General features: G+C 38.8%; 2 protein-coding genes across 5 annotated transcripts; one reads left to right on the plus strand and one right to left on the minus strand.

Annotated features, from left to right (window-relative positions):
• Nucleotides 1-200: 200 nt before the first annotated feature.
• Nucleotides 201-40,263, minus strand: LOC121951567 (ADAMTS-like protein 2). Of its 4 annotated transcripts, none has more exons than XM_042497945.2 (20): nucleotides 40,120-40,263; nucleotides 27,256-27,336; nucleotides 26,722-26,825; nucleotides 17,517-17,592; nucleotides 17,255-17,357; nucleotides 16,896-17,041; nucleotides 16,585-16,708; nucleotides 13,671-13,751; nucleotides 12,515-12,690; nucleotides 11,952-12,315; nucleotides 10,960-11,028; nucleotides 8,222-8,579; nucleotides 7,712-7,812; nucleotides 6,894-7,020; nucleotides 5,947-6,160; nucleotides 3,620-3,775; nucleotides 3,321-3,491; nucleotides 3,016-3,192; nucleotides 1,414-1,567; nucleotides 201-1,243 (listed from the first exon to the last, which is right to left on the minus strand). In XM_042497945.2, the coding sequence occupies exons 1-20, from the start codon at nucleotides 40,210-40,212 to the stop codon at nucleotides 1,110-1,112; spliced, it is 3,009 nt and encodes a 1,002-aa protein (XP_042353879.2). In that variant the 5' UTR covers nucleotides 40,213-40,263; the 3' UTR covers nucleotides 201-1,109. The 4 variants fall into 4 exon arrangements, with proteins under 4 accessions (XP_042353879.2, XP_042353878.2, XP_042353880.2 ...); XM_042497944.2 differs by having other exon boundaries at nucleotides 201-1,246; XM_042497946.2 differs by lacking the exon at nucleotides 27,256-27,336 and having other exon boundaries at nucleotides 201-1,246; nucleotides 40,120-40,259.
• Nucleotides 40,264-42,536: 2,273 nt separating this feature from the next.
• Nucleotides 42,537-56,828, plus strand: rnf2 (ring finger protein 2). The gene is made up of 9 exons (XM_042497888.2): nucleotides 42,537-42,666; nucleotides 47,667-47,763; nucleotides 47,874-48,034; nucleotides 49,836-49,918; nucleotides 50,030-50,162; nucleotides 50,253-50,352; nucleotides 51,251-51,423; nucleotides 52,803-52,992; nucleotides 54,709-56,828. The coding sequence occupies exons 2-9, from the start codon at nucleotides 47,677-47,679 to the stop codon at nucleotides 54,808-54,810; spliced, it is 1,029 nt and encodes a 342-aa protein (XP_042353822.1). The 5' UTR covers nucleotides 42,537-42,666; nucleotides 47,667-47,676; the 3' UTR covers nucleotides 54,811-56,828.
• The last annotated feature ends 3,796 nt before the right edge of the window (nucleotides 56,829-60,624 follow it).

Genomic DNA, 60,624 nt, shown 5'->3' on the forward strand with positions numbered 1-60,624 from the left:
GAGCTGCCTGTTGTTATAATGTCTGTATTTCCACAATTAAAAAGCACATTCACAAAGCAGAGCAAGCTTCTGCATTGTCAACAACGCGTTCCTACAAATTTTTTACAGTAAAATGCTTTGTGTCAACAACTGCAGGGATTCTCTCGACGGAAATATTGTCAGAGGACTTTTATTTTGAAACAGAAACAGAAATCTTTGAGTAACACAGATATATTTTTATTTCCTCATGTCTGTGACAGATAAAGACATTGACGATCTCAGGTGGTATAGAGTCAATATACTTATCAAAACACCATGGTCACAGTCTATTTTTCCTGAAAACTATGTGCGTCACGTGGAAAAAACAACAAAAAAAAAAACAGTGAGCCTCCATTTCTCTAGATATGCTGCAGCTGAGCAGCAGCTGAGATGCAGCTGAGATGCAGCTGAGCAGCGCTGCTCACGCAGGCAGTGTGGCTGCTCTGACCTGTCAACATGGACAAAAAAGAAAAAAACACAGGTTCCCTGCTGCTCACGCAGGCGATGTGGCCCAGGCATTAAACTGTTGAGGGTGACAGAGCAAAGTATTGGTATAAAGATAAAGACGCAAACAGTGGTTTCTCCCTCTGATTTGCAGTGAAGGAAACAGATGAAATAAAACCCCAATGAGTCCTAAAGCTTCACATTGTCCGGGGAGGACGTACTCAGTGAGTAGATGTGGTTGCACGCTGGGTAAACATTCAGGGCCTCTGTCAGATGTCAGATGGGGCAGGCTAAAGCCTTGCACGCCGTGTCATAAACTTCCACATACTGAGCAGGAACTGTTGTTTGTCTGCAGACCTATTTTAATGGGGACTCTTTAAGGGAGCGCTAGCAGTAATTGTGATTGGTAATCTTTAGCAGTGATGATACAGATTTACTTGCAAAGGCAATTGTGGGTGTGAGGAAACCAGGTATAACGTTGACATGTGACCACAGGTTGACCTTTGACATCAGTGACAGGAGGTTAAATGACTGTGGTAAGGCCTTACATTGCTAGCAGCAGGCTTTCGTGTAGCACCAATGTGAATGTAATGTGACCTTTGGTACCAGTGGTTAGTGTTTGGAGGTGAGAGGTTACAGTGAAGACTTCAGGGTCTTGGTGCTTTACAGGACTGGCAGCAGGCCTTCCTGTAGTACCAGTGGGAGCATAGTTTCACCTTTAGGACCAGGGCACAGTTGGCTGTTGCTTTGTCCTGGCAGGAGTCTTCTACCACGACTGATGCTGCTGACACACAGGAGACACAAAGTCTAAAGTATGCTTTGAAAGGAGAAAAGTTCTGCTGAATAAAAACACTCTCACAGTGCTGCATCAGGGAGTTCAGTTCTCCTCCGCTGATGGAGCAAAGAGCTTGCTGACAGGTTGCATCACCTGCAGTGAGTTTGTTTTTGTACCTGGTGCTTGTGTTGGACAGCCTTGGATTTCACAGCTCTGTCTGGCTTCAGGTTTGAGGGCAGAGTCGCAGCTGTGGCCCCTGGTTACCAGCTCCTCCCCCTGGTAACACTTCACCTCTCGAACCTGAACGCCACTCCCGCAGGTCTTACTGCACTGAGGGGGTGGGATAGGACAGGACTTTACATTTTTCTCAACATATAACTAATGATCAGATCTACACATTTTTCAATGCAAAATTCTATAATTCTGTAGAATCAAAAGTACAGACTTTTTCAGACCATATTTGACATCTGAGTACAAACAGCCAGCCCTCAGAAAACATGCTTGTATCCACTTTGGCTGTTCAGTCCACACGCCTTTGAAGACAGTTGAATGACATTGTAGTATCAAGCATCTCCGCCCAGTGCTACCTATGTTTGTATTTTTTTTCATTAAGTAAATGATTTTATATTATTTTTTTTACTGGTTTTAACAGATGGCATCACATCAGCCAATCCTGGCTCCTCTCCACTGGCCCGTTGTTTGTTTCAGAATTGATTTTAAGATTTTACTGATCATTTTAAAATGATCACCCCGAGCTACAGAACACAAATGTTGAGTCCTTATGAACCAGTTTGCAGTCTTAATCCTGGGCTCGGCTCCTTCTGGCCGTTCGAGAGTTGAAGTTTAAAACTAAAGGTGACTGTGTTTTTGCCATCAGGACCCCTTGGCTTAGGAGGGACCTGTCTGAGGAGATAAGGCTGCAGAATCAGAGACTTCTTATAAATCACTTCACTTCTAAATACCCATGTTTATTGACTTGCTTTTATGTGATGTCAACTTTTTCTTTTATTTCTTTTCATTTATTTTACCTTTTTTAATCTATTTTTATTTGTTTAATTTTCTTTTATTTGTGGTTTTATAGCTTTTATTGCTTCTGTTGCTGTTTTTGGTCTTCTTTTGTATGATTTTATATCGACATTATGTGTCATTCATCTTGCATTATTTGTCCTCTGGTTTTATTTTTTACCTTACCCTAGTATCATCTCGCTGTTCAATTGGACTGTTTGGTTTTCTGTTGTATCAGTGTCCGTATCCCATTTCTACTTTGCTTTGTTTGTCAAAACACAGTAAACTGTTTTTAAAAGTTCTTCTTCTTATTATTATCATTATTATTATCCCGCTATTTTTTTTTGTCTTGTTTATAAATAAGTACCGAAAATAAGACCAAAAACTTCAGTTTACATTCATGTCAGTGAAAACTTGTCAATTTACTACAAAGTAGATTTTTTGTTTTAATTATCACAGCCTGTGATATGTCAATGATTTGGAATAACATTGATAGAGACAGAGCACCTAGTGGAAATAGCATGTATTTTTTCCCATATGCCAAATATGATAAAATGTATGTCATCAGGTAGAAAATAGTTCAAATGACAAATACTGAGGCAAAAACCCAGAATAAATGTGAACTGTTTGCACTTAGCAGTATGAATGTGAGAATTCTGTCTCCACAGTGTATTTTAGACTTATTGAAGGAGCTGAGAAAATTCCAAGATTAAACAAAAAGGTAGACATGTGGATGGAGGGGCAGACAGATAGGCAGACAGACAGAGAGTTACCTGAGACCAGGATGTGGTGAACCATTTGGAGCAGGGTCTCTGGAAGCAGGAGGAGCTGGTCTCTGGTTTGTTGCTTCGGTCACAGCTGCTATCTGGAAACTCTTTGAACACACCACCTTCCAGCCCTGCACAGACCACCTGACGCTGCCGCACGCCGCGCCCACAAGTAGCGTTACACTGACACATACAAACACAACAAACACACACACAGGACATCTTAAATCCACACATCCCCAAAATACCTCTCTACCACAGAGCTCTAATAGTGTCCCATACCTATATGCACTGGTTCTGTAAATGGTTACCTGCTGCCATTCCTGTTCCACCCAGTGGGGGGCGCAATCTCTGTCTCCACAGGGATAGATGGCCAGTGGGCGCAGGGATTGGTCGCACTGCTCCTCTGACATCACTAACCCCCCTGATGATCGACATGTTACTGCGCGTGCCATCCTTCCCTCTCCACACAAACCGGAGCACTGGAACACACACACAGAAACACACAGAATTTTTATTCTGTCAGCTGAATACTGAATGACAAGTGTTACAATGCCTGTACTGATGTGTGTGTGTTTGCGTGTGTGTGTGTGTGTGTTGTCACACTTACAGGTCCCCAGTCAGAAACTGTCCATCTTCTGTCACAGGGCGGGCCCTCACATTCCTGGCTCTCTATTGGCTGAGAAGACTTGTTACATAGTCTCATTTCCATGGAGCAACGCACCTCCCGAGAGCGGACACCCCGAGAGCCACAGCGTGCCGAGCACTAACACACACAAAAACACATAGTGACACACACATACATTATGTACACGAACATGTTCAAAGATCAGTACTGAAAAATTGTACATTTTTAGAACTGAATCATTTTAATTAAAGATTTATTTTTTTGTTTCCATTTCAAAGTCAAAGTCAAAGTCAGCTTTATTGTCAAATCTGCAGTATGTACAAGACAAACAGAGGATTGAAATTACGTTACTCTCAACTCTCTGTGACAGAGAGTAGACATAAATATATATATATATATTTAAAAAGAGATAAATAAAACTGTACAATTCAAACAATGACACATTAAAAATAGACAAGGCAAAGTTATAGTAGTGCAAATGTATATGGTAGTGCAAGAAGAAAGAAAGAAATTAGCTTATCGGCTGGTGGTGATTAAAGTGTCTCTGTGTTGTTTGAATTAGTGTTACAACAATCTGAGGAAATATTCAGCAGCTGCTTCTTATTAACCCTTAAGGCCCACTATCATACACACACACTCATATCGCTCTGCACACAAAAATGTTTAAAATCTAGCTTTAAAAAATATCATACATAAATATTTATCCTCTACTTTCGCTGAGTTAATTCTTTAATCAACATCAGTCCCAATCATAAATGCCTGGTATTTTCATGATGCCACTATCTTTTTAGATGAAACGTGTACACACACACACACACACACACACACACACACACACACAAAGAATTATTTCCAATATACTTCATGCTAAGTAGATTTTTTTGATGATGACTGCCTGCAATATATCAGTGATTAGCAGCAACATTGATTGAGACAGTGCACCTAGTGGAAATAGCATGTATTTTCTCCATATGCCAAGTATGCTATACTGTGCTATGCTGTATACTATACTATTCTAATACAATGCATGTTTTTATGCTTTCATGGCTGTGTGATTAAAAATGTCAGTTTAAATGGGTTTCAATGGAGCATTTTGAATTTTCTGAATGTAACAATTTAGTTTCCACAGTGTATTTTAGACTTATATTTAGGAGCTGAGCTGGAAATTCACAGATGAAACCAAAGTACACAATTTTGCCAAAGTTTACAACATATGCATGAACACAGCCAAAATGATCAAATGAATGAATGAATGAAAAGTGCATAAAATGCACCAAACGGTCCCTAAGGGTTAAATGCACCAACTCAGCAAAAGCATTATTTACAGGCATGTTTATGATGCTAATATATGAAGAATACGTGAGTCAGAGATAACTAACCAACAAGCAGAACACAGTTTCTTTAGTGTTTCTTATATTACGATTTTACTTATTTTTTCTTTTCAGTGTCTGTTTTTTTTCATGTCGCTCTGTTTCAAAGTCACACTGGTTGAAGTTTGTGTTCCAGCCTCACATACAGCCACCGTGAGGTGGTGTGTAGCAGCTGTGGAGGGCCAGCAGTGCTGCTCCTGAACACCAACAGACAGTGGCTGAGGTGAGGATGCCTCCTAGCTTTGATTTCAGTTCAGTGTAGTTTCAAATCTACTGAAATGATTTCAGCAATAAATAAGTTTGTTTGTTACTTTTTTTGCTGCTTTGACCACAATAATTTTAGATATCAAACCATCAAACAAAATACTAAAATAAATACTAAAAATAATAATATATATTATCATAGTGGCGCACATAATAGTCTGTCTATTTTTTGCCTTTATTTATCAGCTTTGTTCTTAAATCAATCTATTTGTTTGTCACATTAAAATATATCATACACAATTCCAGTGATCTTAAATGTAATGGCTATTTCTGTGTAAGTACAGTAACAGCATTACAAATAAATCAAAAAAGTCATAAAGTCAAATTCCTTGTATTTGTACACACAGGGGAGATATAACAGATATAGACACAGATATAACCAGTGTTATACACATCTGAGGGTGCTAAAAAACAGTTGCGACAATTCATCCCACATCATGTGACATGTTGCCCTGTGATAAGGTGACTTGTCAGAAATGCACATTAAGTATGCCACTATGTCAAAGTGAAAAGTAAAAATCTTAAGATCATACATTTGTGCACAAGAATTTATTTTTAAATTTCATATGGAGGACGTGCATGTGGCTAATAAAGATGATTGTGAAACCAGAATTTCACCAGTGTTAGCCAGACCACTGCACAGCAGAGACACTGCAAAGTGGCATGCTGTTTTACCTCTGACCACTCAGACACCTCCCACTGGGGCCCGCAGCTCTGGCCAAGGCACACCTTCCTATTGGCTGGTTTGTGAAAGTCATGTGACAGACACAGTGAATCGTAGACAGAGGAGTCCAGACCGGGTGACAGCATCTTCCAGCAGCGCACTGTACGGTACTGAATGCCCTCACCACAGGTCCGAGAGCACTCACTCCATCCACTGGTCTCCCATCTGAGGACAGAGGGGCAGAATGATTCAGCTGGTGAGGTTTCACATTTAATACAATATCAGGGACATTTTCTTTTTCTTTTGCTTTTGCTATGTTTTGGATTTCTACCCTAGAATGAATTCTTTGAGGACATTACAGTGCCATAATGTGGAGAAAGCCTGTGACATTTGGTTTACAGTATGTTGTTTAATGTTGCATTTTAAATCCTAAATCTTACTATCCTGGGGTCAGATCAGTGGTGGGCATGGAGTTGAAAATATTCAGTGTGCATTCTTGCACTCCACAGTGTCTGCCACTTGCAATCTCCAGTGACAAAAATGTTGACATTCTACGCAAAAATACTAATAAATACTAATTTTGCAAGAAAAAGAGATGATGACACAAAAAAGATATATTTTACAACAAACAAACAAACCCAAACTTTGATTTGCACTTTGATTCATGCTGTTTTTTCAAGACTACAGTATTTAACAGTTTAACAAAAACAGGTCTGTTAAAGATCTTATGACTGTAGTAGATTTAAAGATACACACAAACTGTATCTTTAATTTAGAAGTTAACTGAAATGTATTTGCTTTTCTGATCTCTCACACAAAACAAGGGTCAGCCAGCTGGTAAGCCAGTCATTCAGTCAGACAGTTATTCATTCAGCCAGTCATTCAGCCAGCCAGTTATTCATTCAGACAGTCATTGAGCCAGAAAACCAGCCAGCCAGTCTGTCAGTCAGGGCGGTACCTTGGAGGACATTCCTTCCCAGTGCAGAACTCATGTGTGGGCTCAGGTCTGGCCAGAGAGTCACAGTAAGTGTCATCCACCTCGCTCCCATCATAGCGGACACACAGGGCGTAGCTTGTGGTGATACCTGTCAATACTCACAAATTTAACAGAAAGAACACAGAGTGCAGACGAAGGCTGGGTATCGTTTAAAATACCAGTGCCCTTAAAGTAATACCAATACCAATAGAGTACTTCATTTGAAATAATCCTTCCACATTTTCTTCATGTACTTTTTATCAGATGCTACAAGTATGTAATATAGCCATACTCTAAAATATTCTGATGGCATCTCAGCAAGCTGAAGTGCAAACTCTGACAAATACACCATGCCAAACTTCACCCCTCCACAGACTGTACAGGTTGTAGCTGCTGCAGTGCTAGGCTGACCACAAGTCATGTTAAATCAAAGAACTCTTTCAATGATTGGCTGCAAGAAAAAAACATATAATATATAACATAAAAACATTTCCTCAATCTGGGTACAAAAAGGATAAAATGCAGGTATAGTTTAACTGGAGAACTTTCAGTGTGAGGTGTTTGTGTGATTGCCTGCAGTTTAGTATACCTTGCACACTGAGTTAGAACATTGTTTCAACTGTGGATTTCTGCCGCAGGTGTCCTGATATGCAATATGACACCTATAGTACCGGCCAATCACACATTAACAATTTCTAAAGCCATGACAGAACAATTATCATAGGATGTATTATCTGAAAGAAATGAATAAATGTGGGTGTTATCAAACTGGTGTACATGCATGTTGTGAATGTGTTTACCTGTTGTACAGGTTGAACTGCAAGGAGCATAAGCAGAAACCTTCCAGCGATACATGTCTGCCAGACTAATGTCTGGCTCCAGACCCACATCAAAGTCATTACTACACAGAGACAGACAGAGACAGGCAGGCACATTTATGAAACCCGATATGTTGCTGTTCATTTCACAAAACCCCAGTAATGTAACAATTATTATGCTGCCTGGGGAAAACTTAACTTAATGAAGTTATATTAAAAATGTGGGAAACAACTAGGCCTGCACGCACGCTTTGAGAAAAGATCACAGGACTGATGATTTATAACATGAAATATATCTTCACAAGTCATGTGAAGTAATTCCAACCATATGGTCTTAGCAAAGAGTAAATTAATTATGGTCAGGATTATGAGAGTGTAATATGATACATTTTGTAACAATGTATGGCATACATATGTAGTTTATCACATCGTTCAGCATGACAGCGCTCTTCAAGTGAAGACTGGATGTCTTCCACAGTTGTTGCCTCATACCTCTCTGTGTTGGCAGCCTGCACTGCAGGCACCTGTTGCAGCTGTACCAAGATGCCAGTGTGTGTGTGTGAGTGTGTGCCAGTTTCTGTATGTGTAACAGAGTGTGTGTCAGTAGCTGTGAGCATGTCTGAGTGTATTTCCAGCTGTGTGTGTGTGTGTATTTCTGTGTCTGTGGCAGACGGCGTTTTCACATGTGTTCCTGCAGCTGAATGTCGATCAGTGAGTGTGTTTATACCAGAGTGAGTGTTTGATTGTGTGAGAGAGTGTGTGTTTGAGTGTGTCTGGTTGTAGTGTAGGTCCTCTAGTAGCAGGTAGGGGGCGTCTTCTGGCAGGGCTGCAGAGTGAACACTCTGACTACCTGTGAATGGATGCAAACATCCTGAGATTAACTTATACATACATACAAGTCAAAAACATGATGATGAAATAATGATGGCTATTATTCATGAGATGAAGCTAAATTGACTTATTAAAAATGGAAAACTATGAATTGTCTGTTTAATGGTTGTTAAAATAAACTAATCTTATTTTTTCTCTTTTGAAATTTAGTTCTATGGCCTCTTCTCTGAGAAGAAGTCAAGGGGCAGCTGCACAACAGAACACTGGAGGTAAGAGGGCCTGTTCAGTCTGCCCTTTTTACCTTTCCTGTCTACCCTTACCCTGCGGAAATATCATGCCGGCATGCTGCCGTGCTTGACCCACCATGCGAGACATTAAAAGCAAAGAACAGCAGTCATAAATGTCTGCAAATTGTAAAAACAATCAGTACATTTACATGAATTATTACTAATTATTATTATTAATTACTTGAATTATTGTGTTAGTGCTACTAAAACTGGACTTTTAAAATACATGTAAACATATTAGTCTGACTAAAATCGGACTAAAATTTTTGAAGTCATACTAAGTCATACTAACACACCCAGAAAATATGATTAAAGTCCAGCTATTTTGTCATGTAAACAGGTCAGTCAGACTTTAACTGTACTAGGTGTTCTGTGCGTGCTCCTTGTAACCATTCTGGCCTCCCTTGGTGTTTACAGAAAGGCACTGTTTGTTACTAAGTGGTTCTGCAAAACGGGCCAAGCATTAAAAAATAAGCAATGAGGAGGGACTTGTTTTCTTAATTTTGGCTTAGGTGAGGGAAATTAAACTGTAAAAGGTAGTATTTTATCTTAAATAAAAAAGTAATATTCCAGCCACCCCCCTCCCCTGATAAATAAAGTACAGTCATACAAAACCGGCACAGAAGCTAATTGATGTCATGCCATGGACGGGGCTGCAGCAAGACAGATTTTAGCCACCTAAAAGAAATTATTATCAGTGTAAGTGTATATGACTATTGAAGTGCATTTGAATATTGTCTCCTCTTTACCTCTCATAGCAGCTGATGGAGGCAGCTGTAGAGCAGCAGCTCCGCTGTTCAGTGGAGTAAATTGAATGGAGTCTGCTGTTTTTGATATAACAGCTTCAAATCCCTGTCAGTGACTGCTGTCTGACAGCAAGGTAAAGCGCTAAAAATATCCTTAATATAGCGTAGCATACACTCAAATTGGTATTCTTTTTTTTAGGTGGCTTTAAACTAATCAATGAAGGCAAAGCTTGCTCACCACTGTTTGATTATATGTACCGGATGCAGCGGTTTTCTACCCTGATGTTACTGAAAATGAACAGTTGTGATTGTGATTGGGTATGTATCTTAGAGTGTATAAATAATATAGGTCTATAGCTGCTAGCGGAGAGGAGGCATATCTCTACCAGTCATAGCATGGTGGACATACTTCCATCAATAAATGGATTCACCCCTGGTGCTTGTATACTGGGACAAGGACAGTAGTCCTATTTAATGACCTTACCGAGCTGCCGTAGCTCCACTAAACTTTGCATGTGAACATACAGAGTGAGATTCAGAGCTCTCTACCCTCCAAGCAGAGGACAAGATCAGCCCCCACAATATGACAGAGACAGTAATGATTGTTATTGCTATGTTATTCCATTGTTATTGTTTAGAAAGTAATGCCATTGCATATGTTAAATGTCACACTACAGGCCAACGCTGTTGTGTTTAATGTCAGGCCTATCATGCCTCTTTCGGTTTGGTGATACCAGCATGCTGTCTAATATCACACAGTGAAGTGGCATTATGCTGTCATTCTTTGGTTCGGTGTAAAAATGCAAAATACACATAAAGGAGGAATTTTGTGGAGGCCCTTTAACACGATCTCTGTGTAAAGAGGGCTGTATTTGAATAAGGTGTAGCGACTTTGTAGTCTTTCCATTCCAATCCTTGCCAATCTCTCGAGCAGGATTGTGAGCAGGATTTTACATATTGGAAAGTATTCAACACCACTTCATGGTGGTGCTTACAATACTGCACTACTCTAAAACAGAAGCAACAGTGTATGTATTAAATATGTATAAAATAAATATTATGAAAAAAGAAATTTGCTAATATAATTGGTGAAAAAAACTCCACTGTCATCAATTTTCTCTTTGTATAAGAGCATAATATTTCATATTATTCTAATGATACATTTGAACTGATCTCCAGTTCAGTATTTCTCTTGAACTTGCTGGTCTGATTCCCCTGACAGCTGTCAAGCAGACACATTAAAAGCACAGGTAAAAAGACAATACTTACACTACTCCTATATCCATAATCTAAGTCCGATATCACAATATCAACAAATTGCCATGGCCTAGGTCTATGTTTTATTCTGGCATTCAAATATTCTTACCAGGGAGAGGGAGCACTAGAGTGTTGTCATCATCAGTGGATGGCTCGTCAATCGAGTTGGATGAACTTCCTTAATGAACAGAGAAACAGATAGATACAGTACATTAACGATAGACAGATAAGACCACAAGACTGAGAGCTTTCAGGTCTGAGAGATGGACAAAGACACCAGCTTTCCACTGTCACTAGCCAGATGTGCATTTGAGCTAGACTAATAAATTGTTCCGTGCAGTATACTAACCATACGACAAGAAATTATAATTAAGAAAAATAGTTTGAGGTCAGTTCAAAACAGTGACCCCATAATATAACAATTTTTACACTATGATTTATTGAATTATTGAATTATTTGTCAGCTTGTCAATAAACAACTTTAAAAGTGTTGCATCTCTCAAAGAGAGGTTCACTGGATCCATGCCATTAAAGTACCAGAAACCCTGACCTTAATGAAGACTTTAAACTTTAGTGTTTTTTAAGGTCTTTACACATTATTAGTTATTTTCCCTATTGTTGAATTATTTTGGTATGATGTGATTTATTTAAACTGACTGCTCATCTTTTCCATACTTAATATATAGTTATTGTTTTTGTTTTTTTTCTTATTGTTTAAATACATTGCTAATGTGAATATTGTGTGATTGCCTTGAATGCAACATTTTAAAGTTGGTGTCAGCAGTGCACATTTGTGGTGAGTGCAGCTGTAATCACTCTCTTTGTATGAGCGAGTGACATCCTGAAGAGGGCCGATTCGCGTCTGTGTATTTTCAACATTTCTAGCCCCATGAATTAAAGGCCTTTAACGCTTTTCAAACCAGCCTGAGTGCCTGGACCTGGATATTTTATACCACTGTTTTTGGTTATAAATTCCTCCGTTTTTTAAACTATGACTGAACTATGGCCTATTGACAGCCTCTATGTGCAAATGTGCTATCGAGTTTTTAAAAAGTAAGCACCTTAATTCTAAGTAGACAGATTGATCAAGTTCAGACTCACTGTAACCAGATGGGACAGGAGGTCCCTGCTCCTCCACATCATTGTGGCTGAATACGTGACTTGTGACATCAGCAGGTCTGTAGACCAACATGGCAGCTGGCGGTGGAGGGCTGGGTGTCCTGATCTCCCACACTACTTCCTCCTGTTCCCTTTCCTCCTCTTCCTCCTGCAGCTGGACATCTGATTGGTCATCAGCTCTAAGTTCATCCCCTCTCACGTGCTCGTTTACCTCGTTATAGGTGAGGTTAAGATGGGAGTGGGCAGGGCCTGTGGTGATGCCCTCTGCAGCAGTGATGTCATGAGATGTGTTGGGGATGGTGTACTCGTAGGCGATGTGGGGAAGCTTCCCGTTCAGGTTGTAGTACTTTATGTCCGAAGAGAATATCACAGGTTAATCACTTCATACTGGAAATTACCTCATTCTTTAAATAAGACACATCTACTTGTGTGTCCTCTGTGTGTGTGTGTGTGTGTGTGTGTGTGTGTGTGTGTGTGTGTGTGTGTGTGTGTGTGTGTGTGTGTGTGTGTGTGTGTGTGTGTGTGTTTGTGTGTGTGTGTACTACCATAACATTGAGACCCTGAAGTGTTGGTCCCTGGGCAATGATGTACTCCAGCCCATCAGAGAATATATTGCTCGGGCGTCGGTATTTAAACACTGTTCCTGCCACACGGAAGTTTTGAGGATTGTCAAACACAGTGTTTCCGTTGAAGAAGAAATGCCCAGCTTCATCTGACAGGGCTAGATAGGAGGGGAGACATCAGGGGGAGGGACTAAGACAGTGATATTCAAAACTGGGTCAGGACTCAAAAACCCACAGAAAGATTAGTCATTTTTGACAAAGTGATACTCACAATACAATTACTGGTTCTTTTGTCCAAATAAAAATTATCCTTTGAGAGTTCAGATCACGTTCAGCCTCGCTTATCACACATGGATATATTCAAATTAGGGCTGTCAAACTATTTATTTTATCATGAATAAGTGCATAATTTCTATAGTTGATCATGATTAATCACATCTTTTAATAACATGTTATCCATTATTTTGAATTACAAAACAGTTATAGAGTCTATATTGACAAAGTAAAGCAATTCTTACCAGATTGTCTTGATTATCAATCAAATGACAGAAAAATCTGCATGGGACTAGCATGAAGTGGGCATGTCTGTAAAGGGGAGAGTCATGGGTACCAACAGAGCCCATTTTCAGTCAGATATCTGGAGGCCAGAGGTCAAGGGACCCCTGTCAAATGGCCATGCCGTTTTTCCTAACTTTGGTGTATTATTCCGCCACCTTACTGAAAAGCAAGCATAACATGGTTGGTATCACTAGATTTATTAGTTAGTTTCTAGTTTCATATGATTCCAGTATCATCAGTGTAGCTTTAATACTCAGCCTATTACAGCCTCTCAAGAATGGGAATGTCAGCTCGTGATTAATGGGATAAAAATAATTTGAGTCTTAATTATTACCCTTAATTGCATCACGATTACCAATTTCTTCTTAAACCACATTTAAGAAAAATGACAAATAAATATACCTTGTACCTTGAAAAATTAACGCTGACAGCCCTAATTCAAATATAAATAATTTTATATTACAACCTCGTAATATATCCTCAAACCACTGTCACAGTGGTGTTTTCTTTGAATGCTGATTGAAATCTGTTGATTTCATACTCTTCTATTATTGACCACAAAGAAATAGTAGGTTCTCACCCAGGATGTTCTCAGTCTTATGTCTCTCTATGATCTGAATGTCTGATGCTCCAGCAGGGATGTTGGTGATGAACACATAGCCTGATGAGAAAAACGCCCACTTTAAACACTAATCATGAGGAAAAACAGTCAAGAAAAACAGTGTTACAAAATGTAGACAGTAACATGTCCTAAACACATGTTTCTGTTGGGACACAACCAGCATACTAAGGCCAACAAAATCTTAGTGTAATGCTTGCTCATTATTCATTTTACAGTCAGCGGTTGTATTTAACTGGGAGTCAAAAACTGGATTGGTGTGCTGATTGGTCCAGTAGTTTGTGAGACACTCACTCACTTACGTTACAACTGGAAGTAATGTAACATAACGTATTACTAGTATCTAACAACAACTGTGCTTGCATTTGGGGTTAAGCTGAACTAAAAGTTGGAATTGGAAATTGGTATGTTACCCTCAGTTTGATTAATTTTGGAGCATTAAACACGCTATCCATGATAAAGCATGCACAATATAATTCCCACACAAATTACATCCCCTGACTGTATTTTACCTGCCAGTAGGGACATTTTTAATTATTTTAGCTATTTTCATCCCATCTCCTTGGGCTATCTATCAGAAATCATCTCCCACATGAAACCAATTACCTGCAGTCTTGATCTTATCCCCACGAAGAGACAGAGGGGAGAGCGCTATTTTAATTCTTTTAGACCTAAGTGCAGCCTTTGAAACAACAGATCATGTCATTTTAATAAATCGTCTTGAATCCTGGGTAGGCATTAAGGACACTGCACTTAGTTGTTATTCTCACCTTTAAAAAAAACCTTCTCAGTCACCATAGGTAATTTTTCATCCTCCACATCCAAAATTACCTGTGATGTACCGCAAGGTTCAATTTTAGGCCCATTTTTATTTTCTAGTTATATGCTTCTACTTGGCAAAATTATTTAACAACACGATCTATCTTTTCATTGCTATGCAGACGACACACAGATATACCTCCCACCATACCTAGTGACCTTAGAAGCCTAGCTGCTGTCTCTGACTGTCTTGCTGAAGTTAACTGTTGGATGTCTCAAAATTACCTTCAACTCAATCATACTGAACAATTAGTAATACTGTTCTCGCCCCCAAACTGTACTAGTCCCATCCTGAGTTCCCTTGATCCCCTGTCCACTAACCTAAAGTCCACTGCAAGAAATTTACGGGTAATATATGATTTGAATTTAACCTTTTACTCACATCAATAAAACTGTTCGATCCTGCTTTCTCCAACTAAAAACAATCTCAAGAATTAAACATATACTTTCACGGTCTGACCTGGAAAAAGTTATCCACACCTTCATCTTCTCGAGGCTTGATTATTGTAACTCCCTCCTCTCTGGCATAATTGAGCAATCCCTATCCCGCCTCCAACTTGTCCAAAATGCAGCAGGTAGGCTTCTCACTGGATTTAATAGACGACACACATCACCCCAATTCTGTCTTCCCTGCATTGGCTCCCTATTCATTTTAGAATTGATTTTAAGATATTACTGATTCCTTTTAATGCTCGTCTGGGTCTGGCCCTAAGCTATATTATAGAAATGTTAACCCCGTATGAGCCATGCCGCAGCATTAGATCCTCAGGTGGGGGCATTCTGGTCGTTCCACAGTCGAGGCTTATAACTAAAGGTGACCATGCTTTTGACATTAGGGTTCCTCAGCTGTGGAATGACCTGCCTGAGGAGATAAGGCTGGCAGATTTGGTGTCTTCTTTTAAATCACTTCTTAAAACTCATTTTTATAGACTTGCCTTTATGTGATGTTGTCTTGTAATTCAGTTAATTCATCTTTGTCTTTTATTGTGTCCTTTAACTCTATTTATTATTAATAGTTATTGTTATTATTATCACTTTTATTATTATTGTTACTGTATTTTTCTAATATGTCCCTGCTTCGAGCTCTGACTTAATTCTGTGCTCACTCTTGTCTGCCCTTTCACGGGATTATTCCATTACTTAAATTGTTTTAATTTCTGGGGCTTACAGCCTCGGCTTTGCCTTGTTTGTCAAAGCACTTTGTAAACTGTGTTTTTAAATGTGCTATATAAATAAAGTTATTATTATTATACTATTATTTGACAGTCAGGTTTTGCTTATTTTGAAGGACTCCACGCCGCATATACAAACACTTACAAATATAACACAGTCTAATATGACACTACAATTCAGGGCAAAAACAAATGTTGCTTAATGAATAATACCAGACTAGAAACCCTCTCTGCAAAGCTGCATTCATACACCCAGTGATTTTGAGAATAATTATCAGCACCAGCTGCAATAAATATTCTTAACAAAGTGACTGAGGAGTTTTAAGTCAGACAATGATATAAACTGATTTCATGTGTTAAGTGTTTTTGATGACCTTGTCTATATGTTTGTTTTACTAACTGTTTGTCTGCTCTTCAGTATGCAGTCTACTGTGTCTAGTGGGCCAAAGACAAATTTCCACCCTGGTGTACCACAAAGATATTTTCTATTCTATTCTAAAATCAACTGGATGAAATTAAATCCTACATGAAACCACTATTTTCATTAAAGTTTGAGTAAAAGGCTCATTCTTGGTCTTTAATGGACTAGACTAAAATGTTTATGGTGTATTTCTTTGACAAAGACAAGACTTAAGATGTAAGACAGGCAAATCACCAGATCCAGGTTCCTATACCATGGCATTCAGCAATGAATTCATAATTTTTTACAAAAAAAGCAGTTGACTTATAAGAGAATTAAGAACTGGAATGTGGATCCAGCATGTTTACTACTGCTGTGTCAGTGTCACCAAATTCAACACCAGATAACTTGACCTAAATTATCATGCTGCATGTTACATATTTATATGCATATCTGTCTACATGTGTGTTTGTGTGTGTGTTACCTAACTGTGTGAGTGCCTTCCTGTATGATCCAGAGATGCGCTGGCAAGATGTCCCATTGCCTCCACACACTCCACATCTGTCTACTGTCTTACTGCTGTACAGCTCCCCGTCACAACCTACAGGCTGCAGGACAAGAGACATTCAAGATGTCTCAGACTTGTAGGTTACTTCACTCAACCTTTCACTGAATTTTTTCTCATCAACTAGAAACAGTTGTTATGCTTGATAAATATAAAATACATTGATTACATTCAATACATAATAGTAATTCTTAGAGAGAAAAAGCCAATCTTTTTTCTGGTTGGATTACCTGACATATCCCTTCTATACAGACTCCATGGTATTTGGCATCGCGGCAGAATGTCCCATCGTGGGCAGGAACTAGCAGCTGCCGCTCACCACTGATGGTTGTGCACTGCAGGTCACATGGCTTATTGGAGATGCTGATGTAATCAGCTACACAGGAAATTACATAGCAGGAAGCGGTGAAATTTAACAATTATCAGAAGATGTCCCATTGAAACTTTTTAAACTATTTACTTTAATTATTCAAGAAAGAATAGCATCAAAGTTGTGAATGGTGGACAGCTGGAAGAGGACAGAGAGAGGCCATACCAAGGCAAAGTGCTGGAAAAGACCAGAAGAAAGACATGTAAATAGATATTATACCTGGGTAAAGAGGTATCCACTGGTAGTATCTTCTCCCAAAGGCTTTGGAATTGAATTGAGAACACTGGTGCTGTTTGAAGCTCACACTGGGGCTGGGACAGGGCTGAAAAACACAACAAAACGCATATGGAAAAGGACATCTGCAGCTTTAAGAGTTTGCTAGTTCTTTTTAACAAATTTCATCCATTACCTCTTATGTTCTACAGTTAAGACTTCACAGAGAATGAATCTGTACAGTTTTAAAATCAGCATAGCATCATACCTGGTTTGGACAGAGCTGGTACTGTTTAGGAGAGCCAACACAATATGAGCTGTTAACGTTCTGGGTGGTGGACAGCCTGTGACAGAGACAGGATACAATATAATATACAGAACCCAGTATGGTCAATATACTGTATGACATGGACAACACACAAGATGCATATACAGTATAATATACAACAGTTAGTTCCAACCAAGCAATTTGATTGTTCGAGACGCATTCCATGATTGCCAATATACAGTACAATGTCACAGGTATTACTACACTTTAAAGTTGTTGTAAACCATTAATTAGGCATACATTAAGGGTTGGTAGTAATCTAACGTTACTGTAGATTGTATCAGTGTTTGAAGAGCAAGGAAATCCTGTCTGACGGGTAGCATTGCTTAAAAAAATACCTGAGCAATATTCTGCCTGGTGCAAAAGCCCTCAACCGACTTTTTATTTCAATGGAAACACACATACATGTACATGATACTGTAGACTGCAGCTGGTCTGCCCATAACATGTAGACCGAGCTTATACAGAGTAGCAAGCTAGTGTGCTGGAAAATTTGGATGTGTTGCTAGGCAACAGCTGTCACTTCCAGTGGTTGCGGAACTATTTGTAATGGCAGAGCCCCCGCCCAAAAAAAAAAAATTAAATAAACAAACAAATCATAATCTGTTGTCACTTATTGAACTGTTGTATAACAGCAATATCACACTCAAGGTCATGATGTTGTGCTGTACGTATATCATCACAACTGTGATTATCTTCAGCACTCGGACTGCGGCCTCGTGCCTATGACCAAATCACAGCCATAATGATGTCTGTTAACATGTGGGATCTGTGAGTAACGTGAGGTTTACAAGAAGCTTTATCAAGCTGCAAATACATACATAAAGCCGTGTGTCCACCAAAGTGTTTCTTTTCCCAGCTGAATAACACAGCTGTTGCTGTTTTTTTCCACTTTGATGGCTGGTCTTTCCTGTCTTTGCCCCGCCCTTACTCCACTGGGCAGCTGGTTACAGTGTCAAGTGCAGCATTGTACCCAAAGTCGAACATGTTTTAACCCTCATTTTTAATTAAAAAACTGATAAACAATCCCTGTGTACATTCAGTGTTGGATTTATTTTACTAAGTCTCCAAAAGGACACTGCAGTTCAAGGTTGGATTACAAAGCTTCTGAAAGGGTTACAATTACACCAGGGCCCTTGTTGGAGCAGCAGGATGGCTAATGTTAGCTACTGGTAAATAGTAAGTCTATCTCTCGCATGAAAAGTTACAGAGATATTTATGTTAATAATGTTACATTGTGTATGACAATTTTAACCCCAGCTAAGTTCTATGGAGTCCAGTGTGTCAAGGTTTTCTAATCAGTCCTGTTCAACACTTAGTGGTGAGATGGACTCACGTTGTTCAGGTGGAAAAGCATTCACTCAAGGCATTCCACTTGCCTGAACACAGAGTTTACTTGCCCTGGGCAAGCGTTAATGTCGAGATCTGTGCCAGGAATAAAAACGTTTTGGTAGACACACAGTGCCAACCAGGTAGAGTGACCTCAGTGCACTATCAAGCCAATCTAGAGATAACATGCAGACTTTTAATTTTAAAAGTTGGCTGCTAGTTAAAAAGCCAAGGTTTAGTGGGTGTTTGGACATGTTTGAAACCAAGGTGAAAATGTTACCATCTACTACCATCTCTCTCTCTCTGAAACCTTTTCTTTGGTGTGCAGTCTGTCATGCCCACACACAGCTTACATGACATCTCCCCCATTACTGTTTCTTTGTGGAATAAATACTAGTTTGTAGTGATTCACTGACATTTAGTGCTCATAATGAAAAGCGAGTTTGTTTCTGTAATGAGTACCTAGAGCAGCTGTCACTATGAGCAAACAGTACTTATATACACTTCACACAATAAATTCAAAGTGCTCCATGCTGACTAATGCTGACTCATGTTATCCCCATTACTTTCTCACATTTCATATACTGACAACTTAACTAACACAAAGTTCGTTATCATGACTTGTTCAATTCTTTTTTCCATTTCAGACCTATATTCCACCTTCTTCAACGTTTCACAACTTTAAAAAGCACTTCATACATGGCTGCTCCCATGTATAAGGGGCTTGCCTCTCCATTATCACCCGCATAACACGCCTACGTCACCATGGATTGGAAATAATGCAGCTAGTGTAGTGGCCTGATAGAAATCTGTAATGGAAACCTGATGACTGTCTCAGCGTGGCAAAATATTAGGCCAAAAGGCCAAAAGCGTATTTTAATCCTGTTCACATCAGCTTTATTAGAACAATCACATGCACAAGCAAAGATAATTCACTTTTAGTTGTATTAACTTCTCATGTATGAAATGACTTCTTTTGTAGGGCTAAGCAGCAGCACTTTATCAAGAACACTGGGCCATAGGCAGCACTCCAATGCATATATTCAGTGGGCCACATCACCTAGAGGGAACCCGGAAGAAGAAGAAACGTTTGGGCTTATGTGCCAGTTGAGCACCTCACCACCTGGGACTTAGACAACCTGATGGGACGACTACAGTTCATCAGGCTTGAGAACTGTGTATCTTGGATGGTCCTGAGCAGCACGGGGGGTGGCAGCATGATGGACAGAGGCAGGAAGCAGCTGGACAAGCTGATTAAAAAAGCTAGTTCAGTGCTTGGCAGGAGTCTGGACTCTGTGGGAACTGCTGTGGAGAGATGCTCAAGGAGCAATGTGCAGAGCATCCTGTACAATAACAGCCATCCACTGCATGGCATCCTGGCTGGACAGAAAAGCTGCCACAGTGAGCGTCTCATGTCAGTGTGCTGCAGAACTGAGGACTTCAGGAAATCCTTTATCCACAGAGCCATCAGACTGTACAACTATCTATCAATTCTTATTGAACTGAAAAGGTGCCATCTTGGTTTACAGCATCAGTTCTAATGCTACATTCATGAGATGTCGGAAGGTTGTTGTTTCCGAGTTGGGAAGTCCCTCTTCTGACTTTGTTGTGTTCATGTGCTTTGAGGTAAGGTGGGAACAACATGGAGGTTACAGAGAAGATGGGTTGCATTTAATGTTACAAGTGTTTAAACAGCAATTTGGTAGGTTTTTCCAGTTTATTTATATCTTTATATTTTATTTTATGTTTAAATATTTTATATATTATATTTTTGTACATTTTTTTATATTTAATTTAAGTCACTCTACACAGACAGTGGTTAACATGAATACCATATTAAACATTAAATGTGATCAAAACTTGATACTTAATACATGACGTAATAAAATCAAGTTTCTTACCATTAACCAAACATTGACTTTTGCCCGCCATGTTTATGCATTTATGACGTCAAGTCAGCAAGTTGTGTTATCATTGTTGTTGTTATTATACTCTCATGGCATGCTTTATAGTTAAAAGTTTGCTTGCTTGCTACAGCTAATAGATGCATATGCTAAAATGTGCACCTACTTAAAGTAAACGACAGCTACTAGGAACAAAATAACGGAATATCTAATTTTTCACTGTCAATAGTTGACACTGTTTCCATGCCTTCTGCCATTTCTGCTGCCCTGAATCGTCAAGCAATCTTTACAACTCTACAACTGAAGTATCACTGAAACTTCACAATTTTCTACTCATAATTATGACTTTGAAGGGTCATTCGGATGCTTGTAACTTGTAAATATGGTAAATACAGTATTTCCAAAGGCGCCCACAGCATAATACAACTTCCCTGCTCCATCCTCCAAGAACTGGGAGGCCTGGGCTCTTCCGTCTCCCTATTCACATACTTTCTAAAAGACTACACTTAGAGGGTAGCTTAAACCTTACAGCCTCACTATTAGGGTCCCTCAGAGCTTTGTTCTGGATCCCCTCCTCTTTTCATTTTACACCAAGTCACTTGGTTTGGGTTTTTTTTTTCACTTACATGGATTTCCTTATTACAGCTATGCAGATAGCACTTAACTATTTCTGTCTTTTCCCTGGTCTGAAACCCAGGTGGCACCATGAGTCTCTGTATGTCTGGCAGACGCCTCTCAGTGGATGTCTGCACTACCTGAAGCTAAAGCTTGACAAGACTGAGCTGCTCTTCCTCCCAGAAAGGACCATTGTTTATCCTGTATAAACCTTGGAGCAACATTATGCTAAAATATGACCCCTGCTGTTGACTTTTTATTTTATATTTTTAGTTTGTTTTTATTTGTGTGGAAAAAATAATGAAGCCAGCTCAGAAGAACAAAAACAGTTCCTCTAATGTCCACTTAAGACTGGCTCAAAAAGCAAGGCAATACCCATAGACCCCCATTTTAAAATTTTTTAAAGCTTAAAATTATGCATGAAATATGCTTTTAATGTTGGGGCTGGTTGCCTGGTGTCACCTTGGTCACTCACTAAAGTCACTTTTACAGATGGTGCTATAGGGCCAAAGCAAAGTCCCTTTTTCTAACAACCCTGCATTTTTACACAGAAGCAATCAACGGCAGCATCATTCGGCTCCAGTGTGTGATTATACAACGCACCACGGCATCCCACAATCAAAAGAGACTATGTGACACGTAACACAACAGCATCTGCCTCTAGTGTGACATATAACATATGTATCAGCAGTGCTTTCTAAACAATAACAAATGAAATACATTTCAATCATTTATTTTCTCTGTTGTATGACGGTTGATCTTGCCCTCTTCTCAGAGGGTAAGGAGCTCCTGAATCTCACTGTTTTCCCACTATGCTGACATATATGACTGCTGCTCTTGTTTGAATAAGCTGCTACTACTAGCTAATATGGTTGCCAACATAATACTAGATAAAAACGCCACAACTCCCCACCTATGGTCATGTCTTTCCAGTTTTATGTTTTACACAGACCTCATTGCAGTGCTACTATCCCCATTCCCGGTTCAGAGGCAAGACTACTCTGCCCCCCCTTTCTACGATTGGACTTTATATACAGAGCAACAAGGCAGCATACCAGCTGGATATTCCCGCCTTGAACAGCCAATGTTAATGTGGCTTTAGATCCCTCCCTTTGCTTCTTGCCAGTGGTCAAAAGAGGTTTAAGGTGACATATATCTTACAGCTGGATAGAAAAGTCAAAATGTGTCAAAAATTAAAAGGTAGTGGATAGGATAGTGTAGGTGGGGTACTACAGACCTGCAGAATAGTAAAATAAAGTAGACATTGTGAGGTATAAATGTCATTCCTGCTATTGCTCCTGTGTTTAGTTTTCTATTGTGGTTTTGTGATTACCAACAATTCAAACAATCATGTCTTCAGAAGAAACATGTGATCAACATATCCTTAATAACCAGTTATTTGAATGTGTTTTTTGACAATAACGCAGAAAGAACCTCTTTATTTACTTTAAACCAGCTGATGAAAACACAATCAAGGCTCTCAGAACTTCACAAGTTTGCAAAATTTCGCAACAAGTAACATGTGTTTGCAACACAGTCTCTCTAAGGGTGCTGTAGTTTATGGTTAACATGATCCTAATTCTGTGAGTTTGTGTGTGTTGGGGAGGACCTACAGGAGTCCAGCATGGAGGTAATGCATCTGTCTTTCATTATGTTAACTGCACCCCCCACACACACCTCCTCCGTCTATCTATCTGTGTCTCTCTTTCTTCAGCCCATCCTCCTACACTGTTTAGACGGTAAAGTAGGAGAGACAGCAGGAAGAGGTGAGCGGGAGGTCACTATGTGAGAGTGTCACATCTAATTGGTAGAAGGTGATGAGGGTGGGACAGGAAAGGAAGAGAAGACAGAAAAAAGCAGGAGGGGAGGCAAAAAGGAGAGATGGGTGTATAGGGTAAGGGAGGAAGAAGAGAGGAGTGTGGAAAGATGAAGTGGAGAGGAAAGAGGAGTAGAAGGGGCAGACACGAGAGGAGAAAATGGGAGGGGGAGGAACAAAGACAGGAGAAAGAAAGGGGGAGGAAGGGGAAGAAAGCGAGAGACAGAAGGCCAACAGTGAGGGCAGAGTGGCGTTAATCTTGGTTGACAGAAATTTCCGCAAGTCTGACAGGGGGAGGTCAAAGGTACCAAGATGGCTACAAACACACACATTCTATCAACGCTCTACCTCACTTCCCTTTGTATATGGCCATGCTTCTACTCACTCTTCCACCAGGGTTACTGCTGTGTGCATTGCTTTACATATGTTTACTTTCTGTGTACACAAACACTGTGTGCACAGGGCTTGAAGAAATTGCCACAAACCCAAGCTGATAATTCTTCAAAATGTGTCTTTCACTCTGAAGACTTATTTTTCTTACAGCACAAAGACAGCAGTTTAACAAACTCAACTGCGATGCAGTCAGCTGGTAGTCCACTCACGCCTGTTTGCTAATTTCCTGGCTCCAGATGAACCCACTTGCTCTGAGGTGGGTGTAATGGTGCAGCAGACATTCTGTTTATTCAAGGACTGCACAGTGCCATTTTGCTCATTTTAACATGAAATTGTGATGCATTTCTACCCGCTTAGACCATCTATTATCACAAGTGGGCAAGTTTAAATGGAGCCTACTAATCTGATTGGAATAGGTTTAAAAGCCCAAACAGATTAAACATGATCTATATGAACATAACTGATTCACGTCATCGGCTAAAGAGGGGTAGCAGCCTGTAGCTCCTAAAATCCTTGCTATATTTTTGCTATATATTGCAATATTTTTCTATTTTTTCTACACCATGGCCCCTTCTGCTGAAGCACAACTTTTCTACAATAGAGAGGTACTTAAATCAACAACAGAAAAAGTTGTGTGGGGTTTGGGCTGAATACAGCAGACCACGAGAGGATCCCCACAAATGGCATACGCTGAGCAGCCAGTCAGACCAGAAGGGAGAAACAAAACTGAAAGTGCCAGATTAGGGGAGGGAGGAGAGCTGTTATCAGGGCGAGGCTGACCTGACTTGGACCAGGAGCTGTTCAGATCAAGCTGATGTGCTGGATGGATGGACCTTTTTGGGAGTCATAAGGACACAAGACTCTGATGCAAATTCAGAAAATGCACTGCAGGAATTGAATAATGCCATCAGCAGCAACATGCCCAAATCAACTCAATCCATCAACTTAATCAACTCATGCTTCACCTCCAAAGATGTAGCAGGATCAAAGAAAAATGTAATTTTGTTCTTTAAACTTTGTTTAAAAAATCACTAATAAATCTACCTTCTTCAACCTTCTAAACCTTCTCATAAAGCAATCCAAAGAAAATTTATATAATGTAAATGATGAAACTGATGCATCTCTGGCTGCATTAAGGTATGTTTTTTTTAACTTCCAAAAAGACACCTGAGCAATTCGAGCAGCCCCGTAACAATAGTAATTCACTCACTCCTACAGTGTGCGAGTGCTGCGCTGCTGTCAGAAGTTATCTGTTATTTACTTTTTTCCTGTGGTGTGAAATGTGTGAAAAGTGCTAGTTGCGTGTGTCTCATGGTCAATGCGAGAGTTGATGGCTCTGTCAATTTACCATATTCATAATTTTTGCACACGTCACACAGCTGCCCTGTGCAACATTACTTTTAGGATTTTTGAAGCCTTAATGCAATCGCTAGAAGTAAAGAGCTAACTTTAGGCTATCAACGAACTACACTTTGGCTGCATTGCCACCACTACTTTAAAGCCGTGTTTAGAGTGGCTCAGCATAATGACAGCCTATAGTCCCATTTAGCCACATTTTAGAGACCACCCTTTTTAAGACACATAAAAGCTTCAAAGTTCACAGTGGGGTATTTAATAATGTATTTCATATTATAGAACAACATTTTAAAGTCTTTTGAGCTAGTGTTAACCACTTATTTCAGCCACCAAAAAAATGATTCAGTACATTTACATGATGTTAGAGAAAGTGGAATTAGTGTGTTTGTCTGACTAAAACTGGACTTTTTAATAAATGTAAACATGTTAGTCTGACTGAAAATGAACTAAATTGCATTACTTGATATTGGACTAACACACCCAGATAATGCGATTGGAAGTCAAGCTATTCTGTCATGTAAATACTTCAGTCAGACTTTAACTGGACTTGGCGTTCTGTGCATGCTCCTTGTCACAGCGCCGGCCTTCCTCAGTGGTTAGGGATAAGGACTGTTTGTTACTTATGAGGGGAGATGGGGTGCTGCAAAAACAGGCCAGGCATTTAAAAAAATGAAAGCACAGATGAGGGATTTTGGCTCAGGTGAGAGACATAAAACATGAAAAGGTAATATTTTATATCTAATTTAGATTTTTAAAAAAGTCACACCACAGCCGCCCTACTCCTCTGATAAATAAAGTACAGTCCCACAACACCAGCATGGAAACAGCAAAACATAGTTTAGCAATCTAAAAACATCTGTCTCCTCCTTACCTTCCACAGCAGCTGATGGAGGCAGCAGCAGAGCTGGATATATTCTTATTGCTATTCTTTCTTATGAATATATTGTTATTATTGTAGCTTTGCACACATATTCATGTTTTTATATTTTTAACTTACATACTAGTTGTTACACAGCACTGTAGCATATGAACAGTTAACAGTTTTTAATTACACACACACACACACACACACGCACACACAGCACATTATCCTTACTATATGACATTTTTACAGATTTGAGCTGATTGTACTTTACATTTTAGTTTACACACTTACATACTGAGCATATTTAATTACATGCTAGATGTAAAGGTTTACATTTACATTTCTTACTGTATTTCTTTTTTATATTTTCTATTCTTATATATTTTTATTCTTATACTGGTGTTGATGCTTATTTCTACTTGCTATAATTCTCTATGCTGGCATCAGAGCGGCTGTAACTAACTGCACTTTCCCCTTGGTGATCAATAAAGTATTTCTGATTCTGATATACAGTATGTGCATTTTGGGACTTTCCAGTGTTCTGTTTCTTGGACACCTCAGCTGCACACCTCCTGCTCTATTCCTGCTGCTTTTAGAGGGGGTGAAGCTCATGTGACTAACCATTACTGTAATTTTCCCATCTCCACCTGATTCTTTCGTCTTACTACTTATAATAATATTGCCTCCAAGCTGCGCCTGGATCAAGTGGCCACACCTGCTTTAATTAGTCAGTCACATTCAAATGTACCTGCAACCATTTTAACTCATGGCCCTCTGTGTTAAAACCAAATTATTCAGAGAGAAGGGTAGCAGAACATATCTCACTCTATATATATATGCAATCTTTTAGTCATTTAAACACTGTACCGCTGTATGAGACAGTGTCTCTCCTGGCTCTTCACTCCTCCTCCACAGCTCCTGGAACAAGAGGACCAACTGGACCACTCCCCCCACCACTGAAACACATCCTCCTGGGACAAAATATACAAAAGTCAGAAAAAAACATCCGTTAACAATATCTATTCAGGAGAGCTGTGACACACCAAACTGCAGTTTGGGAGAATAATCAGACTCATGAACATGAACCAGCCTTCACAAGTCAGACAAGAGAATGTTGAATGTAAGGTGTAGTAGGTGTGTGTTTATCCCCTAATGTTAACCATCTACAGCCTAAACAGAAGCAGTTGATTGGTGGTGCTTGGAGGTTGTATGTTGCTCAGAAGGAAATTTTACTGACACACGTCTGTCAGACCTTGACATAGGGTCATAAATTTGTCCCTACCTGCAAGGATGAAGAGTCTCATATTACAGTCACACACAAATGACACAGTTAGGCCTACATTACACATTTCAAAAGTGAGACACTGAAATAGATTTAAAAGTATGTGAGTGTGATTATACCTTGTTGCTTGTCTGTTGGGCATTGTGAGCTCCAGAAGAGCGTGATTGTAGATGAATGTCCACCCTCCCTTCACTTCTGTCCTGGCAGACACACAGCACACACACACACACACACACACACACACACACACACACAAACACACACACACACACACACACACACACACACACACACACACACACAAACACACACAAACACACACACACACACACACACACAGAGGGAACAGATTCACTGTGTGACCATACATGTATCTAGATGGCAGGATGGCAATATCATGCTGTATATAATACAATGTATGTGGGTATCTAAAAAATCAAGCAGATCAGGGCACCCAGTAGCTCACCTGGTAGAGCAGCGCCGCATTAACAAAGGCTACATCCTTGCCGCAGCCTCTTTGCTGCATGTCATCCCCTCTTTCTCCCCTTTTCACACTAAACCTGTCCTATTGCATAAAGGTAAAAAGCCCCCAAAAATGATGCTAAAAAAAAAAAATCAACCCAATTTGCAGAGAAAAGTGTTGAGATTGTACCTTTATCCAGACATTTGTTGCATGCATTTGTTACACTTGCATGCTATCATGTAGTGGATATGTAAAACTTTAGGTTTCAACAGCACTGTAGATGTGGTAAATTTTAGGCACAAAACCAGGTAGTTCAAATCACACTTTGGTTTATAATACTTGGTTTGCGGGATAACCCCAGCGGGAAAAGCAGCAATGTCTTGGTAAGAAACACCTTTGGTCCCTCATTAAATCTGCTGGAAACAGTGACAGGACACGAACATAACCTTGCCTAACCATCCAAAAGTGTCAACCACTACACTATTGTGATTAGCTCGATATGAGTTCAGCTCAACATTCTGTTTTCTACTGAACCTGCACATCAGGTAAAATTGATTTTTTTTTAGCTAAGTACAACTTTGCAGAAAAGCAAGGACACTCTGTGTTTGTATTTAGTTTTAGCATGCTAAAAAAGGGAAAGTTACACTTTGATAAACTTACAAAAATTACTATGTGTACTATTTGATCCCTGTAACGACTTAGTATTACAAACAAAAGCACAGTTTCTCTCTCATTCATTTATTTATGGCAGCCTACCACAATTAAAACATCTGTAGCCACAAATAGATTTTCTATTTTGATAGCTGGACCGTTCATTAGGAGCACTGTTGAAACATATACATGTATCATTTTGTTATGATCGTTCCCAGTTTGTTCATATTAATGATCAATCCTCCGTGCATACTAAGGTCTGCTTCGGAGTGCCACAAGGTTCTGTGCTTGGACCAATCCTTTTCACTTAATCTATGTTTCCCCTAGGCAACATAATTAGAAATCACTCTGTAAATTTCCATTGTTAATACTGACGATACGCAATTATATCTTTCTATGAAACCAGTTGAAACTGATCAGTTACTTAGACTACAAGCATGTCTTAAGGAAATAAAAGCCTAGATAAGCCGCAATTTCTTGATATTAAAAGTTATTGTTCCTGGCCCAAAATACCTCAGAAACTCCTTTTCTAAGGACATAATTTCTCTAGATGGCACTGCCTTGGCCTCTAGCACAACTGTAAGGATCCTCGTAGTTTTATTCGATCAAGATCTATCTTTTGCCGCCCATAAAAAACAAACTTCAAGGACTGCTTTCTTTCACTCGCATAACATTCCAAAATTAGACATATCCTGTCTCAAACAGACACCGAAAAATTAGTATTGACACATATTTAAACATCCAGGTGTATTAGGAAGTACCTGAAGTGTTTGTAAAATTAATGCTAATGTAAAATTTTAAGTTGACAAATTTGCACTACATGGTCCTTGAAGTGGAGATTAGGTTTGCCAGAGGGTTATGATTTACTTCAAGTCAAGTCTCAATTAGGTAGTATTTTTTAATCCCTCAGCTGTCAAACACACATAAACACACACACATCAAGGCTCAAAGTCCTACTACTGTGTTGTCTAAACAAGCCCACATACATCCTTACTCTGTCGGATTAGCCTCTAATTCAACACATAAACACACACCAAACACATCTTCTAAATGTGTGTGTGTGTGTGTGTGTGTGTGTAAATGGTAAATGGATTGTACTAGGTTTTTCTAGTCTTAATGACCACTCAAAGTGCTTTCACACTACATGTCACATTCACCCATTCACACACACATTCACACAATGGTGGCCGAGGCTACGTACAAGGTGCCACCTGCTACTCAGTAATCATTCACACACACTCACACTCCGATGACCCAGCATCAGGAGCAATTTGAGGTTCAATATCTTGCTCAAGGGTACTTTGAAATGTTGCCCAGAGGAGCCAGGGATCGTACTGCTGACCTTCTGATTAGAGGATGACCCACTCTACCTCTGAGCGTGTGTGTGTGTGTGTATGTATTTGGCTATGTACATGACCTGTGAGCATAAAAAAGTATAAGATGCTTGCTATCAATGTGATGGCAATCAGTGTTTTTAGGATGGCGATGGAACACACATTAAAAAAGATAATTTTCTGTTTGGTGGGATGACACATTGTGACAATGCCAGTGCATTTTATCATTATGACATGCTTTGGGAGTTTTAAAAGTAGCACACAGTGCTAAATCCAACACAAATTACATTAGAAATATATATAATGTTTATAAAAGGACTGGAGCCACTAGTGTCCAATATGTTGCGTCTAATTTGCTTCCGAGCCGAGGCGGCTGGCGCCAGTAACATGAAGAGACCAAATTTCAGCAGGGGGGGGTGCATGCTGAGTTTGTTCACTTTTGGGGTGATGAGAGGGGACATGATAGAGTTAGTCTAATAAAGACTAAAGCTAAGACTAAAGACTAAAGCTGCACCAATATGACAGCATTTTGGATTCAAAGCCAATGAAACAGATGTCCTTACTGACTGCAGGAACTGTTCTGAGCTTAACTTTTGTTGAACACTGTACTGTGTTACTATAAATATCTATTAGTCAGTTTGAAAGCGCCGCAGTGGATGAGGATGTCTGATTCATGAAGTATAAATGAGGAATTATTTATACAAAACCTAATTTCACGACAAAAACCTAAACACAGTGTCAGCTGGCTAGAGGGAGATCACCAGGAAGATGAGAATTTCTGCTCAGGTAAAAGACCATTGCTAAAAACAAGCTAAGCTAATGTTACTGTATGTCACTTCCAGTACATATCACAATATAAAACATGTGTTTTCTGATTTAAAAAGTAACGTTACAAACTTAGTAAGACAGCATGTATGCCAATCCCCCAACTCTTAATAACTCCAATCGGATCTCCAGCGCACAGCTGATAGCTACATGGTTTGTTTACATGAAGTAACAGAGGTGCATATTTGACAGACTCATTGTTGACAGAGAGTTCCAATGTTACACAATGCTACGTGATAGTTATACAACTGCTTTATGCTGGAACACCGTGTCAATGTGTGTGTGTATATATATATATATATATATATATATATATATATATATATATATATATGGGTAAGAATAAAGAATAAATAAGAAGAATAAAGAAGGATGTACTTCTTCCTCCTCCTTTTCCAACATGTGATATTAAAGTTTAAGTGACTTGAGTATTTGTTTATTGAGTTATTGAGACTGAAACTATAGGTTTTGTATAGGCCTTCTTTTTCACCTTTTTGTTTTTGTACATTGCACTTGGCCATAAGGCTTGTTAGCTTTTATTTGGGTTTTGTTTTAGGTTTTTTTTTTCATATGTTCAAAATAAAGATTCATTCAGTCATTCATTTTACCATTCATCCATTCATTCATTATGTTCCACTCAGGAGCGGCTGTTGAGTCAAGTGAGACACCTGCTAAAATTTGGCAAACCAGTGTAAACCAGTATAAACCAGTTTGAAAGTTTCCACAACGACTCAACCCTACTGAAGATTACATGTGCAAAGTGTTTGCTGGATTGGAAACATCAGGTCTGTCCACAAACAGCATGATTGCACCTCTTCCTGAGTAAAACTTTGGGATAATAAGGATGTGGTGATGTAGTATGAAAACTCTTGCAAGATAACCTGTAATGTTACCATATTTCTTTCATTGTCATTTCATTACAGCCCTCAAATGTTGGAATAAGTAACCGTGGTGACCTACACTGTTGGACAGCCTGTCCTGTATGTTTACAGCTATGATAGAACTCAACCTAAACACTACCATTTATAATATTGTTGATGAATGACTGTTGGAAAGTTCAAACACAGAATTTTAGTTTAAAGGGATTGTTTGGATTTTCTGAAATGAGGTTGTATGGGCTACTTATCCATATTCAGTGTATTACACACAGTAGATGTCAGCTGGCACACCCCAAGTTTGTAGAAGCAGGCCAACACAGAAACTATGCAATGCACTGCTGCGTGGTGGGGTCAGCAACAAAATGCATTTTGGACACCTAAAAGGAGTTCCACCTAAAAAGAATCAATGACATTTTAAGCATATGCTGTATTGACAGCATTTTCACCACTTTAACCTTCAATCAGTCGGCCCAGTTTGACAGGGAAGTAATTAATGGCCGCAGTTCCCCATCTATGGTCTCATAATAGCCACCAGACTCCACTGAGAAAACAGTAATTTTACCTCACACACTAGAGCTGCTGGTCTACTGCTGCTTCAATCTGTTAGATTGTGTTACTTTGTTACTTAGGAGAATCTAAACTAATGTAATACACTTGCTACAGCTGAGTACAACCCCACTTAAAAAAATCTAAACCAACCCTTTAAAACCAGCAGCAGGATCAAGTTGAAGGTACGTAAATATCAGCATGGTTGATAATATAAGCAAATATTAGCCCATCATAGATACATCTATATCCCTATATATACAGAAATGCCAAATATCATATATGTTTTGGGTAACTTAGAAATAGTGTCACTGTGACATAGTGTGCCACAAGGTAGCAGTGACTATACCATTTTTCAATTATAAAATGTAACTAGGCTCTGCCTATCACTATTCTTTAATAGCTAAATTTAAGGTTTAGATTTCAAGTTTTTGAAAATCAATGTTAGCTTAAATTTTGTTATCAGATTTCTCATTTCAAATATCAGTATCATTATTGTCCTGTAAAATCAATCAGGCTCCAACACGGAGTCCACCTTGACTGTCCAGATGTAAAGTTGTGAATACAAAGGCTAAGAATGTCATCCCTTGAATTAAAAAAAGAGCGGGTTTAGGATTGGGCAATATAACTGTGTTATGGTAAACCATATTCAGAAATGCCTAAGGTGTGTTTTTCAATACTGTCATAAATACAGGTGCTGCTCTTTCTATTAAACTCACTGTATGTAGTGCACAGCATGAACCACCAGAGCTCAATCTCTGGTCTCTACTGGTGGAACAGGCAGCTGAGCTGAAAGACACCGCAACACCCAGTGGTGGAGGGAGCAGTTACGGGACTGTAAACAGCAGGCGGCCAGCAGGCAGAGAGAGCGTGGGGAATAATGACATGTTTTTTACATATAACTTGGTGAATTAAAGTCTGTGTAAAGTGATTGTTAAAATGTGTTCTGAGTTTGTCACATCACAGAAATATGTTATTAAACACCTGACCAAATTTGAATGGCCAAAAAAATCACCAAGTATGTAAAAGAAGGTTTCAAAATCATGAAAAATGCACAGTATTCGCTGATCTGAAATGCTGTGGGCGTGTCCGCTGGAGGAGCGGAGGCCACGCCCAATTGTGCGACTATGCTAATGATGCTTCCCATTTTTATACTGCTACATTGTCAGAGGCGGGGTTATGATAAGTATAGCTCCAATGCATTGTTGAGCTATGGTTTTAGGCCAACCCAAAAAACTACTCCACAATTCAGTACTATATAGTAAAGTGTCTTTGTAAGATGTTTTCAACAATCAGTTTCCAACATTTATAATGTGTTTTGAGAAAAATCTCTGAATTCACTTTACATGGACTTTAAGGATTTACTGTATTTGGACCATACAGGGGCTGGTGATTGTTGGAACAGTGGACTTACCGACTACATTACTAGTAGGAGTAACCAACAAGATGTTTGGGTGAGCTTTATTTTGTTCTGTGACCTAGAGAATGTTGAATTTAAAAGGTCTTGAAAAAAATATATATATATTTTTCACAAATATGAACACGTTTGAATATGAGCATACTTTCTTTGTGAGAAAACATTATTATCTAGCCCTTATGAGGCCTACATCTCGAAAACTCTGTTCGGTGCACACAGCCAATACCTGCATGAAGTGTACATGCAGTTAAATTAAGCTGTTCATCTCTTCATCATCTTGATAGGAAATTAATGACTGTTGTTTCAAACTAAGACATGTTAACACAATAAATTTAAAGCTTTAAATAGAAAAAATGACCTCACTGTGGCTATGGTGCATTCCGTTTGTGTGTAATAATGTGCAAAGACTGGTTTGGCACTGTTGGAAGACAACGTCTTTCAATGCTCTGCCAAAAAAAAGCATTTTAGATGTCATGCCAGTTGTTGTGTGCACTACACAACTTTTCTTTTCTACTGCTGCCATCAGCTTTATGTGATTTTATGTGTAGTCAACTTATCCACACAGCTTCGTTTCACATCCAAAAGCCAGGCCTCTTTTAAGCTCACTTTACAGGATGCATTTTTTCTTTCAGTGGCAAAAATGAATGGACGGAATGATAACCAGACAAATATGGGGCATTTTATCAGCTATCTCTTGGGCATTAATGTTCAGTTCATTCATGTGTGGTCATGGTTTAGAAAAAGAACTGCGAGTGCTGCCAACAACTGTTTGCACAGCCTTTGGTAATGCATCTGTTTAGAGTTTTAATCATCGAGTCATCATCGAGACCCCAAGACACACTGATAGGTTAGATAGTGATAGGATAGTTACTCAGTTAAACAGTCACACTGTAAGCCTTTCGGTCAGACAGAAGATCAGTCATTTAGTTTGTCAGTCAGCTTGCTGGTCATTTAGGCCACAGTAATGAATGTGGCCAAATGGTGAGTAAGTGATGCTTACTTTCCAACACTAAATGAATAAGATCTTTTGACGTGTGCTTGTATGGGTTTCTTATCTTTAGACAGTAAAACCTCACCTAAAAAAATCAGTATCAGTTTAAGTGGATGCTACATTAAGAGTATTTTTACTTCTTTACCTCCATGTCAGTGATTTCCAATACGGTATTATTAACGATACAACATTATTGCAATTTTAAATGTGTTACGATAGGCTAAGTATTGCAGTTTTAAATATGTTGTGATATGCTGAGTATTGTGATTTTAATTATGTTGTGATATGCTGAGTACTGCGATTTTAAATATGTTGCAATATGCGGAGTATTGCGATTTTAAATGTGTTGCGATATGCTGAGTATCGCAGTAACATGTATTGTGATATATTGCAATTTACTAGCCTTTTTCTTCTGCAAATCATTCCCCTAACGTAAGAGTTTGTTGTAATATCTAAGATAAAGTTTTCAGTCAGTGCATCTCAATTCAGCCACTTTAATTGCAGTAAATTGTATCTAATGGACTGAAAAAGTAATTGATTTTGATATTGTAGTTGGCAGCCAAAACTTCAATTTGTATTTGTGACATAAATAATTGATGTAATAATCAGAAATCAATACTTTGCATCTGTGTATTGATAAGATATTGCCAAAATATTGTGATACTATGCTACAATACCCTCCCCCCTTGCTTAGTTTCCATGTCCGACTTCAGCCTACTTCTCAAAAATGGGGACATGCCAATTGCCATCTGCTATATGTTATACACTGACTTTGGAAAAGTGCTCCATACAATCCCACTCAAAAAAAGTTTTCTTAAGGTGGAATTGTTGTTTTTCCTGCAATTGCTGGGTAATTGAGATGGTCAATGTTCATTTGACAGACTGAATGACTGAACCACTTTTATACTTGGCCACAAAAAACAAAAAGGCAACAAAGAGAGGTGTAGTTGAAAATATTGCGGGGGGGGGTAAATCCACAAAATAGTGAAGCACTGTATGAGAACCAAAACTATGACTGAAAACAATGTTAGCTGCTCTTCCCCTTACATTGCAATGAGAAGCATCTCAGTATATTAATATTAGATGTAATTTAGTGACAATATTACTGAAATGTTTAACTTACAAGACAAGAATAGAGATTGTTAGATTCTTCAAGATTGTTTTCCTTTTTCTGAATATGAGTAACACACATAAAGACCCCTTTAGGGTGTTATATGAACATTTACCAGTAGTGGATGAAGTACCTGAAAGCCACACTTGAGTAATTCCCTATTATTCGGTTGCCCCAACAAATCACTTAGGTTGCTCCAACTGGTGCAGAACGCTGCTGCACATGTTCTAACAGGAACCAAGAAAAGGGACCATATTTCTCCTGTTTTAGCTTCGATGCACTGGCTCCCTGAAGAATCCAGGATTGAATTTAAAATCCTCCCCCTTACTTACAAAGCTCTAAATGGTCAGGCTCCATCCTATCTGTCACAGCTCATAGTTCCTTACCAACACTGCGCTCTGAAAATGCAGGATTACTTGTGGGTACCATAGTTTCCAAATGCAGGATAGGAACCAGAGCCTTCAGCTACCATGCTCCACTCTTATGGAACCATCTTCCAGTTTCAGTTAGGGAGGCAGACACCGTTTCCACAGGTTGCCTGGACGAGCCTATAGTTAGGCTGACATAGATTTAACCTGCCGGGGGACTTTCTATGGGGGTCAGAGAGCAGTGGGGACTAACACTGCTCTCTGCTTTATGTTTAAGCCATAATAACTGATTAGTGACCCTAGTTTTTTTAGTGTGTTTCTTGTGCTCTGTTGAAATCCCCGTCCGTGTGATGGGGAGGGGGGAGAGGTGGCAGAACTTACGGCCCGATCCGGTGGGGGTGGTTTTGAGTCCGTTCAGACCTGCCACTCTGGCTCTGCTTCCGCTCTCTTTCTTTCTTTTCTATTACTGCTCTCTGGCATTCATATTTAAGTCATAACTGTTCAGTGACTCTAGGATCCTCACTGAGTGCTTATCCTTTTTACTGTTCACCACCTTGGGTCTGTTGAACTGCACAACACTAATCCCATTGCCTCTCCGGAGCATTCCTGCTTCCTTGTTTCCTAGCTTTCCCGAATCCTGGCTGCAAACCTGGCTGTGCCTGATCGTGGTGATATCTGTGCTGGCACTGTGACCCCGCCTTTGGTTGTGCTCGTGATGTTGCTGCACTGATTCTGTACCCCTCGCTCGCTCTGATTGTGCTCTTGGTCCTGGTTGCGCCGATGCTGTGATCATGCCTCTGGACACCTCCGTATCAATATATGCATGAGACTCTTATCAATATCATCACAGACCCACAATATGATCATAGAGTGCATTTGATAATTTCACACCTATAGTTATTGTAATATGACATGCGTCTGTTTTCACTATTGCTGTTGATGCACATAACCTTTGTCTCCATGTTTTTGGAAGAATTCGTACCAATATTCTCTGTTTCAAATGCTTGTGAAAGGTGTCTGAATGTTGCACAAGAAAACTTATGTCGATACAGGTTTCAAAGGATTAAGTATTGGAAGTAAATGTACAAGGTACAAGGTAACTTTACTGTCATTTTACTTAAATGTGGTTTAGGAAGAAATTAAATTTTAAGGTGAATTAAACCAGTGGTCAGAATTTTGAGAACTATTAAGTTTTTTTCTCTGTAAGAAGTAGACCTACACCACCTAAAAATGAAGCCTACTTTACACTTGAAGAAAAGCAAGTGGGGTTTTTTTCACATCAGGAAAGAAAGAACAAAGAACAAAATCCATCTTTTCCTTCCCGCCCATTCCAACATTTTAGAAGTGCATCCATCCCTCACTCCTTCCTTCCCTATTGTGTAGAAAGCAATTAAGATACTTAGGGGAAATAGTGGAGTATACATTCTTTAGGAAATGTAGTGGAGTAAAAGTGAAAGTTAAAAGAAATCTAAAAACTAATTTTTTAAATATTTAAGCGCTGTAATGAAGTATGGGATGAGAGTCAGGTAATGTGAGTCAGGTAATATAACAAATAAGGTTTTACACCTTGGGCTCTTAAAATATTAGTAGCCAATCACCGTACATTACTGAGTTGTTACTACAAATGTTGTTTAATAAAATAATTATCTTGATTGGTTTAAGACTATTAGTATGGGCAGGCGAAAGAATCAAAAATGAGAACTTGCATGGATGTGACATACTGACTTTCTCATTTTGGTAGTAAGAGTAGAGTGCTGCAGCTAAATAATAATAAAATATTAATAAATATATTTATAATCAAAATATTTTGCAACAGACCTTTTACGGGAAAGGCTTTTGAGTGAGTGGCCTGCTTGATGCATTCAGATGAAATAGATCAAAAAAATGGAGCTAAAATGGGACATTTTTCTGAAGTGAAACGAGCATGTTCTTAGGTTACCAGATGCCATAAAATCACGACTTGTGTGACTCTGTACCATCTTGTCATATAACCAGCTTTTTAGTATTTAAAAAAATGTGAGAAGATACAGTGAGCTCATGCCTGCCCTTATAGTCTGGAATTAGCCATTACTGCTACACACATCAGGCACATGCACATACAATATGGCACCAAGGAAACAGGTAGCGAGAGAACAGGGAAAGAATGGTAGAAAAGTAGGATAATCTTTTTTTATGAATAGCCACATGTTACATGAATGATTTAATGAATTAATGACTTGACTGACAAATGGATTTGACCATTTAAAAAAATAACAAACATGATTGTCCCATTTTACCTTTTTAGCTGTCCCATTTTACCTGACCATGTTATCAGAGTGAGGTCAGGGTTGTCAATATGTTTGCAGTTTTGAGTTTCTATATTATTTTACCTGGCAATATATTGTCTTCATAGAAATATACCAGAGCTCTATGACGAGCTCTAAAAGCAGGGTTTATACAGACAAGGGCGAGTCAAATTCAAGGATATTCAAGTACTTTTTCAAGCACTCTTTTTTTTATTATTATTTCAAAGGATGAAATTGTTTTCTCTACAACCATCTGCTGCTGCTGCAAAAAAGTGCAAATTTGTAAATGACCAAATATGCCAAGACCTAAAATCTATATATTATTAATTGACTGCTGCTTATCAACTGCCGAATTACAGCTTAAAACTCTGCCAGCTCATGAAACATCCTGGTGCTGACTATTTACTCGTGTCTACCATTGTTTTTTGGGGGTTTTTTTGCTAAAAGGGCATTGGCAAATAATTGCAGTCACCGCCGTTCTTTGCTTTCTAGTTTACACAATTATCTAATACGTTTTATTAAAAAAAAGTTATCATTTAGTTATCCTCTACACTGGGTTTAACGAATATATTTTGGTCTGGTCAAGTGTGAAAAGTAGGCTTTATTCTTTTATGAGTATTAAAAGAAATATCATCACAACTAAAACTCAAGAAATACTTCATAGTCAACTTCCATTTTTTTTCAGACAGACAACATTAGTAGACACATTCAGCAGTCGTTTTCTGTTGCCTCTCCATATAACTAGTTTAATACAGAGGACAATGCATCATTGAAAAATGGTAGCATGGACTTCATTACCATTTTTTAAATTTCTGACAGTAATACAAAATAATGTATTTATTCATAAAAGGAATAGTGTAAAACACTATATATATGTACATTTGATGATCTTGGAGATATGAAATAGATTTTGAGCTATCTATCCAATTTCCCAGGTACTTTATTGTCTCATCTATTGATAGTCTTTGAGTTTGTGTTGATTCTTGTGTATCATATTAGTGCTGTAATGTGTTCAGCCGTACATTCAGTATAAATGTTACTGAAGCACAATCTAGTTTATGAAATACTGTGAAAATACACAAGATTCCAGGAAGAGTAGCCACTGTTTAATACAGAAGTTCATTGGGATCTTAATAAACAAACAAACAAAACAAATTCAAGTACCTTTTCAACGGCCAAGTTAAAAATGTCTAATTTTCAAGGTATTCGAGGACTTAAATTCTTGACTGTTGAATTCAGAACCACCTTAAGTACCTTGTATGAACCCTGGAAAAGTAACATTTAAGGTAGTATTCAGAGTTTAAGGTAGTCTTATTGGAAATCTACCAGAAAGAGTCCCATTTTACCTGACTTTATCCTACTTTCTTAAAACACTGGCAAATCCTCTGCCTAACTTGTAAAACATGCATAGCCGCATGCATTGCTTCCACTCAAATAGATGAAGTGGTAAAGTTCAACAAAACTGCTGTTTTTAGCTCCACCATAAACAAACAGGCAAGTTGAATAGGGGGAAGCAATATGACAGTTCAAACATGGAGCCCCCCTCAGAAAATATGTTAGACAATCCACACAGAAGAACAGGTCACACTCATAGACTGTATAGTCACACTCATCTGGGGCACACCGAACTCCATTTACAATTTATACAATTTATGCCATTTCACTGCTGCCTTGTTTATAGTCGAATGTAAACACAGGCGAGATGGCCGTTTTACAAGTCCATGAAGCAACATATGCACGCGAGCATCCCAAGAAAACTTTTCTCGGAGGTTCGCCGAAGGGAACAGTGACATTCCCGCATTTGGAAACAGTTAGCTTACCTTCACAAAAACTATTGCACTATGCTTAAGCCCGAACTACTCTAGAGACTGAAATTTCATTCAGACACGTTGAGTGAATTATGTGTTAGCCGAACTGAAAATGGCTCCAAGAATTAATTTACGGTGAAAAGTAGACAGTGCCGTTGACGATAAGCAACCCAGAATCACAGTGACAGACTTGTGTGGAACTCCTCTCCACTGGAGCAAACTCCCCAGTCCCCCTTCACAGCGTTCAAGCTTTTCACAAATGGACACAGCTCTGAGAGGTGAACAAACAGCTAAAGTGCTATTTACCTTAACGGGCCAGTTGTTCGTTAGCGGGAGAACCGGGAGGTGTAGGAGGAGAAAGGAGCAAACCAGGAGAGCTAAGCCTCCGTTACCGAACATGGTTCATTCATGTCATGGACCGACTACACTTCCCCTCCCCTTACCTCCGCTCCCCTCCTTACTCCTCTCCTTCTGCCCTCCTTCCTCCTCCCACTTCGACCCCCTTTTGATGTAGCTACGCCTCCTGCTCTCGCTCGCGCTCACACACGTACGCACGCGCACACACACTGCACTCCCACTCTTGGCTCAGTTTGACATACACATGATGTGTGTTTCGGCTGCTTGTTTTGGGGGTGGTGTTTGGAAATCCATGTGTGTTTAAGTTGTTTTGCACAGATTTTCAAGTTGTCTTAGGGACTGTTCCTTATTTATGAGAGGGTAGAGGGTGGGGCAAAACGGGGAAGGCACCTCAACTATTCTTTTAAGCACTGGAGAGAAAATTAGCCTATGTTTTTCGATTTTGCTTTGGGGAGGGCAAGTGAAATAAAATTATTTTTGTTTTGAATACGCTGGGCCATACTCAACTTAAGGCCAACAGGCCAAACCTGCCGCCTTTTCCAATTCACAATAAAAAATGAAGTGATTCATATTGTGAAATCGAAAAAAGTGCCAGTGGAGGATCCCCCACACCCTCCAACAGCAGTCCTAGTTAAGCCATTCTAGAAATGTCCTAAAAATCGTAGCAACTTTCTAGAATGCTTGAAGCATGCTAAAATCCTAGAGTCATCCTAAAAACCTATGAATATCCTAAAATCCTAAAGTCCTAAAAATCCGTGAAACCTGCTAAAATCTTAGAAAGTTCCCAAAATTGTAGGAGTGTCCTAAATCCAAGGAAACTCTTAAAATTCCAGAAAGTGCTAAAATAGCGCCACTTTAACAGTACTTTTGGTGTAAGTTTGCCACCAAAAGCACCTTTCGCATGTGCATGAAACGTTGGATGGCATCAAGTGAGGAAGCGGCCAGACAGATGGCACCTGCTACATCCACATGATTTGTGCATGAGTGGTGTCACTTGAGGATGTGGCCGGACAGAACCTGTCGCACCCGCATGAAACATGGCAAGATGGGTTCAGGTTGAAATGCTGCTGATAATGATGTAATATAGGGGGCACAAGGGTACCTATGGGTGGGCAAGAGGGGAGGTGGATGGTTCCAACAAGCCCCTGACTTTCATGCAGGAGTCTGGATTTTATTTCCTGTCTTTTATGTCTGTATGTGATGTTTTTTATACACTTTACCATGTGCCTCCTTCCCCTAATCCTAACCATCCGTGCCAGCATGCACATTTGTTGTGTCCTGTCATTGGTTGCAGTGTGCTTGTGCTTGTTTCAACATCACATTAGCGACATCCAAGAACGTAAAAAGAAGATGCAGGTGGATACCTGAAGGTGATGTTTAGATGCAGAAGTCCACTACAAAACAGCAACATGTAATGATCTGGGATGAGAATGTGTTGGAAATAGTGATGTTTCATCCAACTCATTTCACTGTATGTCTCATTTAAAATGTCACCAAAAAGAATCAGTTTTCATTAACCAGATCCTGTCATAACAAACAAAAAACAGAAACATTAAATTCTGTGCTCGTCTATGCATGACATAGGCTGTTTTTCAGGATTTTGTCATTAACATTCTACCTTCAGTCATCATAGGGCAGGCCTAAGTTTTGAAAATCTAAATTTGATATTTGGTATAAACTTTTTACTGAAAATGTATATATTTTTTCATTATGTAACCCCTTTGTAAACAACGACAAGAGTTTTAGGGCCACAATGAGTAAAAACATTTCTTTCGAGACTTCTAGTTGTACTTTTATGAGAAATAAAGTTGTATATTATGACTTTATTCTCATGAAATTATGAATTTTTTTCTGGTAAGATTATGATTTTTTTCTTGTAAAACTTTATACTCATAATATTGCTTTTTCTTTTTTCTCTCAAAATATCACAACTTTATTCTCAAAATTACAACTTAATTCTTAAAATTAAGACTTTATTCTCAAAATATTATGACTTTATTCCCTAAATCTTTTTTCTTATCCTCTATCATAGTAATCTCACACATTTTGACTATTAACTGTAATTTAATGGCATATTTTTCTAAGTAACTGTAACTTACTACAATTACATTTATTTTGTAATTTGATTATCCCAACAAGTTATATGAAGGCTACATGTACCTGTTTGCATTTTCTTGATAAATTAGCTGTTTGTTTTGTTGATAGCTCCCTCCGTGTTGTTTGTTTGATGCATCAGCTCTACACTAACATTTGCTGTGATCGTACAGAAATGTAATTATTTATGATGGAGGTATGGTCACATGTAACTGGTTACTCCCCAACAGTGCATGCTGCACATCCACTCCTCTTTGTTGGGTGAAGTTTGCCTCAGGACCTCTGGCCCCTCTGTCATAGCGCCTCGATTTCCCAGACTACATCGCTTCTTTCTTCTACATCCGCCATATTGCCTTCGCCTAAACGCGCTGGCTGGATCGGCTCGTACCCACAGCTGAAAATGTAAGTACATTACTGAAACAATCGTATTTTGTGCAAGCTAGCAACATATCGTATTCATGTCTGCGTTTGTGTATCAATGGCCGTTCACATATGAGTTTGCAGCTGTTTAAATGTGGAAAATAAGGTAGAAAAAGCACATAGGTCCCCTCAGGAGGTTGGTGCGTCGGCTCGCTCTCTGTTGTTGTTTTTCCCTCTGTCACAGGGACGAATTACATTCACGACTCCCTCGCAATATTTTAGATATTAGCCTTTTGTGTCGTTAGCTGTAAAAAATTAAATGGACATAAATTAGCTGTTTGGCACACCTGTATAGTCTTTGTCTCCTGTCAGCTTCAGACTTGCTGTATGTTGAGTTTATTTCGCCTCTTATGTTAGCGTTACGAAGAATAGCTAGCTTCTGTGGCAGCTAGTTAGCATTAGCCGAGCCTCACAGATTTTTTACATGAAATCTGTGCACGGGCTCCGAATATCATTTGTAAAAGGTGGACTGAATCAAATGTTAATGTATAGTTAATGTCTATCTTGTTCTAGCTGCAAAACGAACCTTGTTAAAAAGCCAAGAACCCCGGAGAACATGTATCCAGTTTGAGTCAGTAGCTACAGCACACTGGGTTTTGTTTATTGACATCAAAGGATGATTGCGTTGTGCTCATAGAGGATGTATGCAATGTGTTCAAGACGCCACAATGTTAATTTCTTCGTTGTTGGTTTTGATTTTCTGAAAAATTTAAAGCTCATGTAGAAAGAGACACCAGTTTGCCTTCAGCCACCCAGTATGTGTAATGTGGACCACCCCCACTTTCACCTCCTGTCTGTCACATGTTGACAGCATGGCCATACAATATCATACAGCTATCTGAGAGGAGATCAGAATTTTTGATATTAAGGTTTCTTATCTCATTAATCTGTCTCTTCTAATGGGTTCCCATGGATCATTAAAAAGTCTTAAAAGGCATTTAATTCATTCATCTAAAAATAAGGCCTCAATTGGTCGGCCTATTAAATTGACTTAAATTAATCTTTCCAATTTTTAAAAAATGCTCACACATGGGAAGTGCAGTTTGATAAATTATTATTTTTTTCTGACATTGTATTGTAAAATCTTGAAGTAATTAGTAACTTTTTTTTTGTTGTGACATAATTTAACAAATTCCTCATGATGGGAATCCAAACAATAGAATCTCACATGAAGATTGAGAGACACAAAATCGCCCAGAAAACCGTCCAAAAACACCAGGTATTTCCCACTTAAGGGTAACATAAAAAAAGGTTGTATTTTCAACATTTGACATAGATAATTGGGCAAAATGATATAGTCAATTTTGGTTATTAGAAAATTTGTCTTGTACTTGAATCCAAGTGGCATTTTAAAAGAGTCTTGAAACAGTCTTAAATCCAGGGTTCCTGCCTTTAGCTGCAGGAACCCTGTATTATGTAGGAATGTAGCACATGTAACCCATTAGGCTGTAGACAGTACCCTTTGTAACACTGTGTGAAGCTCTTTGTGTTACAATCTGCTTGTATGTAAAGTGCTATACAAATAAAGTCTGACTGACTGATTGAAAACACGCAAAAAACATCAAAAAGCATAATCACTAGACATTTGAAGAGCATATTAAGTTCATTTAAGTCAATTTAAGTTAATATAAAAGTACAATTCTAGACCTGTGATTAGAACTTGTTAGGCAGCTAAATGCTGCGCGGGACAAATGATGTACTGTATACACTATATACAAAAACACCATAATACTGTCAATGAAGGTCTTGTAAAACATAATGAATATTGATCAGTCCACATAAAAACTTCTGTGTTTCTTTAAAAAGTAGAGACGTTTAGCCTTTGCAAACCTAGCATTTCTGTTAGCATGTCCGCTTGCTATCAATAGCAGTGCCCACTTATGTTCATGTACACTTTCAGTAATTGTGTCATTCATAATTACAGGAGACAAAGAGGACATCCTTCTAAAATCTGTGATCATTTCTCTGGTGTCTTTGTGCTTAAAAAATAATGAATTCGTTATCTTGGCACCAGTAAAAAAAAAAAACATGGTTTAGCTCAGCCCTTTAACTGGACTTTATCATTGTACAGTCATCATATAAAGTCAAAGCCATAAATTTAAGCTATGCATCACCTAAAGGTCTCTGGTTGCTTTAACTAAAGAGGCAAAAACTATTATTTGAATTTTTAATTAAACTGAATTGAGATATATGAATTATTCCACACAGATGCTAGTCCCAATTGGCCTTGCACTGGCTCTGTTATTTAAATTAATTGTTATCAAATTCACTTCTATTTTTATTAAATTAATCTCCCCAGCTTTTCCTTGGTCAGTTGATACACCAGAAGATTCATATTTACTCCAGAGGAAGAAGACGTAATTAATTTGCAGGGACTTTACTTTGGGGCATATAATTCTGTATCTTTGTTAAGAATCTTAGAATCTTAGAAAATCCAATTTTTTTATATTAAATTCACATCTTACTGCAGTGCAAGTGACCTCTTTAATGTCTTTCAAATGTTGCTGTTGTGGGGCATTTCTTTACTTTCAGAAATAAACTGAAATGCCCTATAGAGGTTTAACTCAATAACAGCAATTGATAAACTATTTGAATGTTCAGTAAAACTGAAAAGATATATTAATTATTCCAGACAGATGCTAGTCCTAATTGCCCTCCCTGTGGCTCTGTTATTTGGAAAAATAATTTCCCCAGCTCTGCCTCGGTCAGTGTAAACCAAATAAGATCCATATTTACTCCTGAGGACTAAGACATAATGAATTGCAGGGATTTATCTGTTTGGTGTTAAATTCTGTAAAATTGTTAGGAAACTTTGAAAATTTCAATTTTTACTCAAACAGTTTTCTATCAAATTCTAGGTTTGGAGGAAATCAATACAGCATAGTATCGCAATTTTTTTGCATGGAAATATGGTATCATTACATTTACATGACATTTTTTTTGAATAACATAAATTAAAGATATTACAAATTCAAATAAACTTTTGGTAGCCCTCTGGAAAAATATCAGTTGTTTTTTTAGTCCACTTGAAACATTTTGTTGCATTAAAAATGACTGTGAAAGTTTTTCTTTTGGGGACATAATATGCGCTTGAAAAAAGGTAATAATTCACATTATATTGCAATATATTTTTATCACCATACTTTGCTAATCGCCACACATTACCTGATGTCTTTCAAATGTTGCTGTTCCTTGGCATTTTTTAACTTTTAGAAATCAACTCTAATACCCTAAGGGGTTAGAGTCATTAACAGAGTTCAACTAAAACACAAGAAACTTGTGCTCCAAGTATAATGTTATCGAGTGCAGAAGCCATACATCAAACAAGGACCCAGGCAGATAGGAAAGTAGCCCAATCATAATAAATGTTTGTGGCAGCAAGAACATTTCTTCTGGTGATGTATTTTATCTTTATCTGACAATTAATGAACAAATATGTATTTATGAAAGAATGACAGTTGTAAGTGAATAATGACATTTTTAATGCAAGGCTTAACCCAGTTGAATCCAAATGTATGAGAAAAGTAGCCCTGCTCGAAAAAAAATGAAGACATAGAAAAGAAGTAGTTTTAATAACATGTGCAGGACACAAATGCTAATGAACGGTCAGGATAAATAACAGGGCTGTCACATTCAGATGTTCTAATCTTTGTGAGAGTCTGCACTGTGTATCCATCTCTAAAATAAGAACTCCCTGAGGCAGGTGGGTGAACACTTTCCTTGCTCCATCCATTGGTGCTTGTAGCATTCAGAAGAATGAAGTTATTTGTTTTTTTAATAAATATGAATCACCACTCTGTCATATAGATCTGTGTGTTATTGAGATGCAGTTTCTCACCTGTGAACTTGAGGAGTAAGTGTTAAATATACTGTACGTGTGCAGTTAAAAACCAAGTTTGGATAACAAATAAAACAAAGATTTTAACATGCCATACGCTGTTTATTTCCCAGCAATTTCTTTTATTAGTAAAAATGTCCTGTTATTGTAAAATGGTCTTACAAAGCATCAACAGAAACTTCAAAAAATTAGAAATGCTTCAATAACTGCATAAGAAAACCATCTAATGGGTTTGTTTAATTTCTCAACATCTTTTAATGACAAAATGGTCGGCTTAATGTAGCCTCTTTTGCAGTGACTCAAGACTTTTGTCATTCACTGTTGAAACAATTTGTATTGTTACATCAGCCTATGTTCCTCTTTGTTTCATGTTCTTTATTGTCATGTGCACAGCAATTACAGAGAAGCAGCTGTTGGCAATAAAAACTTAAGATCTCAACTTCTTCCAACAATTTTCATTTAATATGTAAAAAGAAGAAAAAATAACTACTGTGTACTATGTAAAATAACTAGCTATATAAGGGAAAAATCTCATGTATAACACAAAAAATAAAATAGTAGCCTAGAAATTTGTGTTAGACATGTGTACAGTAATTGCAAATTAATAAACTGAATGTTAACAGTAATGTAGTAAATGTATGCATAATTAAAAGAGATATATATTTATATATAGGGGTGTTTGTCTTTTGTCTTTGTAATCAAAGATGTGCCTGACACATTGTTATGCAAGCTGCTGCATTAAGTTTCAGTAATCTATGAAATGCACAAGGTGAAGTAAATGAGTTTAATATTACCTAAATAAACTATGACCAAAGCAAAAACTTGAAAAAGTTTACACTGATTTATAACAACAGGGCAATTATACAGAAGGCTGTTCTGTTTAAACCAGTGCTCACACCCTTTTAAATAATGTCATTAAGCCATTTTAGACTAAATTCAGGAGGTGGAGTGGATGTCCATTAACTGCAGGGTTGGTGATCCCTCCTTTCCACATCTTTTAAGTGTCCTTGAGCAAGACACTACACAGCATTTGCTGCTGGTTGTGAAGCCACCAATGATGCATCAGTGTGTCTGAGTGAGTATTTACAACCAAACATTCCCAAGATTTCCCAAAAAATGCAATTTTGTGTTTTGTGTATTTCAGTGTTGCAGTGATGACTCAGACAGTTCAGACCAATGGGGTTCAACCCCTCAGTAAGACCTGGGAGCTGAGTCTCTATGAACTACAGAGAACTCCACAGGTAACCGTTCATAGCATGTCATTTTATTCACATAGGAGTCCTGTCCAAACCATTTTTGTTATGCTTTGTGTGTACTAACTTTCATCTGGATGTGTTTGGTACTGGCACAGGAGGCTATAACAGATGGACTGGAAATAGCGGTGTCGCCTAGGTCCCTACACAGCGAACTCATGTGTCCTATCTGTCTGGACATGTTGAAGAACACAATGACAACCAAAGAATGTCTGCACCGCTTCTGCGCTGATTGTATCATCACAGCTTTAAGATCTGGGTAAGTTCTACCACGCAGTAGAAGCCAGAGGAACCCTCTCTGTCCCTGCAGTGGCATTCAGGTTTCAGGGTGGGAACAGCAGCTAATTCACTAATGTGAATGTCAGAGCTGCAGAGAATGAGGAGTGGTGACCCCTGAGGGAAGGAGGAGCGTCAGACATGGTCTCCACAATTAGACAAGAGAAATCTTGTCAGCGTTTTATTAGATCAGTAGAGATGGAAAAACTAAAGGTAATGGTGATTATACTGAAGTATACAGCATGTCTGAAATGGCCTGTTTGAAAGAGCATTGTTGTTGAAGGGATAGGTTCACATTTTATTATGTATGTCTCATACCCCGGTCACACTGCCTGCATGAGCAGTGCATGTGCATCATGGAACCTCTTGTATTGTTTTCCTGTGCAAACAGGTTAGAGCAGCCACACTGGGACTTGTCTATTTTTTTTTTTTGTGACACATGCGGTTTCAGCAAAAATGAAAGTTGTGTTTTGATGATAATATTTAAATGGTACCATATGGCTCTTTAGGGCTGCAACAACATACCTTCTGTATGCTGCCTTTGCATCTTTACACAGAACCAAACGACAGTAGCAGTATTCTGCTCCAGTGTGGGATTATACGTACACTGCATTGCGGCATCCCGCAATCAAAAGAGTATATGTAATATATGTGTGGTAGCGCTTTAAGAAAAACAAAGGCATGACATGTCAATCACAATCATTTACCTTCTCTGTATATGGCAGCTGATCGCGTTTCTGCTAAGAAGTTAAGGAGCTCCCAAATCTCTTTGTTTTCCCAGTTTGCGTACATTTACAGCCACTGTTCTTCTTTGAATTAGCTGCTAAAAGCTTACAGCTGCTTTATTAATCTCTAGTAGTGGGTCACTTAAATAATATGTAATCAAAACATCACACCCCTACCACCAATGATCACATCTTTCTGGATTTATGTTTTACCGTTACTACCTCCTGTCCCGGCTCAGAGGCGAGACCACTCTTTTCCCCCCCTCTCTGCAATCGTATGTTATATACAGAACGGTGAGGCAGCATAATGGTGTGATATACCCACCTTGAGCAGGCAGTGTAGAAGCGGCATATTATTAACGGTGACCTGGTGTGACCCGGGCATTACAGAGAACTGTGGATTTCATACACCATCACCTACATTTACATGGCTATAGAAAAGGGTCACCTCACGGTCAGTTTTGGCAGAAGCACCAATAACTTTCAATATATATATGGGCATGTGAGTAGTAAAAGGAAATTTAAACCATTTCTGTAAATAATGTAGGCTTTCACAGCATCACTGTTAAAGACAGATATACATGTTGACTCAGCTCCACACGTACTAGCTCTGGAATAATTACTGTAAGCAGCCATTACATTGTAGCAAATATTATGTTATTACACTGTATGTCATCAGCAAAACCCAGCAGCTTAGATAAGCAGTTTCTTGATATACATTAGTTTGAATGTGCTTTTGACCATGAATTCTTTCTATGAGTTCAGAGTAAGTGCCAAAGAAAAGGTTGGTATGGATCAGTCACGCACTAACTTGAGGTGTGCTCTAAATTGTCAGTATGCAGCCTGAAGCATCTGTATTTATTCAGGTTTGAGTCTCACTGTAACTGCATTGTTTGATATAAACATACCAAGACAGACATTAAAAAGCACTTGAAATGTGTTACATTATTAATAGTAGTCCACACTTGTCGTTGTAGTCTTTGCATTGGCACTTTTGTTTCAGTTCATGATATCATCAGTCAATGTTTCAAAATGCCTGTCTGTCCTCTCTGTCTGCAGTAATAAAGAGTGTCCCACCTGTCGCAAGAAGCTGGTGTCCAAGAGGTCGCTGCGTCCAGACCCTAACTTTGATGCTCTGATTAGTAAGTGACCACAAGAATCAGTACATTAAAAATCTGGATGAAAACTGCGAGTCAAAATACTGTGTAAAAACCTTCTTACGTCTAGTTTCATATAAATCTATTCCATTTCAGGCAAGATTTATCCCAGCCGTGATGAGTACGAAGCCCACCAAGAGAGAGTGTTGGCCCGCATTAGCAAACACAACAACCAGCAAGCCCTGTCCCACAGCATAGAGGAGGGGCTGAAGATACAGGCCATGACTAGGTAAACACGCATCTCAACACACAAAGAATGCAGATCTACCCATAATGCAAATACAGACTTAATAAATGAATTTGCATTTGTTTATGTCAGACTGCAGCGTGGGAAGAGACACACAGTGGAAAATGGTAGTGGAGCTGAGGACAATGGAGACTCTTCCCATTGTAGCAACGCATCTGTCCACAGCAACCAGGTCTGTTATGGTGCTTCACATATGATCACACATGATAATGTACACACATTTTGTTCCCTAGTTGTTAACGTTGAAATGAACCCTTAATCATAAATATCAAATATTCATTAATTTTCAGAATTTTTACCCTTTAAATGCCAGGGTTTTGTTCACTAAGACACTGTTTTTAGATGGAAAAAAAAACGAAATTGAAAAAGAATGAATTATTTTCAGTATATTATATGCTAAGTAGATTTTTTTTTCTTTTTATGATCACAGTCTGCGATATGTCAATGATTAGCAGCAACATTGACTGTGACAGTGCACCTAGTTGAAATAGTGTGTATTTTCTCCAGTATGCCAAATAAAGTAAAAATTACATCATCAGGTGGAAAATAGTAAAAAATGACAAATTCCAAGGCCAAAGCCCAGAATGACACCCAGAAATAATACATTGCATGTTTTTATGCTTTGATGGCTGTGAGATCAAAAATTGTCAGTTTGAATGGGTTTCAATGGAGCATTTTTTACACTCAACAGTCTGAATGTAACAATTTATTTTCCACAGTGTATTTTAGACTTACTGTAGGAGCTGAGCTGGAAATTCACAGATGAAACAAAAATACACAATCTTACCAAAATGTATGTCATATGCATGAACACAGCCAAAATGATCAAAAAATGAAGAATGAAAAGCGTGTGAAATGTGCCAAACAGTCCCTAAGGGTTAAAAGCATGCCATAAGCAAAGGAAGCGCTAAACCTTCAAAACCTTGCCAGGTGTCAGTTGTAATGAAACACGAACACGAACATGAACATGAAAATGTACTTGTATTAGGGATAACACTCTGCTCAAAAGCACATCCCTCTCTGCTTTGTTTTGTCATTTTACAAATACTGTTTTTGAATGTTTTTCTCAGGAGGCGGGTCCCAGCATTAAGCGCACCAAGACGAGCGACGACAGCGGTTTGGACATGGATAATGCTGCTGAGAATGGGGGCGGGGACTCAGTGATAGATGGCGGTGCCAGCGAAATAGAACTGGTGTTCAGGCCACATCCCACCCTGATGGAGAAGGATGACGGGCACAACAGGTAGTGTCACACGCCTACAGCTCAGATCAAAGCCTCATTTATGGCATCGACACTTTGAAGAATGTCGCTCGACAGAAATGAAAGAGCAGTGCAACATTTACAATGCTGCTTCGGCAAAATGTTTCAGTCATGGTAACCAGAGACCCCCACACATTAATTTAATTTTGGAAGGCCGCCACGATTTAAAATCTGCTGGCACAAATAGATTTTGTAGAGCTGTTAAAATATAGATACCGTGCAGTTATTCACTGCACCACACTCTCGAAGCGATGAGCGAACTATTGTCACCAGTGCGTTGTCACTGCAGAACACCAGTCGCAGTGAAAGTGGAACTTAACTGTTCATTGTGCTGGGTCTAAAAGTTTGCATTCAGTCAATCTGCACTCTGCTTCTCCTCTCATTCATCCATCTGATCAACTCTGACAGGATCAACTGATCAATGATACACGCCGCAACTCAAACGGCTACTGAGGGATAAAAATCACTTATGATGAGTTTCGCCTTTGCTGTGTTTGCAGATCAAGGCGAATACAGGCACATTACGGGCACAGAATGGTTAACTAAAGGAATATGCACATAAGATTAAAAAAAATGTATTTCTGTTTCAGTTAGCAAATAGACTTGAATTGGTGTATATTGAAAACTATCTCCATAGCTACGGTAGTAGCATTACCAGTCACACTGCACAACAAAATAGGACGGCCACGTCATAACAAAATTCTCCTGGTCAGCCACTTAAAGGAAGTGTTGTGTACACTTTTCAAACTTCACATTTCATTTCTGTTGAGTGGCACTAATCAAACGTTTTGCACGCTCTGCCACAAATTAGGCTGAAGGTTTGTGCTCGTCTCACAAATGAAATACAGGAGTGAACTAAACTACTGTGGTGTGCTGTGGAAACTTAAAAAAACATAATAACAGAAAACAAATACTGTAATTAAATGTAATAAAACAACCCAAGCTCAATAAGCCCACCTGTACACAATGGGTTAACAATCCTGGTATTATGGGTAAAGTTAGCCAAACTTTGAACTGGTCTTTTGGTCAGTGTTGGTTAGAGTACATGTGATAGAGAAAAGATAGTCGCTACATTTTAAAGCTAATGTAGGAATGTTTATTCTCACAAAAGGAAACTTTCTACAGATGTTGCATATCATAACTGCACATTTGTACTTTTGTGAGATAAATAGGTGCCTTTCCTGCAGCGTCATGTCAAAACAAAACACCCTAAAACAGCAGCAGAGTCTACAAAGCACTGATGAAATCACCTCACCACAGTCATATCCATGTAGTGACTGTGACTCATCGTCTGTTCCTACCAGCTCATTAACACGTTTAAATGTGTGTGTGTGTGTGTGTGTGTGTGTGTGTGTGTGCAGTGTGGAGTTTGTCCCTCGCTACATAAAGACGTCCGGAAATGCTACAGTGGATCACCTGTCTAAATACCTGGCTGTCAGACTGGCTCTGGAGGAGCTGAGGAGAAACGCAGAGGCCAGTCCTGTTAATGTGGAGGCAGCTTCAGAGAAACAGTACACCATCTACATACCTACTGCTGGAAACCAGTTCACCGTGAGTATACGTACCTACTTTCTAAAAACGACACTCAACCCGTGTGATTATTTGCAACTCTTTCCAGCCTGTACTGCTGGACATGAAAACACTTCGCCTGTGTCAACTCGAGCAAATCTTCAGTGTCTTCACCACCATTGAAATGTTCCGGGTTTGAAATGTTTGACTATGTTAAAGAGGCTCGTTCAAACTCAAACAAGGTGTTATGTTAATCTTTAGAATCTCATCATGGTGAAGCAAACATAATCTAATATTTTTGTATGAAGTCAGGGAGTATTCATAAGATATTTCAGCTGAGAAATAGTAGATTGCAGAAGAAGATATTTTCTAATTTGTTTTGCATTTGTTTTATTTCATTCAAATATAGTGAAAAACAGTTTGCTTATCATTTGAGAAAGAATAACTCAGCTACTACAGACCAGTTACTGTGTATAAAAATGAATGACATGTCTCCACTTCCTCGCACTGAGCAAAAATAAAAATGAAAATATCCCGAAAGCAGCCGCTGCCATATTGTGCTGGTGATGTCATCTGGAGCCAGAAGCATATTTTACAGTGTCTGTTCAAGTCGGCATATCGCACCATTGTGTAGCCTCCAGATGTTTTGGCTTCACTTTAGGGGAGCTGTCATGTCATACAGTCTACAGGATTTTGCGATTACAACTATTCGTGCGAATTAAGGAAATCCCCTTGAATTCATTGCAACCTTGCAATTTTCCCAAATCACCACAACTTCACCGCAACTTTGATTGATTTCATCGTACTGCTTTGCACAGCGTATTGATCGCTCAGCCGGTTTCCCTGTTTATAATGAGACTACTGCTGTGCCTGTCACACACACGGTGACAGGGAGAACTGTTAGCTGCACAGGGCTAATGTTACCCAATTTATTAACCGTTTTATTGACTAAATGGAGTCATTATGGTGTGCAGCACCAGAACGCAAACGTGTGCCAGGTGCACAGTGTCTCTCTCTGTCTCTCACCTGATGCTGTGGGGGGTTGGGATCCCGGTGTTGTGTCTAAAACTTTCCCCATTAATATGTTTTTTTCTCTACCTAAACCTAAGGGACTGTTGGTTATTTCTGAGAGGGAAGGGAGGTGTTGCAAAATTACAGACACTTGAAATCATTCTTTAATCTCTGGGGAGGGAGTTCTATTTTTGATTTGTCTTAGAGGAGGGACATTCAACTTTAAATTGTCGTATTTTATTTTACAATACCTTCAGAATTCCAAAACCTGCAAGTGGGTTTGAAAGGCATGTTTTCTCAAAGTTTCCAAAATCACACCATCTGTCACAGCTAGAAACTGTGAAAAATGGTAAATCATGGTGGAGGGAAGGTGATGCATTTTTTTTCGCTGTTTATAACGCCTCCTGGCTATGACACATAGGACAAAGACAACTTTGGACCAGCTAGGATTTTGTAAATATTAGTTTTATTATAGTATTGGCTTTGAAAATGCATCATATTGTGAGGTAATCCAATGTCTAATTGTAACTTTAAAAAGCACAAAGTAAAGATTAAAAAAAAGACCCTCCTAAAAATATCACAACTTTTTTAGAAAAGCTGCCACAAAACTGGTATTCCAGGCCACAACAGTCACAAAAACAGCCCGCAGAATCCTGTGGGGACAGTCTGTGCGACAGGTGAACGCAGCGATGAGGAGAAGAGGTTTGAGTTGAAGAAGTTCATCATGGTGTTCAACTCTGTCCGCAGGTTCTCAACGGTTCTTTCTCCCTGGAGCTGGTCAGCGAAAAGTACTGGAAGGTCAACAAACCCATGGAGCTCTACTTTGCTCCAACTAAAGAACACAAGTAGACACACACGCAACACACACACACATGCATACACACACATTTACACATGCCAGTAGGAAGTACACACATGGACTTTGCTACACCTGCACACACAGAGACACGAGGAGAGGAATGTGTGTGTCTGAAGGAGATGAGAGGGGTTGGTTTTACCCTCAAAAGGACTCTTGTAAAAAGACAAAAACTTGTTTTATATTCTCGGTATCTTTCTCTGTGTCTCTTTCTATCTCTCTCTCTCTGTAGAAGGTAGCAGATCAGTACAGCAGCCAGCAGGGAATCCAAGTGATAACGGGCTTTTAAAGTGGATGTTGATTCTCTCCAGCTCTGAAAACCAGGGTCTGTTCACAGTCTGAATTAGAAATGTTTGTTTTTTTCCAGGTTTGGAACATTGTATTATACTGTATTTGTCTTCAGCAAAGGCCCCTTTATGCTCTGTGATTCTGGTCTGCACCAGAAGTTGACTGTGAGAGAAACATGGTGAAATCTTTAGATACAAATCTCACTGAGAGCCATGCAGAATACACTAGCTATAAGACAGGTGTGTGTGTGTGTTTACACACCCATGTAGCGCTTTGAAATCTGAGCAAATTGCCTTGATTTCTATTAATGACATGGGAAGAAAACAGTGGAGAAGAAGATTTGACCTGAAAATTCGCATGATGATTCGAATGATTAAATTTAGTGAAATAAAAACAGTAGCACAAAACAAAACAGAGAAATGACCTGGAAAATGTGCTTCAAACATTAGAATAATTCTCTAACATAATTTTAAACATGTAATTATGAAATTGGTAAATATAGTTTTTCCCTAAATGTTTTCCCCTTGTTTTTTTCTTTAAAAAAGTTAAAATACTGATTTCATGCAATTTGTCAAACATTTATTAGTTGCTCATTGCATTTGAATGTTTTTGAAAGAAATCCCATCAATTTGCCCAGGTTCCAAAGGGTTAAATACTTGTGAAAGGCATATGAAAGCAGCAAGAGAAAAGTCATGTTGCTCTGGCTTGCAAAAGGTTAAGATTAATCTGACATGTATGGCAGCGCTGAAAGTCCATAACCATTTGAATTTTAGAGTTAACAGAAAACCTAATGACCCTCTTAAAGGAGCAGGATTACAGAAAAAACTACCAGCCCTGTTTTTGTTGGAAGAGCGTAGCGTGGGCCGAGAAACGACCCATTGCATTTAACAGTGGATCCATGTCACAGATCCTCAGGTCTGACTGTGAGAGCCATCAGTCTGTGTATGTGGGTTGGATTTCCCTCCTTTAAATTTTCAAGGTTTGCGATTTTAAAGATCTATGGAGAGTCTGGGATACCGCTCGCTCATCTCTCTTCTCGGTTAACATGACAGACAGAATGAAATGAATGAGACATATTAGGCCACAATGGACCATCCATAACAACCTCAATGTTTAAGTCAAACATGGTCATTATTGAGTGATCTTACATGGACATGTATAAACTGTTTATGAGGCTTTTTGTCAGATTTGGAATAATGTGTTTACATGAGCACAGAAAAATCTGGTTCCTCATATTCTGCATAGACATCCCAGTTTCTTTCGGAGCACTCCAGCTAAGGAATTTGATGTTCAGAATTTACTTTGGAATTGTACAACTTGAAATGGTCAACTTGGCATTTTCAAGAGGGAAATTCAAAGCACATAAATTCAAGTAATTCTGTCAGTTTCTTCCACAGACAATCCTCTCAGCTGATGGTGGACAGTTAGATTTCGATGTGGCACACGGTGACAAGCTGTTAGTGTGAAGGGGCCTTTGAGAAAACAGCTGTTAAACCATATGTTGAATACTACAAGGTCAAATGTGCGTTGACACTGAGGGACTCGACAGTGTTGACCAGCAGTGGGCAGTGCAAGCATATCCAGTTGTATCTATAAAGTGATGTGAAGCTACAAAGATGGCCTCAGGCGGATCAGTTTTGTTTGTCTTTTTCAGATAATGTTGCAAGTGTTCTCTAACTTTTTTTTTTGACATGTCTCTCAAATAAAACCAGAGAACAGTGAAGGTTTGAATGGCTGCAGTCTTTTTCTGAGAGCAGGCTGCTGTCTGAGTCTATAAACTGATATCTGCATGTGTGCACACAGTCTGGAGGCAGCGTGACCAGAGTCTGGGATCTGAAATGTTCTGGTTTCTGGTCGGAGTCTGAGTAGTATCCACCAATCACGTTTGAACCGACTTTGGCTCCCTGCAGGTAAACAGTCTGTGCAGAGCAAAAGAGGCAGAACGCATTTGCAGGGTTCATACGGTCATGGAAAAACCTGAAAAAGTCACAGAATGTGCAAAAGGCAATTTCCAAGTTTTGGAAAACTAAAATTATACACAGAGTTTTAGAATTTTGTTCCATAAACGTAATACAATAACACATGATATGTTCAAGGATTGTCAGAAATTTTAAAATCCAAGAAAAATTTATATTTGTACAGTTTCTTGCTGATAAATGGTGTCATTATGGTGATGTTTAAAAGAGAGCATGCCTATGTCATCTTACAATCACCCAAAAATGTTAAAGAAAAAAAAATTTGGAAAGCATGTGCCTTTAACAATCCCCATAAATATTTAAAGAAAGAAATGGTTACATTTTTTAAAGAATTAAACATGCCTTTGAAATGGGCAGGCACAGGTTTTAGTTTTGTTTTGTTTTTTTTTTGATGGTCAGTAAAATAAATCCAGCTGTTTACAGTTGTATGCACCTTCCCTAAAGCCAAAATAAAAAACACCAGTCCCTCCTCAGTGCTTAAAAAAAATTAGACATGCCTCTCCCTTCTTGCACCACACCCTTCTCTCTCATAAATAACAAACAGTCCCTGAGTTAAATTTAAAATATTCACCTCAATTCAGTTCAATTTTTTTTTCAATTAATATATATGTTAGAAAGCTGTTGTATAATCAGGAAAAAGAACGGATAAGGAGCATTATTGGCCGTGGAAAAGTCCTGGAAATGTATTGGAAAAATGTGTATGACCTTTTCATTAGCTAAAATACAATCTCAAGAGCCACTGACTGATTAAGCCTTTTTCTCATTTCTCAGTATCCATACATACAGATATGTGTTTATAGAGATGAACTGAAATGTTGTCTTGTGTTTCTAACTGAACTGTAAACGATGGCCGGTGCACTGAAGAAGTCTCGGCCTGGATATCCACTGCTCACACTAGAAACCCTCCAGATATTGTCCGCTGCCCGTTCAGCAAACACAGAACCAGAGAGCAAATGAAACCAAACGAACGCAGCTCTGGTGATGCTTTGAGCGCGGAGCTGCCGGTGTGAACGTGTAACAGTCCAGCTGCAGCATGAGCAGGACTAGTTTAGTACAGCAGAGGAACTCTGGGAAAAAAGTGAATATTGTTGGAGAAGCTTGCAGCTGTTGTCTTGATCTGCCTGTAGAAATGAGCTCTCCTCTGATAATCTGGCTGCTCTCTCTGGCTTCTTCTGTTATAAATGTCTTTTGTAACATAAGGAGGAAGGAGTGTGTATGATTGGAGGCAGGTGGGCTGGGAGGATATTTTTGCAGCATCATTGGACAGTCAGACCAGTAAAGTATTCGCCATCTCCAGCAGCCCACTCCCTCCGCTGTGGAATCAGCGCTGAGTCACCAGTGGAAGGCGGTTTTCTGTCACAGGTTCAGTTTGTTGCCGTCACTTCTTGGATGGAAAGAATTAGCATCAACATGACACCCAAACTTTCATCTACAGCTCAGACATTACATCACAGAAAACATCAGGGCAGTGATACTCAACTTTTGGCCTGCGGGCCAAATCTGACCCCTTATAGGGTGCTTCTATTTCACAATAAAGATAAAGTGATTCTCACTGGAATTGTTTTTGTCCTTGTAGTATCCATAAGGTACCAGAATGCATAAAACAGCAGAAAAACAGAGCTTGTTTATCAAAAAAAGTGCCAGTGGAGGATCCCCCGCACCCGCTGACAGAGGTCCCAGCTAATGTCCTAAAATCCTAGAAATCTCCTAAAGTCCTAGAAAAGTCCTTGAAATCCTAGAGAGGTCCGGAAATCTGAGAAATGTCCTAAAACCCAAGAAATCCCCTAAAATCTTAGAAATGTCCTGAAGTTTTAGAGACTGAAATCCCACTGGTGATCGTGTTATGATCCTCGAAATGCTCAGCTGTTCACAAACAAAGATGGTCACAGTTGAGAAATGTTTTCAAACTGTTGGACTGTTTGTCCACACAGTTTTTCTCACAAACTGTTACAAGGACTTTAGAGATTTAATCATCTACAATCCAAAATATGAAAGGATTTAGAGAATCTGAAGAAATTAAAACCGACTGAATGGACATGACCTTTGACCCCTCAGGCTGCACTGCATTTAAAACCAACATGATTAAACACAGTTAATCACTGCATCAAGTTCAGACTCTACAATACAAAGTGAAAGCCAGATATGAACGACATCCAGAAACACGGCTGACTTCTCTGGACCCGAGCTCATCTGACACAGACTGACACAAAGTGGAAAAGTGAGCTGCGGTCTGATGAGTTCACATTTTAGATTATTTTTGGAAATCATCATCAGTTTATCAGAGCAGCTGCTTTTTAAAGCACTCAGACAGAAGAGTCATCAGTCCATTATCAGCTTTATTGATTTAGTTTTGCTTTTTCCAGATATAAAAAATGTGGTGTAAGTAGAAAAAAGGCAATAAACAGAGATGTTCAAAAAGTTAGAATAATAAGGGAAAACCTAACTGCAATCCCAGCATGCACTGGGCAAAAGGCAGGGAAACACCCTGGACAGGTCACCAGTCTTTGACAGTCCATCCTACAACAACCTTTTCCATGTCCTTGTCCTGGATGACTCAGAGCTTCACAGGAGGAGGAGGAGGAGGAGGAGGAGGACAGGAGGAAGAGGAGGAGGACAGGAGGAAGAGGAGGAGGAGCGATATCACAGGGAGCCAGCGGAGGTGTCAGAGTAGCACTGAGGTCGTCTGAGATGAGCGGGAGCTGCTTTGGAGAGAAATGTGTTTGTTCTCTCTGCATGGCCGGCACACGCAGACAGCTGGAGGTGCCAGCACCTCCCTGCCTGACTGCCAGCACGGCTACATTCCAGAGAGGGGGTGAAAATAGTGAAGGAGGAAAAAAAATAAAACGCAGGAAAGAAGAACTGCATCAGGACGCGCTCAGCTTCAGTAGAAACACCAAGTCCAAAAAGTAAATGAGTTCAAATGTACTCTTAGTGCTGTGTCACAGATGTTGGAAAGGTGTGTGTGTGTGTGTTTTAGTTTTTTTTAAAAAAAAAGTATAATAAGTTGTTTAAAACAAATCACAAAATGTGATAATATAGCATGTTGTTCAAAGAATCATATAAACATTGCATAGTATGTTGTTAAAAAAAATTATAAAAATGTAATAGGTGATCAAAACATACTAAAAACATAATAGGATAGCATGTTGTTAAAATCAACAACAACAAAAAAAGACATAATATAGTATGTTGTTAAAAATATCATTAAAAACGTCATGTACACTACATCTTGTAAAAAACATAAAATTTCATACCAGGGTATGTCATTAAAAAATATAAAAATGTCATGGTATAGTATATCATTTAAAAAATCATAGAAAATTCATACTATAGTATGTGTTTAAAAAAAATAAAAAATGGCATTGTATGGTATGTTGTTCAACAAACCATGAAAATGCTGTTGTATATGTCGATCCAAAAAATAAATTAAAAACAATCAAAAGTCATAAAAATGTCAAAGTTGAGTGTGTCGCTGAAAGAAATCCTGAAAACATTATAGTATAGTATAATAATCAAAAAATCATGAAAACATCAAAGTATAAT

This window comes from Plectropomus leopardus, chromosome 12 (assembly GCF_026936395.1).
Source record: "Plectropomus leopardus strain MGB_pleo_1.0 chromosome 12, ASM2693639v1, whole genome shotgun sequence".
In the NCBI taxonomy this organism is placed as follows: domain Eukaryota; kingdom Metazoa; phylum Chordata; class Actinopteri; order Perciformes; family Serranidae; genus Plectropomus; species Plectropomus leopardus.

What these genes read in the sequence shown, in the direction of transcription:
- rnf2 (XM_042497888.2), top strand. Translation starts at nt 47,677, where the DNA reads ATGACTCAGACAGTTCAGACCAATGGGGTTCAACCCCTCAGTAAGACC. An exon ending in ATCACAGCTTTAAGATCTGG is followed by an intron (nt 48,035 to 49,835) that starts GTAAGTTCTACC and finishes CTCTGTCTGCAG; the next exon opens with TAATAAAGAGTGTCCCACCT. An exon ending in AAGGATGACGGGCACAACAG is followed by an intron (nt 51,424 to 52,802) that starts GTAGTGTCACAC and finishes GTGTGTGTGCAG; the next exon opens with TGTGGAGTTTGTCCCTCGCT.
- LOC121951567 (XM_042497944.2), bottom strand. Translation starts at nt 40,212, where the DNA reads ATGTTCGGTAACGGAGGCTTAGCTCTCCTGGTTTGCTCCTTTCTCCTC. An exon ending in GTATAGAAGGGATATGTCAG is followed by an intron (nt 16,709 to 16,895) that starts GTAATCCAACCA and finishes CTTGTCCTGCAG; the next exon opens with CCTGTAGGTTGTGACGGGGA. An exon ending in CAGGCTGCCAACACAGAGAG is followed by an intron (nt 7,813 to 8,221) that starts GTATGAGGCAAC and finishes GTCTCTGTGTAG; the next exon opens with TAATGACTTTGATGTGGGTC.